Genomic DNA, 65,059 nt, shown 5'->3' on the forward strand with positions numbered 1-65,059 from the left:
ATAGCCATAGCCTTTTTTAAGCGAGACAACATTTTCATGAATTGTGGTTATTGCTCTATTTAATCATAAAAGCAAAATGAAAAAACACATGTGGGTCCTGAATAAAAAGTGATTTACAGTATCACTATGTAACACACAGTTATATTGTTCATAAGGGCAAAAATAACACGGGTCTAAAATAACCCAGATTCAATAATGTCTTTATAGGCCTGAAAAATCTCTGGCCCCCAAGTGGTGCAGATAGTCCTTGACACCATAAATGTTCATGCAGGTGTATTGTAACACATAAAATTAATTTTGATCAAATAGATTGCAATGATTATTTTCATGATCTCTATTTTACATGTAACAGAGATATGGAATGTCGTGGCTGTGAGAAAATATACAGTTTCAAAAATTACTTTGCAAAGAAAAGTTGATTTTATATTGACAATTTGAATTATGTTGATTTTATATGGACCAGAGTAATTTTTTATGAAGAAAAAAAATCAAAATCAAAAGTGATAACCAAAAATGCATTTTGATAAATAAATTTGAATACTGCATTCATACTTGACAACTGTAAATTTCAGTACTGTAAATAAATCTTCAGAGAGTGTTTTGCATTTTCATGATAATGCTACTTATCTTTTTCAGAGGTATAAGTATGATGTTATCACACTGGATGTAATGAGGACAGCTGGTAGAGCAGCATTTAAATTTGGTGGATTTTTTACATGTATCTTGTGAGTATTTTTTTCATTATTGTTGCATGTGTTTGCTTCTCAAATTTAAACTGTTAGATTTTTCACAAGACATTATTGCATATTATACTCTGTGACAACAAATGAAAGGTAGAATAGTCAATTCCTAGTTGTTTGGTTGAATATTATATTCAGCAATTATAAATATTTACATTCGCTGTGTTTAATTCATGAAATAACAATTTTAATTGTGAAATTGATTTGAAAAACATTTTTGTGTATAATCACTGTGACTTTAGCCAAAAATATACACGAAGAAACGTGCGTTAACGTAAATGAAACATTCACATAAAAGATTTTTAATGAGTTTTGCAGCGACGTTAGTAAAATGCAACAATATAGGGCAGGGAGGAAGTATTCAAATATTGAGTATATTTTAGTTTGCCTTAAAAAAAAAAAACAGAAAAAGAATGTAAATATAATCTCATGATGTTTTTAGTTGGTAAGATTTGAACTAATAGTTAAGTGTGTGAATCACACACAGTAATGAAACATTTTGAATCCCTTGATTTGACAAATGAAGATATTTACAGCTGCAGCGCGCTTAATGAAATTATGTACGGGCCATGGTCTCTGGGGGCACAGTAGCTGTGTGTATATACACATGAGAGTAACAATTCACACAAATTGTCCAATTCTAAAAAAGAATTTAAATTGATACAAAAAAGAAAAAAAAATTTTTTCCACTTTCATAATACATAATTCCATGAAATATAAAATTTCTGGTTTTATTGACAGGACTAAGATACATGTAAATTTAAACGAGAGAATATACCAATTTTTCAGTAGGGGATGAATTGGAAATTCTAAAGAACGAGTGCACTTATGGGCCCCAGTAAAATGTGAAATATAAACATTCAACTGTGACTTTCAGCCAAAAATTGCAAAATATATAAGAACTTCTGCATAAAAAAGGACATTAAGAGTAGTTCAGTAAATAAAACATTGCACCATAGAAAATTGTGCAATATGACAAAAGATTAATACATTTTTAAAACTTGTGTGAATCAGAGTTTAGCTACTTAAAATATGAAAAACAATAAGTCAATGTTTTTCCTAGCTGTATTATGGACCCAGTTGCAGGGGGAGGTCAAGTACTGAAAAAGGGTGAATTGGATAAGTGAAGAAAATGTACTTCTTTTTATCAATGTAAAGTTGCAAAATAGAAGCATTAATTGATTTTACTGTTAAAAAAAAAACTTTAAGTCCACAAAAGTTTACGTTTTTTAACACAGAGAACTGAAAGCATGTTTATACCTTGTGCCAAAGAAGAATCTCGACCGAAAAATTATACCGAAATAGAGATTTTGTTTGTTAAGAATTAAACTAATTGTTAAGTACTACTGGAATTATTTCAAACAGTAATGAAACATTTTGAATCCCTTGATTGATGACAAATGAATCTCTGACATTTACAGCTGCAGCAGGGGCACTGAATAAATTCAGCTACGGTGTGCGGGCCATGGTCTCTGGCGGCACAATAGCTGGTATTATGGGGTAATTACTAATATTATGTTGTATATATACCTGTATGAGAGTAACAATTGTAAACAATTTTGTCTTTGATTGTCCAATTCTGCAGAATTAAAAGAATTTAAATTGATACAAAAAAGAAAAAAAAATTATTTTCTTCACTTTCATAATACATAAATGTACAATGTATGCATAAATGAATGTACCTATAATGGTTTTATGAAATATCTAAGATTTAACTAGAGAATATACCAAAAGAGAACGATTTAGTTATATATTCTAAAGTAAAATGGCACATAAAAAGGGCCCATTAAGCATTGTGTAAGTGCACTTGTCCTTTATTCCTTTATTATAAGTGTAGATTAATGATATATTGATTTGTTTTTCCCCAAATTTAGGTTGCTTTATGGTGGTGCCTATTGTATATTTTTAAATCATTTTGGATTGACACAAGATAAACTTCACTGGGAGGATGTTAAGAAGAGACTGGAAGTTGGGGTAAGTAAAAAAAAAGATGTGTTCTAGCTGATCAAGACCCAAAATAACTGATATCATTTTTCTCTTTGTAGGTATAGACATTGTCAATGTTTCTTTTTTTCCTTTTTTTTGAAGGGGGGGGGGGGGGGTTAGTTTCATTTTTGCTTTTTTTTGATAGCATAAGATATTTTGTCATTATAAAAAGAAAAATGAAATAATAAGACCCAATTAGATAATCTGAATATTTTTTTTGGGGGGGGGGGGGGGTGTTGAATTCAAAATTTTACAAAAATGAATAAAACATTGATATATCTGAAACATAACCGATTTACAAAACTGTATATAGTTTATGTATAGTAAAAATTGCTGTTATTTTTTTGTCTGCTGTCATTTGCTCTTTTCTCTTTACAGTTTGAACGATCCCAGGAGCATAAAAATAAGAAAGACAGTAATATAAAAAGTAAAGGCTCCTGACATTGTGATAGAATAGATAATTAATATATCTAATTAAGACTTTATTTTCATTTCAGTCATTTTTTTGTTGTTGTATTTCTTTTCTTCTTTTTTTTTTTTTACACCACAGTTGTATATATTAAAACAATGAACATTTATATAACTATGTGTTTTATGTTGTTAATCAAGAAGTGAGAAATTTCATATATATGTCAAATTTATTTTATTAACATTTATTTGATATAAATATTTGTATTAATTTTATCACAATATAAAGAAAACATGCAGATTATCTCATCTGGTGTTCACTCGCTGAAAAATATTGATACACATGCAATTCTGTAAATTTATATACAAAGAATTACAAACAATAGGGATGGTTTCACACTTGTCTCCACTTTTACAACATGAAGATAGGGGTGAAACGATACGCCTCCTTCACGGTTCGATACGTATCGAAAAATTTGGTCTCGGTTCGGTTAATTTCGATACGATACATTTTGATAGAAGGAAACAAATTCAACTGTTGTTTTATCCTTCTTTTTACTTAATCAAGTCAAAGATTGTATGTGCAAAATAGATAGAATAAATCACCTTAATTGATTTTACTGTTAAAAATCATTTTACAAACTTTAAGTCCACAAAAGTTTACGTTTTTTAACACAGAGAACTGAAAGATGTTACATACATTTTGCCAAACCCCTTAGCTTCAGACACAAACGACCGAACCGAAAGTAGAGATTTTGTATCGTGTATTGAGCCGAGAAAAAATACCGCGGTGAACCGATACCGCGGTGAACCGTTTCACCCCTACATGAAGACAATTTTAAAACTGGGAGAGTCAAGTAATTTTTAATCAAAATATCTTTAAAAAGCAAATGAAAAGTATTGTAAATTTTAGGTATGAAATTGTCTATCTTTTTGTTATAATTATGACAATCAAGAAGATAATTTCACAGAGAAAAAAATTTATTTGATATAAATATATATTAATATTATCACGATAAAAACATGCAGAGTATCTCATCTGGTGTTCACTTGCTGAAAAATATTGATACACAATTCTGTAAATTCATTACAAAGAATTACAAACAATAGGGACAGTTTCACACTTTTACCCCCTCTTACAATATGAAGACAATTTTAAAACTGGGAGAGTCAGGTAATTTTTAATCAAAATATCTTTAAATTGCAAATGAAAAGTAATGTAAATTTTGGGTATGAAATTGTCTATAATTTTTGTCATAATTCCATTATTTGTAAATTACAATTGAAATATGTCACAAAGCAATGCAAAGAAGAAAATCTTATACTTTATTTTTATATTTTTGATATTTAGTGTTGTATGTTAGTTGTTTACAAAGGTTCATGCAATATCTACATGTACATAAGAATAAAAGGAATGTATCAATTCATGGAGTAATTTTTAAAAACATTTAAGAGTTGTCCTTCTTTATTCTGTTGTCAAAAATAGCGCTTGATTAAATTGTATGTGTTGTATGACACATGTTTGACACAATTAGTACTTTTTAGACTAGTTGCATGCAATATCTACATAAGAATAAAAGGAGTAATTTTTAAAAACATTTAAGAGTTGTCCTTCTTTATTCTGTTGTCAAATCTTTTACATTTTAAATAGCGCTTGATTAAATTGTATGTGCAATTGAGTCATATCTTGCAATAGAATTGTGCAAATCTTTATCAAGTATGACACAGTTTAAATTATTCCTTTATTCCAATACATTAATTGTCAAACATATAAAAGCAAAAACACCAATGCTGGATTACAGTTCGTTTCTAGCATAAAATTTGTATATATGTATATAATATAATAACTTACTTTTTATAAAACATGAATTTGAATTTTAAAAAAAAACTTGTTGTCTGAGTGCACCTCTACACCCCCCCTTTTTTTCCCATTCCCGATCTGTTCCGATTCTTTGGTCTCACAAAATTTGTATTTTTAAGTTTTTAATTCAATGGACCATGACAAATTCATCTCAAATCATTCCTCAAAGTATGGATTACCAGCTGGGACATTTCTTTCCTCCTTGTAACATGTAACAATTGAAATTTTATGCTCATGATACGGAAGCTGTCTTCCTACTTTTATACCCATCATTTTAAATCAAGAGGCCCATGTGCCACATCACTCACGAGTATGGTTCTGATATTCTTCAACAGAGATCGAATTTCCCCATCTATTTCTTTGTGTGACTTTGATCACATACTTTAGCTCCTTCCCACCCCATCCGGAGGGATGGGGGATGCTGTAAGTAAATTTGAATCTACACAAGCTGAGGATGCGACACGGGACCTCGGTTTATATGGTCTCATCTGAAGGGCCGGTCTCCACGTCCCACAGTGGGATTCGAACCCGCAACGTAAGTATCATCTCCACAACTCTAGAGCAGACGCTCTAACCACTGCACCACGCGAGCGACGAGAGGGGGGATACATAATTAAAAGATTAAACTTCTATATCGAACCTAGGCAAAAAAATAAAATAAAACGTGCCATAAAAACTACACCCCAAGTCCTCACTAGAAGCGAAATTATAAACCCTTCAGAGAATTCCTCCTCAGGGGATGTTGCTTTAGGAAGAGATAGAAGCAGGTGTTCAAAAGAGAAAAATGGGTTGAAGGGCTCCTTGTTCAGACGGTCATGAGTTCGAGTTACTGCTGCGACTGACAAATGCCGATAAAATGGATAGCAACTGTTCTTGTCCAATGCGCTCGGCACCTTAAAATTGAAGTAAAGTTTGCGGTCATTTGGATGAGACCTTAAAAACAGAGGGCCCGCAGCGTGTCACGGTAGACCTTGACAAGATAAAGATCCCTCATTGCTCAATGGTCGTAAGTGCCGAGTAATATTAAAATTTGAAGCCCTCCATGGTTGTTTGGTGACGTCTCTGTATGAGTGAAATATTCTCAAATGGGACGTAAAACATTATACAATTCAATCAAATAAATTTTTAAGGAAAAAAAGATGAATTTTTATATTTATCCTGTGTTATTTGATAAGCATGGAATGACCCATCTCAAAACATAGGGGCTTGTCTTCCGGATTGTTAAATGTAAAATAAATTTTAAAAATTTTGAATGTTCTTTAAATACACTTAAAAGTTGTTATGCTGTAATAATGATCCTGACACATGGGGTTGTTTTCAGGCTAAGAAAAACCACGTTTAGTCTATATATAAAGACGTACCACACCTATATACATAAACTCTACCATACCATGTCACGCTTTGTAACATGCATACTATATTGGATTGTATTCTTGACTAGGGAAAAAAGACCATTGTCTCATTCTTTCTGTAATCATCAGACAGTATCCTTCGACTGGGAAAAATAAAATTCACATCCGAATCACCATTTAAGAATTTTCTATTGTGTGTCTTTTTTTCTTCTAAATTTTGTATCGTGGAGTTGCTCCTCTTTGCACTCTTGGTGTACTTGAGTGCTAATTGGGAGCATCTTGAACACGTGTTAAAGTGTCTGTGTTTCGAGGCCGGCTTAACAATCTCTAATCTTCTCAAAGGCGACTCATCCGAAATTCTCAACACCCAGTTTAATTGGTTTTTCAACAAATTCAATTTCTTTCAAATCATTTTTCTCCCTGTCCACTATAAATGAAATAAGAATTATTCTTTTTTTCCAAACCTTAAAAGGAATCCTTAATGTCAACATAAGATTTCAATACTGAGAAATTGAATTAGGAGCTGTTAAATCTTTTAAAAGTTGGAATCTTTTGAACAATACGTCTTATTAATTCAATCTCGGTGTGTTGACATTGCGCGACCCAGGTGCGAAAACGACGCCAAAGCCTTGTAAATCGACAAGCTATTGAGATTAAAGGATTTTCGATAGCTTCTTCTGGAGTGAGGCCAGGATATCGTTATATTGAATTCTCTCCTGTCGATTGATTTCTGTTCTTTTATATATTTTTTTTACCCCTTTTAAGCCTTAACTCTTATTAACGTTTTAAAGCTTTTATTTTAAAATCTTATCGAATGTGAAGTAGCTGATTAGCATCTTGTTACGTGAATATCAGTATTTTTTAAACGAGCAGGTAATTAAAATGAGGTGTCATTCTCCAAGAATTTGATTTCTCTTGTTGTACAAGAAAAACTTTGGTCTTGGTTATAGAATTTTTTTTTCTTCAAATTATTTGAACTTTTCTCATTAAATATTAAGTGTGGGTATTGCCGTTCAAGTTGTTTTTTTTTTATACCAATCGAAATTTGTTGAAAATAGTTTATATCAACTTCAGGTGCAATGTCGAGAAAAACCTTTGATAAACACTTAAGTACCCTGTTTTAATTGATGTTCCTGTGATATATGTCACCATATGGAAAATATATTATTTCTTCATATTTTTTCACACGAGTTTGGGCCAAACACAAAAACATTCAACTTGTAAAATATGCATTTTTTCCACATACATGAAATTTGAAATTTTTAACAAGTGCACCCTCGTCCCTTTCAATTATGGTATAACTAGCCAAGACATGTGGCCACTTCACACGCGGGACAGCCTCTTACGGTCTCAATCGGACACTTTATTTTAAGTGGCGTGTCCACGATCAAATATTTCGAGTACCGCTCAATGAGGGAATTTATACAGAAAAGGTGTTTGGACAATCTACCTTCTGAATTATAATCTTGTGTGCAATGAAAAACTTTGTTGCCAAGGGTTGGATACTTTTTTTATTTTGTTTGATTTATGTTGAAAATATATTTGACAGAATATTTGAATGATTTTTGTTTTATTTCTTTTGAATCGGACCAGAAGATCTGAACACTCTATTCGGAAATCTTACTTGGACACTTTTCAAGCGATATTCAAATACTCATACGTACTGAAGTAACTTTTTTTATATCATTGTGCTTCCTACCTAGCCTCGTAGACAAATTTGAACAAAATATTCAGATATACGCAAAAATAAGAAACAATTCAATGACGCCATTAAAAGTATACATTCACGTCTCTCCTCACCCATTGGTGTTCGAGAAGATTACTTTAATTTTTATGGACTTCTCAGATTTTTCCTTAATTTTAATCATTTCCTTTTTATTGGACATACTTCTTTTTTAAACTTGGGCCCCTTTCACCCACAAAGATTATGCTCAGATTTATAAGAAATTACTGAGTGGGTATGGAGAAATTGGAAATTTTCTATGTGACAAACGGACAACTAGACAAATGGTTGCCAGGTACTGATTTGATCAGCATCTTCGAGTTGTTTCTGGGAAGGTGATCTAAAAATGGTTGTGTTTTAATATTCAAATTAAAGAAAAAATCTCACTTTTTATTACTTACAGGTTAAGAAAACAATTTTTGTTTGTTTTTCTGGAGGGCAATACGTATAATGCAGTTTCAGTTATTGAGCTCTTCAGGGGAAGTCTTACGGATACGTATTGAAATGTGCGCAAAATGTAGGTATATATCGATTTCTGGAAAGTGAACCAAAATATATACGCATTATCCGCGCAGCAGGGCGTCAAACATGTCTTATTGTCTTTGTGTGTCTGTCTGTTTGTCTTGGGTGTCAAACGTTCCCTGGCTTTTGTTCCGAGTGTTCGATCGGTAATCCATTACATAAACACACCTGGGATGCGAAAGCGTGTATTTCCACATGTTTTATGTGAAAGCAATAGGTATTTAGATTCAAGTGGTCTCATTTAGAACGTTTCAATTAAGATTTTTCGATTCTGATCCTTTACACTGTTGTTTTTCGCCACGTGAAATGTTTGAGTATGTTAAGTGTCGGATTTGGAGAAAATTCGGATCAAGATCATGGATATATATGAGGGTTTTTATTGATAAAAGTGCTTAAAACAGTAAAGTTTGACAAAAGCTCCAATCTTGCCTAATCTTGGCAAACAATATCAACAGAAAGGCGGATAGAAAACAGCGATATTTAAAACCAGAGTTATATTGTCAATGAGTATAAATAAGGATAAATACAGAAAACGTTCCCATATGTTTAGACCATAAACTATAATTAAGTTTATAAGTAATAAAAATGAAATGATTATAGAATATTAAAGAAACAAAAGTAGGATTTGATATTATAAAGACAAATTCAAAACGAGACAGGGTACATTGTATATATAGGTATGAATGAGGGAGAGCGATGTGAAGCTTCCTTTAAGAAAAGACATCAGAATCATCTTTTTAGGAAAGGATGTAGACTTCAACCCGATCATATAAATTAATTATTTATCAATTACATGAGTGTTAGATCAAGGTGTTTAAAAATACTGAGAGAAAAGGGGGCTTGTTTATTATTTTAGGCAAACCAAGATTAGTTTCGCATGCGCCTGTTTTTTGATATGTACAAATAGCGCTCACGAAATGGCTCCGAGCTGTCTCATAATACAACCTAACAATTCGTTTGACATTTGATTTTTTTTAAATATTTTCTCTCCTCCGTGAATTTTGATTAGGCAACTGTAATTTGATCACAGAGAAATGTCATTTATTTTGTTCATTTTAAATTATATTAGATTTTACAGAAAAAAAGGTTATAAGGGCAATTAACAAAATATTTCAAAAATTATACCTCCTTGATTAATTACATTGTTCAGAAGAAGAAAAAAAATGTTGTTGAAAGATCATCTAATTTATAACGAAGACTTAAAATCTAAATTAGGGAACGGGTTGAGTTTTTTCTCATTTTGGAAAGTTAGAAATACCACTGGGTGCAAAATTTGGCTGGAGAAAAACTTAATATTGACACAGCTTTTGTATAGCGCTTACAAAGTGCAAGTGATTCACAAGAAACTGTCGATTTTACCCAATATTTACTTTAAATTTGTTTCTCTGTTCATCAATTTCAAAAAAACCCGTTGCAACTGTCTGCAATTCAATAGCTGGTAATATTGACAAAAGCTATCGCTGAAAGCTAACCCTGAGTATGTGCGTAACATGACAAAACCGAAGGACGAGAGACCCTGGAATTGAGTATTTGATAAATACGGAGGTCTTTGGTAAAATTTTTAATTGGAGAGGTTTTTCATAAGCAGAACACAAAAGACATTGAGAAGATGAACCATTATGACTGTTTTTCAGGTGCTAATTGACGAATGTCTAAATAAGGACGTGACAATGAAGTCAAGACGTTAATTTCAGATTTATTAAGAAAAATATTCTCCCAAGATTCAATCTAGCTGTAGGGCTTATTTTTTTAGCATAGAAAATCTTTTTTAAAAAAGTTTTACAGCAAAAAAGTGTTTTGTTAGACGCGGATAAAAATTAAATATATAATCCCTCCATACATTTTGAAAACTCATATTATCCAGAAAAATTCTTATTGTTTAAGAATTATATGAATCTTTTGATTGAAAAATAGTTGCAGACACCATGACTTCCTGCTGCTTTGCAAGTGGGGGAAAATTTCGGAAACAAAACAATGGACAAAAGAAGTTCAGAATTTATTCTTTGTAAATGTCGAAAATTTGATTTTAAACAAAGAATTAAGGGGGGGGGGGATAAAAATGGATTTCAACATTGGAATGTTTAATTTTCTGAAAAGGTCATTTGTATATACATGTAGATATGTACGATACCTAAAATCTAGGGGATGTATAGTTTTGAAAGTTTTATATCTTGTATATATGTACAGTGGCTGCAACGTTATTACTGACAAACCAATCGCGTAGAATCGTTCGTGTAACGTGCGTGATCGTTCGTGTAAGTTGTCAACAATAACGTTGCAGCCACTGTAGATTTAAGATTCCAAAAATTAACTTGTTTTTTGGTCAAATAAAGCAAATTAGTATTCATCTTAACGAAATTTGGAATAGGTTTTTTTTCTTTTTTTCCATTGACTTTTAGTGTATGACTTTACCATATTTTATTGCTTAACAAAAAGGATCAGTAGTTACAAGTTCTTTTCCTTTGTATCGATATAAAAGTCAAGATTTTGGGATTATGATGAAATAAATTAAGCTGGTTTGATAAGTTAATTTAAATCTATGAATAATATGTTTTTAAACATGAAAAAAACTTGTAAAGATTTTTTTTTCAAACTATGTACATATGCATCTTTAAGCATTATGTCTTTAATCAAGGTTATACAAATGCACCTGCATAAAAGCATAGACCTAAAGTGGTAAAAGTAAATGAGAACAGAATGAAAGTAATAAGCTGAAGTGTCCAAATTAAAACTAGAAAAAAAATGTTTTATAGGCAAGTTATTCACTTGTAAATAATTCAAAAATATATATCCTTTAAAATCTGGTGAAATAATTCTCAACCTGAAATCTTCTAATCTCTAATGCCACGGTGAGGTATGGGGTTTGGTCACGTCATACGATCGTAGCAAGGGGTAGTTATTAAATCAAGGTGGTTGTAACACTTATACCCACTTTATAAAAATACATTCATAAAAGCGTCTTTTGCACCTGTGCAGATTATACATTTTTGTGAATTAACACCGAATTCGATGAACTCTTATGTAAGATACACGATCTTCCTACGGGGTTTAGAAATAAATTATATCATTTTGAAATTGGTTGTTGAAGTGAAAATGAAATAGAATCTAGCACTTGATCTGTAAAATTAAATTTATGGACTGTTTTTGCCATACAACCGTTTTTGGCATCTTGTTTGTATCTTGTCAATGTATAATGTTCGGGCAAATATTCTGTTTCAGTGAAATAAAGATATATACTAAAAATCTTTCTTAACGGGTATCTAATAAATCTCGTTCTCATGTCATTTGCCGAGAAACACTACACGATTTTCAGTACTTAAAATGGTAATTGGGAAACGGAGAATTGCAATTGAATACAAACTTTTCTTGAATTTCTCAAACTTCAGAATGACTTGCATGCCATTGTTATTTTTGTATTCATTATATGAATTTCTATGACAAACAAAATGTGGATCTGCGCTTACAAGATCCGGATTTCGTAATTAAGACGTTATAACTTCTAAGTAGAAATACGATGAGACCACGTGATCTTTACAGCTGCAAATAATGGGCCGAGGAAATACTTTTATTTTTTTATCATTCATTTTCTGTATAAGTTTACATTTTGGTTTAGTTATTTTTGAAGTGGGTGTTACAGCCGACTTAGAAATTGATATAAACACAGTGACTATATCCATTCTCCAGCCCCCCCCCCCCCCCCCGAAACCACCATTGGTTTTATGGTACATACAAATCTATACTTGTTTATGAATGTTGATCTCACTTGGAAATCAAAAGATCGAAAGTTTACCCATACTTTTGGCAAAATCCATGACAGATGCAATTTATGAAACCAGATTATGCCAAAAAGGTGTTAAAAGTTTTCGGATAAAAAAAAAATCAAACAGGTTTTAAAACCCAAAGAATTGAAGAAATAAAGGATATAGAGGAGGTAATTGACATTCTGCCCCTGTTTAATGACTGATTTTAATTTCCTGTACGGGGAGGGACGTGTTTTTCGTATTTGCTTTTGCTTTCCACTTCTTTTTCAAGTGTTTGTCACATTGAATTGAGACTGTTATATTGCATGGTCGTATATATTGCAATTCATATTGTAAAACTCTGAGTCACGGCTAATATAATATATCGAAGTCTGATATTTGACCAATTTTTCCAAATATCTAGAATAATGGTTTACCACCAAAACAGTGGTATTAATACATTTTTTTTTAAATAAAATTTCTCGGCAAGAAAACATATTTTTACATCATATCAATCATATTATTTTTCTTGGGAGGGGGTGTGTGTAAATTTTAATACGCAAGAAAAACGGGGGACAAGGCGAGGAGAATCTCCCGCTCCGAAACAATACATAATTTGTCTATAAATTCACAGAAAAGTTATATTCTTCGAAAATTATGTTTTTACTTTTAGTAATGTAATCATTAGTACGTTTGATTCATTTATCTTATTGGATGACCGAAAATTGTTATTTGAAGTTTGACAGTTTTATATGTTTAGAGGGGAGAAAATGATTTTTGAGTATCAATGCGTTAAGTCTTCCTCCTACACTAACGTTTAATTGATAGAGAAGTTAGGGTAAATTCAATTTTAAGTCTCGAAAACTTTGAGTCTGAACCTATTCTATATTGAACTTTTATGATTCAGCTTTGTTTTCCATAATGTATACTGGTACATACCAATGACACGTAGTGGCTGTATGACGAGTTCAATCTTACGCCTGATGGTGAGTTTTGGGGAGCGTTCGAATGGGTGCTTCTCTTACCTGTCCAAAATTGCCATTAGCTCTAAACGAGCGTTTATGGAAATTATCACGCAAGTCAATCGATTGATCACATCATGAAATCGAAAAATCAGACAGTTATTCCTTAAATGAAGCGGTTAAAAGTTATGGTCAAGGTTTGTTTTTAAAATGAGGTCAAACTCCAAAGTTCTTGGTATCCAATGAAAAGGGCTTCTAACAAAATTTACATAATGTGAAGTATGAAAGCCCTAGCTCTTACCTTTCAAAAGTTATGGCCATGGTTAATTTTTTTCATAAGTACAGAAATCTCCAAGGTCAAGGTCAAAAGGTCAAAGTTGTTGGTATCCAATGAAACGTCTTGCCACAAAAAGTACATATGTGAATTTGAAAGTCCTAGTATATACCGTTCAAAAGTTATGGCCAAAGTAAATGTTCGGAATTTTTTTTGGAAAAGTCGGTCAAACTCAAAGGTCAAGATCATAAGGTCAAATTTGGTGGTATTCAAAGAAAGGTCTTGTCACAAGGAATACCCATGTGAAATATGAAAGTCATAGCTCCACTAAATCAAAAGTTATGGGCAAGGTTAAAGTTTTTGCGGACAGACAAACAGTTGGACAGACAGCTAGACAGACAGACGGACGAACGGACACGACTACAACTATATACCCCTGAATCTTCCATTATGGGGGCATAAAAAGAAAAAAAAACATTACCTCTACATTTCGTCGTAATTTCGGGCGATCGTTTTCTCACAAGAAATTCACCTGTCAAATATGAGAGCCCTAGTATTAACGGTTCAAAAATTATAGTCAAGGTTGAAGTTATTTTAAGTGTGTCAAACCAAGGTAAAAAGGTCAAAATTGTTGGTATCTGAAGAAGGTCTTTTCACAAGAAATACACGTGTGAAATATTAAAACCCTAATACTAATGGTTCAAAAGTAATGGTCAAGGTTGAAGTTTTTCTTTTTTAAAATAGGGTCAATCCTTAAGGTCAAGGTCAAAGGGTCAAATATTTTTATACCCAATGAAAGGTCTTGTCACAATGAGTACACGTGAAGTATGAAAGCCGTAGCCCAACTACATGTATTCAAAAGTTATGGCTATGGTTAAAGTTCTTAAATTCTTGGTTTATACGGGTCGAATTCCAAGGTCAAGGTCAAATTTGGTGTTACTAGATAAAAAGTGTTGTCAGGAGGAATACACCTGTGATATATGATAGCCATAGCTCCACTCACTCAAAAGTTTTTGCTGACAAACACACAGCAAGATAGACAGACGGGCAGACAGGGCAAAACTATGTACCCCGATAAACACCACTGTAATTAATTAAATCGATCAACCCTACACTATCGTACAGATGCTAATTTCTAGTTTCTATTGGCAGTATTTTCATTAATTATTTGTAATAGTTTACATAAAACATTTATTCTGAGTTCCTTCAAACTGTGTAAATTGAGGTATTTCTAACTCTTAACGTATAAGTCTTTTAATTGTTGCAGAAATTTCAGATGCAGAATTATTATAAACATTTAATTAATATTTTGTTTCACTGAAAATATTTTCAAGGGCGATAATGGAAGGATAACTCTTGTAGTTGAATGCATATTATTTTACAACCACAGGAAACAATTCGATATTCTGATTTAAAAAGCAACGCTTCATTGTGTTTTCTAGTGAGATTTAGATAGGTATGATGGTAAATATTATTTTCATATATACCTCATAAATATAATTTTATTGTGAGATAACAAATTATTGATCTTTATATTGACCATATCTAAGTTTCTTCACTTCATGATTAGACATGATATTCATTTCTGAAAAATTAAGCAACACTTCATACTGTAAAATTATTTTCCATTTGAATCTAATGATAATGTTCTTGATGAAAATCAAAGTAATTAAAAAAAAAATGGTGAAATTTGGAGTAGAGGGATATTTCACCTTAATGAAATAAAAGAAGCAAATGTGTAAAAGATTTGATTGATCGTACAATTTTTGAAAAATAAAACTTTTCAGAATTGAAAAATGTTTCCTCAGATAGGGGCATTATCCTCGCTTTGTACGACTCCGATGTGGTTTTCTATTGTTTGTACATATAATTTGAAAGAAAGCAGTTCATATCATGAAATACTAGTACTCAATTGTTCGTTCTAATCACATGACGTTTTATAATTAATCCACCTCTTTAATGATTAAAATATCATCATACTCTTATAATAACGTATTATCACCTTCTTATAATTAAAAAGTATTATACTGAGTATGGGGATATTCTTTTTTCAATGAAAGAACGGAATGCTTGTGATTTTCTTGGTCACTATACATGGAAATTCAATTTTAAGAAATTCAAACAAATTTTGTTATCCACTCGATCTATTTTTTTTTTCAGGGTAAAAATATAACAGATTAAGCTTGTAAATGCTGAAATTATCCATAGAGTACAAACTTATATATTTACTCAAGGAAAATGTTTAAGAGGAGTCGCCTGATAAACAGAGAAAGTGAAAATACATGCAAATTTAGCCCTCAAGTAATCTATTCTGGCTTAATATAATTTTAAAAGTGCTTGAATTGATTAAAAATTGGTAAATCGTAGTTTTTGAATTTATCTTTTTTTTTATTTTCAAGAAAAGATCACTCTATTGCATAAAACATTCTTAAGCGGGCAGCTAATTTTATCATTAGACATTAAAAAATATTACTATATTTCATTTACATATAATATAGTGGCAAGATCTTTAATATATCATAATGATTTTTTTCTTATTATCAACTTCAAATTGACCATAGTAAAATGAACTATAGTTAAAATGTGAAAACATTTAAAAGTAACTTCGATGTAGGTAATAATCTAATAATTAGCATTAAATTCTCATTCTTTTCATTTCGAAATGCTTATCATAAAAATTATATTTGTCTTTAAAAATGCATATCTTATGCATGGTTTTTAAAAATAATAAATGAGAAGTTCTCAGGCGTGTGATAGGATGAAAGTAAACATTAATTGCTGATTAAGACTAATAAAATGGAAGAACATTTTAAATCGACAATTTGTATCAAAAACTTTTAAAAATCATGACAAATCTCTCTCTCTCTCTCTCTCTCTCTCTCTCTCTCTCTCTCTCTCTCTCTCTCTCTCTCTCAAATAACAGTGATATAACAATAATTGATCAACATTCCAATTTCACAAATAGAATAAGGAGCAAATTAAATTACTTTATTTTCCTGCAAATTGCATAAGCTCCCCCTAAGATTAACAATAGAACTACAGCAATACATTATCCCACTTTAATTCACACTGTCTTGTAGCTCGGCATCCTTAATCTCCGAAATTTATTTTCTCAGGTGTATTCCAAGGTTTCACAATTGATCAAAGCATGCCAGGGTATATAATGTAAGTTAATATATTCAAATAACTCGCCATTGGTGTGCCTTAGTCGATTGGATTATTACAGCTTTATACACTCAAGTTATCTGAATTTTCCGGTGATGTTTTCTTCAGAAAGTTCCATCTTGTCAATTGTAAAGAGACTTAAACTTATCAATGCAATTAAAAAAAGAGATATATCTATGCATAAAAAAATATAAGTTTAGTTTAGTGCCAGGCATATCCATAATATCTGTCAAATTATAATGTTTGAATTTACCGGGTGGTAGTAAATTCAAAAATTACAATATGACATATCGGTAGTATTCTTCATTTAGAAATTATCGGTTCGTTCAAGATCTTTCAACTTCGCAATATAGAGAATCCCATAATATATATGTATACATATGTTTACTTGTACATTCTCTCTCTCTCTCTGTCTCTCTCTCTCTCTCTCTCTCTCTCTCTCTCTCTCTCTCTCTCTCTCTCTCTCTCTCAAATAAATCTATTCAAGCATAAGTTGAAACTACAAGTGGATGTAACTTTCGATAAAAAGATAAAATTTCAAATATGTTTTAGTGAGTTATTCTTTTCATTCTGAGTGATTATAAATGCTCTCTGAACATCATCTAACTTAAAATGTACGTTTATATCCAATATTATGTAATATTAAAAATATCTGGCGGATTTTTTTTTTTATATATTACAGATAAATATTCATTAATTCTAAATTAGGAGTGTTATCATTAGATAAATAACAAAAAGGACATTTTCTTGGCCTTTTAAGAATTTTTTAGGCCAACAGGAATGTTATTTTCCAGTTCGTAATTTACCATAATAAACTGAAATAAAATATACGAATATAATTTTAAAGAGGATTTTACGGGAGAATTCCTATTATGCCACACTTTATTAGAATCTTCATAAAATTTCACCATATGTACTCTAAATGATAGTAGAAATAGTGAAGATTTTTCACATTGTAATCGAATTCAGATTTTTATTTTTCTTATATAAATGGGTGAAATCTATTCGTATTGTACTTGGTGGGAAAGAAATCTAGCTTGTTATAACATTTTATTTTCCGCAAATGTGCATCAAAAATGGATATTTATTTCTGGAGAGTAAAATGTGTAATAAGAATGAATAATTCTTCTCATATTTATTATTATCAGACTAACTACTGAAATTTTAAATGCTACAAATGTAACAGGACAACATCACTCAGGACATCGTTAGGAATTAAATAAAGTATTGTCACTCATTTGATAACTACATGTATTCCTTTTTCAAAACATTCATGTTTTAGGAACCCTAAATCAACAGATTCGGGGCATATAATTTTTGCTTTATCCGTCAGTCTGTCCGTTTCTCCACAAAAACTCAACCTCTGTCCATTACTTTTGATTGACTGAGACTATAGCTTCAATATTTCATATACGTGTGTATTTCTTTTGTCAAAACCTAACTTTGGTACAAACAACTTTGAACTCATGACCTTGAAATTTAGACCTAAACCTATAACTTAAAACAAAAAATCTTGACCATAAGCTGCATGTCATAAATGGACATCAGTGATTCACAAACACATTTTCTTCCTTTTGAAATAAGTATTTTTATATTATTGCTTTTACTTATTTAAAAAAAAACTATGTACATGTTTACTCAGTTTGAATTAGTATATATTTTTAAAGAAAAAGTGTAAATCCTGAATGCTGTTGATTCATTTTAATGGTAAGTGAACAATATACCCGATACATGTATAAAATGTACATATATTTCAAAATGATAACAAAAGTATTATAACAATTCAAATGGCAAATATACTAGTAGAAGACAACAGAATAAGAAATAAGAGGAAAAAAATAAAATTCTTCAGAGAATAGTATCAAAAATATATAGATGAATATAAGGAATAAATACTTGTATGAGTATATAGGGAAGAATTTTTTTGTTATTACATTTAAAACAGTCTATTTACTACGAAGCCTTGCAACGTTCTCGAATGCTATACTTCTTTGAATATCATTGAGAAACACCATGACCAAATTTAAGAGCTAATGGTCAAGTCTTATGGGAATAAGCCCTCGTCGTTTTTAGACGTGACACTACATGTATGTAGCCCCCATCTCCTTTCAAAAAATGCATTTTTTCGTGTGTTTGGGGGCAATACACACATGCGCAACGTATACGTTAACTTTCTCCTCTTGACAAAGGTGACTTTCAGAATAATGCGACAGAATATTGCCATAAATGTAATATGTAGGACGAATATATTAATGATTTTCTCATCTATTTCATATCACCTGTCTTGTTGTAAATGAAACTGAAATACATTAATGCACCTGGCTGTATACAATTAAAAATCTAGATTCTGATTTTGAAAGGAACAGATCTGGCTGCAGATATATCCGTTAAAAAAATTAAACGTTAAAAAAAAAATCATTTCCAGGCGCTTCCGTTCTGGGATCTTTGATTTTTTAAAGTCGGAAGTCAATTGAAATTTGAATATAGTTTTGTGTTTTTTCAGTTTTTTTAGTTTTTGTTTTTATCAATCCTATTCTTTCCCTTATCATTTGTACTTTACATCAGACTGTTTAAAACATTTCAATTATTTCGATATATGAACAAATAAATATATTATACTCAAGAATGATATCTGATACAGCACGGCCATTAAAAAAACAGCTTAATCAAAGGTGCAATCAATTTAAATCAATAAATTATGGTTAATTATCGGGAACCTCTGTCTTAGCAAATCTAAACAAAATGTTAAAGATAAATATGTAAACTTAGTATTATTTCCATAAAGTTTGGTTTTGAAGTAATGTATCGTTTTTTTCAGAGAGAATCCATATGAAATTTATCAGAAACTTAGTATGAACAAATCTTCTGCAAATAGAAGAATGTGCGGATAACAAATATGTTAAATAGTTTAAGAAAATGTTTTTAAACCATGGCCCTATCTTACAATCTCATTTTTACGTTTTATTTGCTTTTGAAAAACTCTGGCCACTTTGAATTTGACCCTTCACTATATTCCAACACCTAGGGTAGCAACGAGCTTCCCCAATCGTCGCCTATTGCGGCTTAGAACTCCGATCAATATGACGGGTTTATTTGCCCTCGTGATAAATACCGCCATAATTCTTAATGCTTAAACGATGCATAGGTAGATTTTCTACCGATATATCTAAAAATAAAATGTAACTATTTTTCATAAGGTAGGACAATCCTTCCTTTTTACTTTGATCGTTAGCCACATCGGGAGGGGGTATATCTTGTCATATTGGGAAGGAGGAAAAAGGGTATAGTTTGGGAGGGCTGTGGGACGCAGGATGAGAAAGATGTTACTCGGCACGTTCGGGATTTAATAAATGGTTTGATTTTTAATTCTCTCAGGTGTTCTGGTTTTTGTTTGCGAACACGGGGGTCCTATGGGGCCGACAGTTCGGTTGTATCAAAATGACATGTCCCCTTCTGTATTAGGTATTGACTCAGTGATAAAGCATGATTCGAGTATAACGTATTGACACCATACAACTAGCAATGACAGACAGTCTTGTGTAAAGGTGATTTAAGGCGAGATTTTCTTTAAAGAAAAAAATGAAGACGACGGTTTGTTTCCCGTTTTTCACACTTTTTATGTGTGTTCTTCTCCCTATATCGCTAATCTCTTCTTTCACCTCTCCAAGAACGATTTTCTAGGTCTGCCAAAACACGTGTAGACCATATGTTGACTATTTTTTTTTAAGAAAAAAAATTGGATGTCTTAGAAAAATCTGAAAGATTTTTAATGAGGCGGGTGGGCAAAGGAAATGACAACCATGTGTGAGATGACGGTTTTTTTCTGGGATAACAATGCGATGAGATTTTATACAGGTGTGGAGGTCGAGTTCAACGTTAATTTATCTGGATTCAGGATTTTCTTCTTTTTTCCCCCTACATCATGCATTCACTAGGTGCTATTCTAGCAAAGTGTATCCAAGTTTCCTTAATGTAAAAAAAATCTAAGAAGCGATGTCCCCCGCTGAAGGTAAAAAGAAGAGCATGCGCGGATCGGGAGGGGGGGGGGGGTTAGAGGGGGACATTTTGAAAAAGGCGGGCGGTAGGGAGTTATTGTATAAAATTTAATTGCAAAAATTCAAAATCTTCCCGAGATATCGCCCGGAAATGAAAGTTTTTCATACATACAGATTCTATGAAATTATGACCTTGACCTTTGACCTTTTCACCTCTAAATCGATTGAATCTTCCTTAGGCCTAAGAGAATTGGCATATGGTATAAAATTATACTGCAAAAGCCCAAAAGCCTTCTAGAGATATCGGAAAACGAAACTGTTCCAGACAAACAGAAATACAGAGGAACAGCGGCGGACGGACGGCCAGACAGACAGACTAAAACTAATATCCTCACCTTCTGTTTCATTGAAAGCTGGGGACAAAAGTAGACTCTTCGGAGTTCCATTGCAGAGTATGGTTTTTATTCGACATCTCTGAGTATTTGCTGAATTCTGAACTGTTCTTTTTAGTGTTACTAATATGAAATGACAAGGTATGTGGTGAATGTAATGGTCTTGAAATACCAAATTTTTGAGAAAATCCAGAAAAGGAACGATAACTCTGTCTGAGTAGACATAGATTTTTAGTTTCTTTTTCTAAATTATATCAAAAGTTGATTTTATTGCCCTCATAACCGAAGATTCGGTAATAAATAGTATTATCCTGTCCATCTAGCTGTTTGTTTGTCCGCAAAACCTTCAATATTTTTGCCCGTAACTTTTGATTTGGTAGAGCTATATTGCTTACATTTTCCCATGTGTATTCCTTCTGATAATACCTTTTCTTCGCATATGTTTGTTACAAGGCCATTGTATCGACCACGAAACTTGCAAAATGATGACTTAAACAAGATTGCTGATATTCGTGTTTTATCAACTTCTTTGTTAAAGCTTGTCTCCTTTTAGAAATTGTTAGTGCGTGATCAAACTCCCCATGCAGAATAAAACGAAAAAACTGAAACAATATAAATTAAAATTACTTTATTAGTTCGAAAAAATGAAACTATGCATTGTTCTTTTTTTTTTTAAAGATCGAACCAGTGGAAAGGAAGTGTGGTTGAATTGAGGGGTGACCCTTCCAAACCTTAGACCAATCACACCCTGGTACTATATTGCCTTTCCATAATCCTTAATGTTGCATGACGTACCATTATGTTGCTTGTATGTACATAAATACATTATTATTTGTTGAATTAACAAGGTAGTGATGATGTATTTGCCATCTTAACCTTTGAATTTCATTGGCTCTCATGACAAGGGGGTTAATGTATACCGTGGGGTGTATCAAATTTCTTATTTAAAATATTAATATCCTCAAAGCTTGCAACATCTGTTTGGCAGGGTTAATATTAAATACCTAAGTAAATAAAGCGTGTAATGCTAAACCTAATATATGATGCAAAAACTCTCGAAAGACAAATTAGAAATTTTCTTTTAATTTTTATTGACAGGTGTGGGTTCCTCTTTTAGAATCAGATCGAAAGGGTTGACAAAATCCGGGATGCACATCTGCAAATCTTAAGTGTGAGAAAATACATCATTCTCGATATAAATGTGATGCTGCACTTTTTAAAGTACTTCCAAAGCTAACATCTGAGCCAACAGTTTTCTATTTTTCTTTCTACTTTAGAAACACCTTAGAGGGAGCATATAAATTCCGAACATCTGGTCCTCCCGTGGGATGAAACTATTTGAGACCATGACAAACTGAAAAATAAATTAGAAACAAACAACTACTATTGATAAAATGTTGAAATTTAATTGAACGTTTTGTAGTGTCAAACCCTTGATAACCTAGCCTCATTCTTTTTGTAATGAAATGGAATATTTATCAAGACGAAGATAAATACAATTTGGAATGCAAATATCTGAAAAGACCTGGGCATGATATCTAAATATATATCAACCACGAATAACTATTTTTCCTTCTGTGATCTATTGTGTTTCCTGTTTGCATCACCTCTCAATATACCCCCCCCCCCCGCCTTAAAAAATATAAATAAATAAAATGACAACTACATTGCTTGCATTTAACATATACCTGAAGCGGCAACTTCTGTCAGAAATTGCTGGTATTATCTTTGAATCATATTAACAATTGCTTTAAAATACCGGAATAACATTAGGCATAATGAAGATATTAATAAAGCTTGATTTTACATTGATAAGTTACAACCTTTCATCGATCCCCAACCCCGCCATTTTTTTTTTTTTGAATCGAAATGCTTCATCACTTGCAGGCCAAACTAAGTTCAGAAAAGGACGTACATGCATCCCACATATCAATTTCGAATCGTTATGTAATTAAGTTCAAATATAATAGGCATAATAAAAACATTTTATTAAATTTTCTGGTTTATCATGGTAAAAATATCTATATAACAGCTGGCCCAGAGATAACTCTATGTTTTAGAAATGATGGTCTTTCAGTCAGCTGAATCTGATACACCCATATCATAGAACGTAAAAAGTAGATGTCACGAAAAAAATCCAAACAACCACCGTCTGTTGCATACAAATGGCGTATATTTAGACGTTCAACTTCTGTAACGGACATTTTCTACTCTGGTGTAATATACAAGCCCCTGACTTCAAGCTTCTGGAGTTACGCGCCGTATAAAACACGTGACATGTTGTCTTGGTTACTAAAATTTATGCTTCCCGCTTCGACGGAGAAATGTAACTTTATCTATCACCACGTGTTTGTACGCTTCATTCTTTTGCTTTCTCTCTCTCCCCCCCCTCTCTCTCTCCAAAAACAAAATCAAAATCTTGTTTTGAAAAAAAAATGTAGGCATGATTGTATGTCAATCGCTTGATTATTTACTCTTATATATAGATGCTGTATCAAAGTCGATGAAAAAATAAAAATAACTGTTGCAAAAAGGAAAAGTGAACATTACTAAAGTTGAACTTATTTAAAGCATTTTATTTTTTTTTTTATTTATTATTATTATTTTTTTTTTTTGTATAAATCATATTTTGCAAAATTTTTATTGTTTTTAATGTTTAAAACCATTTAAATTATAGTTCAAAGTATATATGTCATTTCAACAGCATAAAGTATAAAATGGACATGGGAACTGAAAAAAAATCGATAAAGAGTTGTAGCTAGCTTCTATTGCCGAAATTAAAAACTTGTCGATAATAAACAGGTTGTAAAAACAGAAGAAATTGAGTTTGTTTATCTAATTTCTTTAAATTATCTTTCTAATTTGCAATAAATACACAGAAGTTGAGTTATTTGAGGTAATTTTCTCATTAAGCTTTGTAAATACCCTTAACGAAGTTTTAATTAAACCGTCGAGAAAATCACTTGTGTTGAGTCCAATTCTCGATGTGTCAGAATCAATTTCATTCCTCTCTATGACGTGTCAAGAACGTCGCCATTTATTTTTCTCTTTCTTCAAAATGTCTTATTCTCGTTCATTGCTTCTCAGTATATTTACTTTAAGTTCAAAATCAACTAGAGGAAAACATTAAAAACTTCTATATAAAATATGTTTCTTGAAATAAGGAATGTTTCTGAGTAGACACGTAAAGCTTGACAGTGTTAGGAGAACACTTGCCTAAAATTGTTAGACAACGATTGGGCATCGCCGGGGTAACTACACTTGAATATGAAAAGATCTGAGCAGGGGAAGGAAGAAAGAAAGCAATTGTCGCCATTCAACAAAAAGTTCAAATCCACAAGTAGCTTGGGTCGTTAAAGGAAATATTTTAAATGAATTCGTTATTTCAGCTCATAGAATTATCGCCTCACAGCGCCCCTTCCCTCCTTCGATTTCATTTCAATTAAACATGAATTTTAATTTTCAATTAGTTTTTAATTTTACTTTTTTTTTTTGTTCCTTCTTTATTTTTTCACGCTTTAAGACTTTAAATCGAGTTGGATGCTCATTATAATTGATTTTAACATGGTGTAACTGAATTGGATTTTTTTTTTACGCAAAGACATGATATTTTTTAAAACCAGAAGTTGATTCTAACAGGCCAAAAGTAAATTCTCTCACTTTTAACTTTTTTCCACTTCAAGTAAGATATGTCTCAAAATGAGATAAAAATGGTACATGTATGTAGATCTTACTTCTTTTGGTAAATCTTTTGATTATGCGATACAAAACTATATATGACGAAGTGCTATCATAATTTGAAGCGTTTGGTGTAAATTATCAATTAAATGATTTGATTGACACCAATTTCCATAATACACACACTTTTGACACCTTTCAAGCCAAGGGGTGTTAAATTAACACGCACGTGATTATACCGACCAATCAAATGTCTCGTTACAAGTTGCGGTATGTATTGACTCTCTAGACTTCGGAGGCGATGTAAAACATTCGTGAGATCTCGAACTACACAGAACTTGTACAGAGTGCAAAGTGCTAATCGTTATTCATACAAAATGGACATCGATTGACCAGGAAACTTGAAGCAAACGAAAGAGCAGAATGTCTTTATTTCATCCGTGCGGAACGATTAATCGTTAATTGTGTGTAAATGCATTTTGGGTGAAAATCCAAAACGTCTTCAGTCCATGGGTCTGCCAAAATGGCGGCCGCTGTTTATGTATTCGCTGCTTTTGTTATATGGAATTTGATGTGTTTTAGTGGAACAATTGGCGTGCAGCTACAATGTCCGACGTATTGTAATTGCTTAGGAAACCTTGTAGATTGTTCTCGACAAGGTCTAATAAATGTTCCCAAAGACCTCATTTTCCCAGTTTGGACAACGCGATTGTAAGTATTGACCTCCTTTTCTGACACACATAACCATTATGAGTAGAAATTGGATGGTAACTTCTTTCTGTTTAAAAAATTGAATTTCTTCAGGCAATATTAGATCTTCCTCCGTAAAGTTTAAGGCAATCTATTCTAGAAAAAGTTGTGTAAAGTTTCAGAACTACCTGACGATTTGGTTCTGGGTTATCTTCTCTTGGCCAATGTAAAGTGGTTTTGTTTACTTAGACCACGTCTTCTAATGCAGTGAAGACCAGCTGAGTTATTTACACAACCGTTTCAAAGTAACGTCCAAAAGAAAGAATTGCTTTGTGTTTGCAGAGTGAAATTTTAATTCAAAAGAATATTGGTTTTCTCAGGGACACATCTTTGCGAACAATTAAATTGGGGTATTGAAAGGGTTTTTACTCTGAAGAAAATATCAATTAAAAAGTTTTCAACAAATCCATTATAAAACATTTCTTTAGGAAACGTTTATAGACCAGCAATTTGCAATAATGCGGTGTTTCTTCTGATTATGAATAATGAGTGGTGTTGATGCAATTAATATTTGCTTCAATTTTAATTGATCTGAAGAGGTAAGTGACAAGGCATATATTTTGATGTTCGAAATTCGTATAAACCATTCCAACACATTGTGATGTTACCAGGAGATTACAAGGAAATAAAACACTACACGCGATCAAAAATTTCAGGAAATTGTTCTCACTTGAAACAAGGACTAATTCCTGCTTGAAGCGTACTATTAAGATCAGCACTTATTTGTCAAGGACTCTTAAAACCATGAATAAAGAGTACAGTTTACTAAATGGTCATAGATTGCTCTCCAATAAGATTCTGAATTAAAATGAAAATCTTTTGCATTGCTACGCAAAATCTAATTGTGATTTTGGTTAAATGTTTACATTTATTGTAAAAGTAATGACAGAATATTGATGATGAAGAAATGTTTTAACTTGGATAAAAATATTTATATCATTCATTAGTTTTGAAGAGCGTTTAATTGTTATGATTTCAAAACTAACACATATAATGCACATTACTTGTTTTTTACAGGGAGTTGCAGAACAATGGTATCTCCTCCTTGTCTAAAGATGATTTTAAAGGATTAAGAAACCTGACCCAGCTGTAAGTAATTAATTAGGCTTGATATGATGCTGTATATTTCAGTTTTTTATAGGCACAGGAATTTTTTTTAGTTTGAATGTAATGATACAGTCTTCAAGATATCGGAGGACAAAATCAAACCAGTCATCAGGGAGATACAAGTGAATGTGATGAAAATGGCCATAAAATTCACAAGCTGGTGTAATTTTGCACAATGTATTCAAATAAAACGTAAATTTGTTTTATATAGTTTTAGAAGAAAGACAAAATTAGTATTGCATACTATTTTGTTATTTTCTTATTTTGCTCACTGGTATTGATTTTTGGTCAAAATGGAATCAACAATACACAGCTATAGTCTTAAAATTGGAAGTGCAGTAACTTAAGAAACGTTATATTATAAAAAGAGGTTACGAAAATTGAAGGTCTATATATTTGTGTTTTTTGTAAAGAGTAGTTTTTCTTTTTCAATTTTAGATGTAGATTTACAATTGCATTGTGTACGGGGAGAAAAACATCTTTGGCCTGTAGATCATTGTCTTTTAATGAAGTTGTTGGAGCACATCTTAGTGGTCTTTTAATTTTGATCAGATACGTTGGAATATCAAGTCAGTAGAAAAAGATGCGATTGTCAGCGAACACAAAAGGGGACAGTGGCCTTTCATTAAATAGACACATTATACAATTATTAAAAGTCTTTTAACTTCGGGCCTTCACTTGGTTAAAAAGTTTAATTCGAAGATCAAGTTCAGCTTATTTTTAATGAAAGAAAATGTCATTAGAGACTTCGCATAGAAAGGTTAAGATTGAGTTTCTCTTTCATGTCTATAGGTATGTGTTGTATAGTTTGTCAAATGTGACTGTAGAAATTTGAATTTTTTCCCCCCTTTCAATATAAGTTTTTGTTTTAGGGAAAAAAATACACTTTCTTTCTTTGTAAAATATGAAGCAGTTTTTTAATGACTTTGTTGAAGGATATGTCGATAGGATTTCTTAAAGGAAATGCGAATCTTGGTTCATAAAGAACTTGGGAGAATGAAATCTCTTTTTTGATGTTTTTACATCATGCAACATGTTTAAGGTTTCTCCCCTTCCAGACAATTTTGTCATTCATGGTTTATATGTGTGTGAGAGGATACCATTATTTGGGCAAAGGGTACATGTGAAAACCGAAACCCTAATCATTACCAATATGGAATATTAACTCAGGTGTAATATTAAGAATTAATCATCGTGCTGTATTGAAGTCTCGTCGTGGACTAATGGTACACATTATAACATTTTAAACACATAGGTTTTTGTTTTCCTAAAGGCTACCTGAATATAATTGCTATATTGTTTTGCCTCTTGGAAAAGTTTACACCTTACAGCATGCAAAAATATCAGATTTTGAACATGTTGACCATATTACTGGTTAAGATATTTTAGTGTGGCTTGCACACATGTGGGTAATGGGTGTAATTAAAAGTGTACTTAGACACTCTACCATCTCTCTCTATATATATATCAAGACAGGAGAGTTAGAATGAACAATGCAGATCTAAAAGCTGCTTTATAACGGGGGATGTATATTTGCTACACTTCAGATTGCCACAAATTAATACCGTTAAATGTTAATGACGCTTTTTTTTTCATGTAGAGTGCTTGTTTACTTTTATGTCTAACAGATGGTCTGTTTCATACTTTGTATATATGGTTTCTAACAAATTGTAACTCAAGTCATTACACCCAGTTTTATGTGCTACAAGATTTGTTTTTTCATTATGAGCAATAATAGTTTGTTTTCTTTGATTTCATTGTTACAAAATGTTTGCAAGGCTAAGTTTTGATAAAGAAGGGAAAATAAAATTAATTTCGGGTAAGAATTTGTGTTAAATCAAGGGAAAAGAACCTTAACCTTATTATCACTGTGTCCTTTCAGCATTTTTTGGCCATCTGTTTCTTCTGGTAAACGGTTGTAAATACATCTTTTTAGTAATTACCATTGGTAATTGTTAAATCTTTATAGATTATAAATACCATTCAAAAGTCATGGTTGGAGAATATATATATTGATATATTTTTAGCCTTGATAAATTAATGTAACTATTAAAATTGATATGTTGTTGTGATCTGTTTTGTATAATAATCAGTAAAAGTTTATCTCGGTCCATTTAGAGATCTTGTACATTTACTACTTAAGACAAATCTTGTGGAAGATGAAAAAATTGCTTATTACATTGTTTGTTAAATTTAATTTTGAGTGATTTTAAATCTGTTTCCATCATCCATGATACTAGGCGGTGGGTAAAACGGTCTAAAGTTTTGTTCGTGGAATATCTTGGTGGATTTTATTTCTGCACCATGTTAAGCCGTGTGCATTAAGTTAGTCAATAGAAGTCATTATCTAGCTAATGTGATCACTTTCATCTATGATGTGGCAAGTGATACTAAAAAACATGAAATATGGGTTTCAGATAATAATAGCGTAACAGCGATAAATTCTTGATATTGCATGATATTAAGCGATAAAATTTGTGAAGTCACTCCGTAAAATTGTATGGTTGGGCTACCAAGTACGTGAAAGTTTAATGAAAAAAATACAGATTGACTTTTTATGGAAAGTTGGGTCTTTCTTCAGAGTGATATTGTATTGCTTTTTGTGCAACCTGAATAATTTAATGATGCTGAGATTTTCAATCAAAAAGGCTTGTTCCCAAATCGGGAAAACATTTAGGAATGTTAGTAAATTTGTTGCATGCAAATAGTTAACACTAGATTATAGGAAAACTATTCTTTCTTGGATTTACACCTGTTATAAATTTTTGTTTTATTCATATGAAAAACTAAGCCATTACTGTAACATTTAAAAGCATAAAAAAGTGTTTTGTTTTACACGATTAGAATTATGAAGACAACAGGGAAATGTTGTTTATTTTGTATACATGTACATGTATCATGACTGAATGTCGGAACTACATAGCCTAGATAGAGCACATCAGGTTTAAATTATCATAATTAAAACCAGTTATTAAAGATAGGAATTATATAACATAACTGTAAAATAATTTGAACCATCTGAATGCTTAAAACATGCACATATGTAACAGTGTCTATTGAAATATTTAATTTTGCTTCCCAGTTATCGAAATTTGGAAATGTACATCTTACCACTCTTAGAAATTTTGTTTGCTAGCATGTGATCAAATCTAAGAAATAAATATGGAAGGAATATAAATCTCAGATCTTTGAATCTCAAAACGAAGAAAATGTGTAAATTAGAGATAAACGCCATGGGTGTAAACATGCCATTCTGACATTCTCTTTATATTCCACTTCTGATTTTTAAGTGTTCTAATTTTAGCCACAGCATCCCCCCTGTTCATTTCTCAGATTTCAGCCCTATAGCGCGCGAGGTGTTGCAAGGGGGAAAAAAAATCGGCACCGAGTAATTCGATTGGATTCCGTAGATCTTACGGCGAGATTTCCAACACCAAAGGATGTAGCATTTTGTGTCGGGCTTAGATTTGAATGGGAAGGAAACATGTTCGGCAGTGTTAATAGTGTTGTTGTTTGCGTATAATGTGTACTTTTTTCTCGTATAATGTGTACTTTTTTCTTGGTGGGGACCAGGTGTAGGCAAAAGATGAGAGAAGGCAGAATCTGATGTTTTATGTTGATATTTGATGATAATCTCTCTCTCAGGGCCGATAGCTTTAGAATTTATGCCTGCAAGTTGTCATATTTCATACCTATTTAGTCAGTTTGAGATCTCTTTTCTTTTTCTCTCCTTCATCATGTTAATAAATGCAAAGACTTTACAAGAATTTTTTTTCTCTCAGTATTTTGAATATGTGTTAATACGATCATACACATATTCATAATGTTACAGTACTGTAATATTTTCTGTTTATGCTGTGCAAAATTTATTTGAAATACAGAACTTATTTACTAGCTATTTTGACCGATTTTAAATAATTTAACTGTGTCAATCGTGCAGGAAAAAAGCACTCAATTAAAAGTGCACATTTCCAAAAGTCTTTCCTGTGAAGAACTAGTGACATTGCAAATTCCTTTTACAAATAAGTAATAAGTAGTATGTCATCCCAGTAGAGAAATGACTAGTGTGTATAGGTTTAATTAACAACATCTGGCTTAGGTCCTCATAATTAATTCAGGTAGAAACGAATGACTTTTACCTATTATACCGCAGATTCACTTACAAAGTGTGACTTTCATCAAGGGGGAAAATTGCTCTTTTGTTCAAGGTTATTTTGTATAATATTTATAATTAATTTGATTACCATTACAAATTTATTTCCTTTTTCTAGATTTTTTTTTCTTTTTCATTTATAAAGTTGGTTTTTCATATATTTTTTTCTGTTCTGTATATGTCCTTGCATTCCTTTTGAGGTGAAATTTATTGCACTGTACATAAACGAAACAGGTGTTTACAGTAAATTTTATTCCTTGATTTAGATGAAGAGAAAAAAAAAAAACTGTTTAAATATATACGTACCAACATTACCACAGTTGCCCAAGCAAGAAGTTTTTAGCGTGGAAAGCCAGGTGTTGTTAAAAACAATCGGGACTTCCCAGGTAGAATGGGGGGATATTGAATTTCTCAGGTATTGGATGTGGTATAGTAAAAAGTATAGGGGTGCCTTAAGACATCGTAAGAAAAGGGTTTATATCAGCTGGCCCTTATCACAGACTTGTGCAATCAATGGAAAATTACAATTTGTCTCTTTTAATTCAGTGTTAATTTTCTTGATTTTGTTTTGTGATTGTGAATTTAGGGGCGAGAGGATTAAGCAAATCCAATTAAATTTAAAGAACTTTAAAAAGATGTTCTTCAATGTTTGTTCTATCTTTTTTTGGAGATAAAGGCTTGATTTAGAATCTTATCATGAATCTTGTCTCATAATTTTAATGTCCCTCAAAGATAATTAAAAGATAGTTTTATTGTTTTCTGTTCATTCGTTTCACTTATGTTTAAATATTAATGCATATGTCAAAATCTCAAGTTTTCTTAATAACATTTATCAAAATTAGTATTTTATAGATGAATATAAATTTATAGCAGTTGTATCCATTGAAATTATTATCGTTTGTTTCCCATTCAATTATCATAAGTGTAAATTTAAATATGTTAGAAAATGATTGTCCATTTGTAACCATCGCAAGAAAGAAAATCCCAGAGCAAACTTCCAAGGAAAAGTTTTTAAAATATCAAATCTGTCAAAATAAATTCAGCAGAACCTTTGTGGTATAATCCACTCGAAAGTGAGAGAAGTTTTAATACATTTACATGTAGAAGAAATTAGCATGCTAATAAGAAATTCATTATTAGCTTTTCACACCTTTCAAAAAAAAAGTGTTTTTCCACTAAGCAAACACGACCAGTTTTTGTACAGGGGGTTAATACTTATATCAATAGTTTGCCCAAACAACTCGCTGGACATACAAAGGGCCAGGGAATCGGTTACTTTGGGGGATAAAACAAAACAAATACGAGGGGTCTCGGAGCATGAAATTGCCCATTGTCGCTCATGTTTGCTTTTAATCTTGTTGTGTACGAAAAGTGTCACCTTGGCCAAGCAAAGGGAAAAAAGAGCTACCCTGGCCAGCCTCTCGGCTGGTGAACCAACTCTTAGGGGGGGGGAGAGAACTTTACATGTGTCAAAAGCCTGGTCAAGTCACTATTGTTGACTCTGTGTGTTCTTTGACAGAATATTTCACAACTCGGCCCAGGTCAAAGCTTAGAGGGAAAAGATTTCAATGCAGTAAATGCATTGTTTACCTGTGTACTTATAAACTTGTGTTGACTGTTGATGTGTTAATTAATGAAATGTCACCCTTGACAAGGAAAACAATAATGAAAGTATCAAATGCCAAATTAGGTTCTCGGTTCTGTGTTCAAGACATTTTCAGTGTGAGGTGACAGATTTCATCGTAACCTTTTAATGGTACACAGTGGTAGAGACTTTTAGAGGCAATGAAAACTGGTTTCAGATACCTATATTTGTTTATAAATATAAGTACATGTGGATAAATGTACTATAATAGATACTGAAATAACATAAAATAATATGAATTTTTGGCACAATCGTCATTTTTATTCTTTTTTATTTTTCGACTTCCTTGAAGTTTCAGTTATAAAGAAAAAGAATCTGATAAATGGGCGATGTGGGAAAATTTCTTTTGCAAAATAAATAAATGTACAACATTTTATGCACACAGTCAGAATCAATCTGACACTGCCATTAATCATGGGAAATGTTTTTATGTTGAATTCATTGTTTGTTTAAAATGCATGTAATGCAGTGAATTATAAAATTAATGTCCCTGACATGCCTAATTGATGCGAAATCTGGAATTTTTTTAAATTCGCATTTTTGTGTTGTTCAACATGGCACAACTTGACAAGAAATCAAAATTATCTATAAAAATTCTGTTTTTTGTCTGGATTTCTGAGAAAAATATAAAAAAAGTGGGTTAAATAAATTGAAATATATTCAGATATATCCATTCAAAGGTTATTCTGGAATAGATCTTTGCATATAAATATTGTCTGTTCATTGTTCTGTCTTGTTGAGAAGTCAGGAGAGAATTAATAAATATTGGTTTATTGATATGTGTGACAAATGAACTGTAAAGGCTTGTTTGACTAATTGAAAATGTCACCTAGAACTTAATGATGAAGTTTATGTATACAGTACATTATCGGAGGGTTCGGAAGATTAACACATCTAATGCAAATACTGATAGTAAAAGGCCTCCACACCAATGGAATAAAGCTCGATAAAGAATTAAACACCTGGGCGAATTTATAAATCTATAAGTATGATTTGGTGCCAAGGGCCATTTGTTCATCGCATTGTACGAGTAATAAGAAGAGAAAGTGTTTACTGGTCAAGAAGGGGCGAAGTGTTGAGTAAAGGTGTTAAAAGCAGGCCGGATTTTACATGGTCCAATGCCTCTCAATGTTAAGTTATTATTACGGATTAAATAGAAAACATTTGGTACCCCTGGTTAGTACCATCGGATTCGTAATATTTATCCGTACAGCTGTTGCCCATACATTCCTTTTATGTCTGCATATACCTGTGTACATTTCATTGTAAAGCCCCTTTAAAATAAATCATGTTGCCAGAGAATTCCAAAATTTTTTTTGTCATCCACAAAATGTAGATATATATATATATATAAATTAATATAATATTTACAGGCTTATGACTTCATGTTTTATGTGTTGAAAAATTTTGTGAAATTGTTTGTAAAAAAAATTTCATTATAACCAAAGTCGTGAATATTACAAATGTAAATTTATGACTTTTAATTTTGAGTGGACCACTGGGGGTTAATTGCGATTCCTGATTTAGTGAAGTCAGATTTAAAATTTGAATGTAGCATTTACTTCAACACGTGCCAGAACTACACATTACCTGTTCCAATAATAAAATTTTCCATCTGCATCTTGAAAAAAACAAAACGATTTAGGACTGAAATTTATTCTGTTTATATTGAAATGAACATGGACAAACTCCATAATTAACCATAGTTTTTGTAACAAGGATTAGCGTAAGAGTTCACACAAGTTTGCTTTTTGACATCTTTATTTTATTGTAACTGGAGGGGACAAGGTTTTACGTTTTTTATTGGTGTTTCTGTAATCCCCAGTGACTCAAAGAATGTAACCCGAGAGTCACTCTATTTGCATTTTCTTTCATGAAAACCTCATTTTAATTTACGTACAAAAAAATACTGGTTCAAAGCTGACCAGAAATCGGGTTTTGCAAGGTGGTAGTTAGATGAAAGATTTATCACTGTGTGTGTGTTTGATGTTAGGTTTAATATTATTTAATTCGGAGTGATCAAATTGGTGGGTTTTTTCACAGGATCAGTTTTCTTATAAATTGATACCTTTTCTGTTATGGGTCTTTTATTGAAGAGTATGGTATATACTTGTCTCAGATGTTTGGTACTGAAGAAAAATAGAGGGAGGGTGTGCTTGTGTAGAAAATTTATGGCCCGGACATTCCTCTGTGTAATACAAATTGGTTAGGTTTTTGTAAGATTGTATAGTTTTATGTAAATGATTGGGAATGGATGAACCACCCAACTTTTCATATGTTTGGCAGGGTTTGTCAGGGTAAATAGTAAGACCACTCATTTCCTCCGCATTGTTTTGGGGTGATTAGGCTGCACCTGCAGTTTATAAACCCGATATGCCTATCAAGTGCCTATCAAATACACCAAAAAAATCTTTCATGACTGCTGAAGGAATCTTTAAATTTAACTGAGGTTTTTGCCCTATTCGTTTTACTTTGGAAAATTCTGTTGCAGTTTCAGCGCACTTGATTTGAACCATAGAAATTGCATGTTTAAAATTTTCAATTTTTATTACAAAGTGCATTTTCAAAAATTAGCAAATAGAAATATTGACCAGGCAATAGTGTAAGTGTCAGAGATATTGACGGGGCTTTAGTCTACGTGTCAGAAATAAGGTGTGTTTTATGTACAGTGTCAATAGAGAAAGGATTAAAAAACTTAAACTCTTTAATAAATTGGGGGGAAAGCTGTGATGAAATCCATGCAAAGTTGCATGATTAAAGCCATTAAATGTGTCCTGTCATATTTGTAATATACGTTGCAGAAAATGATAATTTTAAGCTACCAGATATTGAGTAAGATTCAAGTCTCAAATTTAAAATGTTTGTAAGTATGTGTTGATTTTTGGATTAAAAAAAAGATATTTTAGATAAAAATTTATTTTATGCAAAAACCTTATTGAAAATGCTTATGAAAAACAATTAACTATAAATGTGCTGAATATGCAGTGTGTATAATATTACTTTTTATCCTGTTTACTGTACAGACAAAAGATGTTATAAATCTTAATGTGTGTCTAGTGGTTCGGCATATTGTTGACTTTATATGTGTTGAGAAACCCTTCTGTATCACAGTTACCAGCAAAATTTACAGCCCCTCCAAAGAGATTTTTCATGTCTGAATTCTGAGTTCTATTTACAAATTTCCTGATGTTTTAAGACTTGATGTGAATTAATGCATAGATTCAGAAGAATTTTTCTCAGCTTGGTGGCAAACTGGAAACTTGAAAATAAAAACAGACTTGTAAAAATTATTTATCGATGGACTCATTTTTTCTTGTCAAGAATATCAATAAATATATAATTAAGTATTCATTGACTCAACAACACCATGATAATTTTCTCTGAGTAATTTTTGTTTTAAATGATATACATATATAATTTATAATCTATCTATATATCTATAATTTTACGATATATTTATAATATCTAATTGATTTTTTTTTCTTTGCAGAGACATCAGTTCCAATGATCTTCACTTCCTAAATGACAGTGTCTTTGAACATCTGACGTCTTTAGAAATTCTGTAAGTAGATATTGTGTCACTAAATCTCCATCGACAAAACAGTATACACACACAGGGGCCTCGTATGATGTGCCGATTTAGTATCCAATAGCCGGTTTGATAGGCTGTTGATACCTTTGTTTTGCGGCTTATTGCAACAGCCATACAGAGACAAAATAATCAAAATTCCTGGATATCCCTGCAAACTCTGTCAATGATTGCCATATAAAAAGATAAATGTCTTCTTGACATGGTATTGATAGCAGTTTTGTGTCGACATTGGTTTTTTAAACTCACAGCTTGTAAATCTACAAGTGTTATAAATTGGCATCTTTAACTGTGAAGGTAGAAAGAGGAGAAAAAATTGAGGTTATTGGTGCATGTGTGAAATATTTTGTTATATATATGATGACTCTTGAGATGGGACATTTTTTGTGTGGTCTCCATACTGACGTGATGATGCTCGTTATCATTAGCACCTGACAGGTGAAACAATTGTCAGCAAGGCCAAGCAAAAATAGCCATTTGTTTTACGTAAATGGGTGGGGGGGGGATGCTGTATTATAATTGTTTGTTTCAATTTTTCTTGATAATTCAAGTTCCTTTTTTTTCTTTTCTAGAAAAATCAACCACAACAAACTCAATGAAGTGCCAAAACTCAAAGGACTTGGAAAGCTGAAAGTTTTAGAATTGTAAGTGATGATGTCTTTGTGAATCAATTATCAACTTCCCATAAAGTAGGGTAGTATTCCTCCATATATGTCTGTTAAAAAAAGGTTTTATCTCTCGTAAAATGGAGGTAAAATCCTGATAGAATTTATGACAGGTAATAGAAAAAACTTCAAAGGTGTAAAAAACCATATTAACAAAGATTGAGAAACACATTTGGTTAATGGGATGCACAATAAAATTCAGTGCAAAGCGATAACATCAATTGTTGCTACCTTGATAAAAATCACATGCAGTGATATAAAGTTGATGTGTATTGTACAGGTATGCAGAAGTGGCTGGCCAGCCCAATTTATCAGGTATCCTGCCAAAAAAATTAAACCTGCATCGACAGGTGAATGTTTGGATTGACAGGCGGGGGGTTATCTGAACCGACCAATCCCTGAAGTCGACCAGGGGAGGTCATCCTGAATAAATATAGACATTAGGGGCTGAAATTTTTGTTTCAGTGTGTGGTCTTTTGTCGCCAACTGTTAAGATATCCTCTTCTGTTGTCGGCTGTTTGTAATACCTTCCTCCCATTTTTTGGCAGAAATATGAGAGGGACTTTTATCTTGGTGCATGTCATAATTTTATGTGAGAAAGAGAGAGAGAGAGGAGATGGAGAGAGAGAGAGATAAGGGGAAAGGGGAGATTCATACCTATATAGCCCTCTTGTACTCCATTGTAGTACTAGATAACAGTTTTTCTTTTCAAAAATACTTTCAGTCTGAAAAAAAAGTTTATATTAAAAAATCCTTTAAAAACCTTGATGAGACTGACAACCATATCTGATATCCATAGATTTTCAAATTGATATGATATGAAAATGGAAGGAAAATGTTAGATTTATATTTAGGAGTTACAGAGTCGTAAAAGCTGAAATTACAAGCCATTGTTAGTTTGAGAATTGTTTAAAATTGTTATGGCATTCATTTATCTTAGTTAGGCTATAGAGAAGAGTCGCAAGGGACCATTAAACTATAAGGGAATGTATGGGGTATTGACAGTAATGTTGTAATCCAGGGGGAATAAGCGTGATGAAATGTTGATCATGTGCTGAAAACTCCTCATAAAGCATTCCCCAGAAATCAATTTCTGCTGGTGCAAATGGCCTGCGTAGGGTTACGTAATGATGCCGAGAACTTGTTTTTTAGGGGGGTATGCGGATGTATGGGCAAAACAGATAAGATACAGACACTGGATGTCTGCAATCATTTTTTTTTTTTTGATCTCTGGTGAAAATTGACCATGTGCGAACAGCTGATGTTGGGAAATAATATTTCATTTATTGTTTATTTTATTACACGGCTTTCAAGTTGAATTTGTTTAGAGTGGGTATGAAAGATGATGATCAAGTTAATATCCACATGCACGTCTTTATCTCAAGAAAAAAATTGTTTTAAGTTTTTCAATGATTAATGAAGATTGTTGAATGAAATATACATATCGATATTCCGATACTCTACTTGACATGACCAAAAAGCAAAACGCTGAAAGGTCTGCAGGCATACAGCTTGCATTATCAGGAAGCAGAAAATTTTATCTGTTATATTGTGTAATAGGGGGTGATGTAATTTCGATGGTGTTTGTAATGATATTCAGATGTTCAAATATTGGCATCATAATTGTCACAGTGTTGTTATAATGAATAAAACAAGGTTTTATGTTCTAACATTTTCAACTGTTCTGAAGTTTTTAAGCATGTGTACAGATCTTCAGATTGTGAACAGTAAATCATTTTGGAGGCCACAAAAACCATCTTTGTTTTGTTGTTTTATTTATTGAAGGTTTTCACAGATGAAATTTTCTTTTTCAGAAACCATAACCACATAGGAACCCTGGTCCCGGAGTTCATGATTCACATGGTCCAGCTGACGTCCCTAGAGCTGAACCACAACTCACTGACCGACATCATACCAGGGGTGTTCCCGGCCAACAACTCACTTCAAAAACTGTAAGTCTTCTAGAAATGAACCGCTTATATTCTGTCTTAAACATAATAAAGAGAAGAAAAAAAAAAGTTTTAGAATAAAAAATTTGTCCCAAACTGCGATGGATTTTTGTTTTTTTTTAAATTGTTGTTCGAACCTTTGCATTTATGGTAAAAATGAGGAAAAGCACGCACTAAATAGAAAACTTAAGAAAATTGAAATTGTACTCTTTCTGTTTAAAATTATAGATTAATCTCAATCGGATTAGCTCTTTCCCCTTGTTAAAAAATGTGTTAGTGTCAGTAATCAATCCTATGAAATCCCTGGCCCCATCCTGCTAGACAGTCTCTGAGTTCCTGTTATTGTTTTATATGGTATGTGAGACTGTGGAGACAGAGCTTGTCTGATGGCCTTATGCTGAAGTCTGGTCTGAACCAGGAGTGAAGGAGGGAAAGGTGCATTAGGTGTGAAGTGTCTGTGAACTACTGTAGGGTGTGAGAAAATATAGCCATACTAATGTCTGGCCGATTACATAATGAATATTACAGTACGGTTAAAAAAGCAAAGTGTTATTAGAGGTGTTAAAAGAATGGAAGACTTAAAATTAAAAAAGAGAGAAGGAAATTGATGAAGTGTTGAAAATCGGAGACGGAAAGTTTGACAAGGAGGTTTGATGAATGTGGAATGCTTCCAGGGCAGGCAGACAGCAAGATTGGGAGGGAGGGTGAATTTTTTTTTTAAGTAGGAGGGAGATCGGACTGTCTGGTGTTGGATGTGATATTTCGGCCACATTTCAGACTTTGATTCTGACTGATTACAAAGTGTAGACGTGTAACAGACGTGTGTTCTCTTGTGTGGCCCCTGTACCCCGAGCCTTCAGACTTAGCACTCAGTCTGCCTTTGATAGGATTTAATATTGACAAATTCTAACACCTTGATAATCTGTTCCAAGTTTGATCTTGAAGCACCACAGTAAATATGTTTTACAAGGTGATACATGTACTACAGGTTGTCTTTTGATCATTGGAAATCAATGAAGAGGTGCCCGTTTCTTATCGACCCCTCTAGTTACGAAGAACAAATAACCTGAAATTTAATGACACTACAAACAAAAAAAGGGAGCTGGCCTTGTAAAATTATAGTTATTTTTATAACAGGTTGGGGCCCTTCTGTCATATCTTACCACATCAGAAGTGATATACATAATGTTGGGCTCTGGACAAATGTTGAATTTTGATATTTTGTAAGAGGGGCCAGTGCTTTGTGTATTTTGTCTCTATTTTTTAGCATCAAAGCAAATGGTTAATGACATTCAGAAACCGAATCTCTTAAGATTTTAAGTTTTCATGTCTGTATTGAGTTTTAACTTATTCTCTTTTGACTGGGACAACACCTGTTAATGGCGACTAGAATTAAGTAGAATCTAATTCATTAAGGTCCCTTATGCTGACGTTACTGTACCACATTTCCCTGTTGACTGCTAAAAAATAAATCTCCATTCTGATTTACTGTGATTAGAAAATAGCTTTCTACCATTCTATACCAAATACCATTGCCTTGGGGTTAGAGCACAATGGAAATGATACGATAAATTTGTCGTCCGCAGATTTTAACCTCTCCCGTTTTGAAACTTGATGCAGAAGTCCAAACCCTTATTTTTTTCTGTACAATATTTCAAAATGTTTTTTTAAGGCTATCAGATTTTCCTTTATGGAAGGAAAAAGAGTATAAAAAGAGTTCTTAAAAATATATATAATCTGTAAAATGTCTGGCACTTAAAGAAACGTGTCTAGCAAGTTTCACAAATAACAAAAAGAATTAAAAATAATCAGTGGAATCATAAAATTCAATATGATTAATCCCAAGTTATGGAAATGTCTTCTATCGAGTTGACAATTATATAATGAAGGAAAAGTTGAAAAAAATCTTCCAAAGATCATGAAGTTGAAGAAGAAAAAAAAGTTTCAGGAATGATTCACTGATCACCTCTGACTTTTTTCATTGGGTCTTCAAAAATTATTTTTGTACATAGAAGAAATATAGAGAGAAAGAAAAATTTAAAACATTTGATCATTTGAAAATTTGTTTTTCTAGTGTCCTGAATAATAACTACCTGGAGTCTTTCGAGTCGAACTGCTTTGACAACCTGACATCACTGGAGGTTCTGAAGATCAACAAAAACAAGGTGACCACCATCTCCAGAGATATCTTCAAGAAGCTGACTAACCTGCAAACTTTGTAAGTAACTTTCATAAGACTCAGGCATCGAACAAGCAAGTCATACATACAAGTCTATTATTCACGTCTTTAAGTCATTGTACGTCTTCATAGGACTCTGGGTTATAGAAATTTCACACCATCTGTGTACAACTTTCTGAAAAGGAAGTCAAAACTCTTATGAATTTGACATTGTAACATAAGTCATAGATGCATGGATGTCTATAATAATTCACATCTATAAGTCTGTGCACAGCTTTCTGGAAACTTTTGTAAGACATACTTTGACATTCTTACATGTAAGTCATAGATACAGGTCTATAATTCCCATCTATAAGTCTATGTACATGTACAACTTTCTGGTATAAAACAAAATCTGTGGAAATAATTGAGGAAAGGAAAGTTATAGATTAGAAATTAACTTGGTTTTGGAAAATCTAATGGATGTCTGGTGTTTCATTGCTTAGGTTATGTATTTATAATTTGAAAGGAAAGTTTCTGTGACTAAATTTGACTAGAATGGTCTTAATGATTGCTGACATGTCAAAAAGAAAAGAGCATTGGTGACTTGACTTTGCCATAGAGAAGACAATTTAGGGAAAATTGGGGGGAGAGCAGGACTTAAAATAGATACAGTGGTATTTTAAGAGGAGACTGTAGAGTGATGTGACGGGTCGGGAGATTGAGAGATTGGTCTGGGAGAAGTGGTGACAGCCGAAATAATTGTCAGGAAAATGGTCTAATTGGGGTCCTAGCTTATTGTGAGTGATGTAATGGATATTTATGAACTTTTAGGAGGTTGGTGATGGAAGGAAAATTATCCCGGAATAATCATTTGATGATTGAAATGTTGTGTCAGTTAAGTCTAGATGCTGGATTGTTTTTAATATAGGGGGACATTGTTTACAGTATGTATACATGAAAGATTAACATTTAAATGACAGAAAAATATATATGTTTATTGGTCATAACAATGATGGTGACTGAACTATATGAAATAAGGTTGAAATTTTTTTCAATTTTATTATGGAATTTTTTGAATGAATGAATTGAAAAAAAAAAATAGAGAAGCAAAAATTGGGAAGATGCTGCTTAAACATACACAGATATGGGAAATATTTTTTGAGTTGAGGCAGATATGGGAAATATTTTTTAAGTAAAAGAAAAATATAAGGAAACTATCAGTCCCACCTGTTTCAACATTGAGCTGAACGATTTCTCCTGCGTTATCCTGTGTTATCGGTGGCTGCATTACAAGAAAATTGGAGTGATTCCATATCACAAATACATTTCATATTCAATAAAAGTCGTTCTTTGCTCTCCAACACCTGCACTAAGCTGGGAGTCTGGAATCCGTATACAGGGGATCGCCCAGTAGAAGGGTGCTAAAATTACCCCTTAATCAATGGGGATGAAAAGCTACCTATCTCTGTAAGCTCCAATTAGGAAGATAACCGAACAGAAAGAAAAATAAAATATAGCAAGGAAAACGATAAAAATTTCAGTCTTTGGAAAGTGCAGGTAGCAGCTGGGCTGTTTTGACGAGGGTGATTAATTTAGGGGTTAATGAGATAATGATTAATTATAGTAGTTAAACATATTAAGGTTATCAAAGAACAAAAAAGAAAAACAAATAAATTTATAGATTTTAATCAAAAATTGCATACTATTTGATACAGATTTGTAAAACTTTCTTGAGAAAACCATTAGGGCCTTGAAATATTTCTTTTAAAAAATATATCTTCTTATAAACTTTGATATTCTGTTGTACTTTTAAAACCAATATGAGGAATTGTAGTCAAATATTCAAATGACCACCTTCCGTTTTACAGGGAGATGACAAAGAACAAACTGAAGAGAATTGGTGGACTGACTTTTCAGGATCTGAAGAATCTGAAGACACTGAAGTTGAGGAAGAATATGATAACAACGATTTCTGATGGAGCGTTCTACGGCCTGGACAAACTTGTCACATTGTAAGTGGGATGGCATTTAGTAACGTCTAGGAGAAAAAGAGCTGTGTACAGTTAAATATGGATATATAGCAAACATGCTTATAATGAATTCATGCTTACGACAACATAATTTTTAATCCATGTGGTCTTAAAAAGTATTGTATTCTAACTAGATATAATGAATTATGTTGACAATGTATCAAAATTGCACATCCCTTGTATAAACAGTGATAGTAGACTTCTGTATTTGAGGTACAATGCAGAGACATTGAGAACAATGATACTGAAATGATTTGTCAGATTCCAGGCCAGAGTTTGAATCTGTTACTGCAGGTTTCTTTACCAGTTTATTTTTCTTTTCTGATTTGTGTAGAATAGTTGGATGTAACTGTAAGTATTGACAAAGTGTGTAGGAGAGAAACATTTGTTTTAGTGATTTGTTATCAGAATGGGGCTCTGGTATAAGAGAGAGAAGAGAAAGCACAGCGAAAAATCTGAAAATGCTCCCCTCGTAACAAAAGGCAGTGTACAGGCACTGGGAACAGAAGGAAAAATCATTACACTGAAAAACAGAGCATCAGAACCCAAGATATATCATCCACATATTGGTTGTCTTTTCAGTATTTTACATGTGTGATTAATGTTAGAGCATTAGTGGATATCTGTATTACGAATTGAGGTTCACAAGTGCTAAGTTTTTAAGGTTTTGGTACAAATAACTAGATAGGAGGAAATTTGTTCTCCTTGTTGCGGAAGTTAGTTCTTCTACTCGTGCCTGGCTACACTTACGACCAAAAAAACAAACTGTTTACTCGGGCAGGGCATGACTTCCTTCCCTTTAAAAAAAAATGATGAATCTACCATCTGGCTGAGTTTAATAAGGGTTGATATGAATTTGATATGCGATGCCTGATAATGAATTCCCTTCACACCCAGAGATTTGCGATGAAACCATAAAAACATATGCTCGTTAGTGGGGCACAGACAAAAACCGGTATTGTGCTGCAAGGCCACGGAGAGAAGAAAAAAGTGAAGAAACGCCAAAAAACTGGGGGAAGCTTTGCCAACTCGAGGGCAATTCAATATATTATTGTAGAAAGTTGTAGTATACACAACATGTACAAACTCTGCAGTTATTAAGTTAAACAAACTTGAATGTAATATTGGTTGTTGAGAATATTTAATTTTTTATATGCTGAGAGAGAACCCTCTCTGATCTATGTCTATATAAACAAAAGAAAACGATAAATCAGTTGTATAACATGATGTATCAAGGACAATTTGTTTTTTATTTTTAGGCAGTTGGAACATAACAACATGACCCGAGTGACCCAGTCGTGGCTGTATGGGTTAAAAGGCTTGAGAGAGATGTAAGTGTGTAATATTAATTGATTATAAGGACTTCCTACTTGTACCATAGCTCCATTTATCAATATCCTAAAAACGTCCAACAATTTTATCAGCCAGGTATCTGAATGCAATACATTGTATAATAATCTGGTGAAACAAAACATTGTTACTTCTAGTAAAGGATAAGAAAAGTAAATCATTCTTATCTTAAGACTTGATACAGTCTTGTCCAGAAAAATGGGGAAACTTGGGTACAAAGGGAAAGAAAAACAGAATTATTGAATGTATAGAGATCTTCAGCATGTGGAAGCTGTCGGAAATGATGGGGAGGATGTTTACAGGCTAACAAGCGGTGTAGGGCCAGTTTGGTGTGTTGACCAGTGTTTATTTGTGATGAACTGACACTAATCACTTGATCATTGGTGATGATAGCTTTGTCTGAATGGAAGGCTTCAAGGCAGAAAATACTACCTCAAAGGGAGGCAGTTGTACAGATCTGAGGTGGAAGCTCAGCTTCTACGGGAAGAAGGGTTTTCTTGGAAGTTTGTCCTTGATTTCTTGGGAAAAAAATGATTAAATTATTAGACTTTTATAAGGTTGTTTTTTGCGATACGTGTTCAAAACCATGCAAGTTAGAGAAAAAAAAGTGCATAAATGTAAATTACAATAATTTAAATACTTTCTTAAATATGCATATAAAAAAAACTTGCATGATGTTATATTAATTTGCGTTTATAATTTCATGATTTCTTGGTGATTAAATATTCTGCAGATTTAATTTCATCTGTACTGAGATGATGAATACTTCCTTTCATTGCATTTTAGAAAGATAATATTTTAAAATATTCCTTTACTTTAAGAAAATTATGCTTGAAACAGTACGAGAGGTTAAGAAAGACAATTATTTTAATTTATTTTTTGAATAAATATTCTTTCAAAAAAAAAAAAAAAAAGAAATTACATTTGCAAAGATTATACTATCTTTTGAACCACCATGCATCCTTTTTCTGTGGAGTCCTCTTCATTTTCTTTGGCAACGACTTAAAAACATCTGATCTTCCCTGGAAGTGGCGCGATCTGTCATCAAGCCTGTAATTGACTTGGAAACCAGCTAAAAAACTCAAAATCAAATATTATTTTAAACCAGCTGCCTCTTGCTGCTACATTTCACTGATCTCTTCCTTATGGAGTCTTGGTCTCTATCATCTAGGTTTTCAGTTCTTTTTCATGGGAAATTGAAAAAGGGGGATTGATAATTACAAAGTTTTTTGTTACTGGGGGTATGAATTTTGTGGGGTCTCCTGAATATAATTTGAACTTGTTGCTGATTTTTTTTCTTGATTCATTTTGGGAGGGCAAGGAGATTGTGTAAGAAATTAGATTTTATTGATAGGAAGCAGTTCTCTAACCTTGTATAATTAGATGCCGTATTTAATATTCAACAATTCAATAAATGGTAGGCCAGCAAGCCAAGTGCTAGGTTTGGTTATTGTAGCATATGCCTGGAACACATTGTTATTGAATTAATTTCATGGCTCAGCATTTTCAATATATTTACATCCTCGCTTATTGGCCCCCACTTTCACACCACCACAATGGGGGGACAAAGGAACGCCACCTTTCACTTGTAAGACGGGGATCCCATGGACAAAAGTTGAATTAATTTTTCAGCATTATGAATTCAGTTGTGAAAGTCTTCATCGACAGAAATTTCCATTTCAAAAGAGTTTTATGACGGATCCCACACTATACAGGGTTTTATGTTAGGGAAGAAGAAAAAAAAATGAAAGGAAAGAAAGCATTGACTCTTGTCAAAGAAATAAGCCAGGGAAGAGAAGATATAAGTTGACCTTTCAAGAGTAGAGGTAATGTGCAACTCTAGTTTGCAGGCTCGGTATTTCAGATGAAGTTTCTTTTTTTGCTGTTGGGCCATGGAAAGAAAAAAAAGTATATCTTCTCATTAAGTAGAGATGATCAGTATTTTTATCGTCTGTGATGCAAACTTATCAGAAAAATTGGAGCCAGTCTACACTTTTGCAGGAACAGTCAAGAGATAGGGTACCCCAAGTCCTCTCCAACAAAGCTGTATATTGTGTGTAAACTTAATGAGCCATGAAGTACACTTATTTATTGGTTTTAATTACAAATTAATTAAAATTTCTAGGGAAAATGAAATGATGTGTAGGAAATTTCAAGCATTCTTTGGTGAAATTTAAGCTTATTGCCAAGAGGTTTCATTTAAACATGATGATAGTACCATATGTACTTTAAAAAGGTAAATAAGTACTTAAAAAAGAAAGAAAAATTCTGAAAGAATCCAAAAAAAAAAAAGCAAAAAGAAAAAATCTTGAAAGAAACCAGAAACAAAGCAAAAAGAAAAAAAACCATCATGAACAATTATAAAATGAAGTTATGAAACAAAGCAAATTGTTTACAGTTTAAATTATGAAATTAAGTAGAATTGAGGTGTCTTGTAAGTATAGCAATTAAATTGTGATAGGGAGAAAGGCTTATACATTGTCAAATTCTAGTTCTTGCTGTCAGGTGCAGCGTGTGAGAAGGATCTGCAGAGGTTATGTACAGGGCTAATTTGTCCCTCTCTCTGTGTAGCTCTTATGTCTTTGAACCTACGAAACTCCAACACTTGCAAATGATGTGGTTTTTCTCTCATTCAGTCCACCAATACGCAGAGAGATTTGGAGTACGTATCATTCATAATCATGACACAGGTATCATTCATAATCATGACACAGTTCCAAGGAAAGATAAAAATAAATCTACATGCACATTTTTCATGCGGTCTCTCGTAAAGTTGTAGGCTCGACATGGAAGAATTTTTAATTGTCTCTTTTTCTTTTGCTTGGTTTTATTTTCTTAATCTGGTCGTTTTTCTTTCATTGTGTTTTATTTATAACAAACTTTGGAGATGTTTATGTTTTATGGGTCAAAGGAGTTAACCTCTTGGCATTTATGAAAAGATTTTTTTTTTTTCGTTTTTGTTTGGAATGGCCATGGAAAGAAGATACAAGATGTAGAGGCCTGTTTTTGAAGATAAAACAAACTTGTATAACTAGGTTGTTTACATTAAGTGCTTAAACATTTAGGGAAATGATTATAAACACTTCTTTTATTATGATTTACCTTCAAGAACTTTGCCCATTTAACAATGGGTAACAAATGTATGAACTTTGGATACTTTTGAAAAAAAAAAATTGTTTAGAATATAATTTTATTTATGTCAGGGAAACTATTTTATCAGAGCAGAGTGTGAAGAATATCTCCAATCTCTCTCCGCCAAAAAAAATGTATAAGCTTGTGCGGTGATCTGTGAACTCAGAGGTCGAAAGTGAGATTTGTGCACAAATGCAAACTGTTGAGAATCGTAGATTACCCCCCAGCTGAAACTGTGTATTCTATTTCACCGCCCGTCATCTGAACAAATTTGATTAGGGAAGGGGATCTAGTCTGAGAAAACGTCTGATAATTTCTGACAGGGAGGATAACGACATTTCCAGGTGTCGAAAATATAAAAAAAAATATTGATGGAATTCGCAGGCTGCGAGACCCTATCTCGCTTCTCTTGTTTTCACAAAAAGTATTTTGCCAGGTGTGCTAGTCTCAGAATTTGGGAGGAAATTTCTTCTTTTCTTTTTTCTCAGACATTTTTCATCTGCCGATTTTATTTTTTTGTGTTTTTCAAGATTTGGGTGGGATCCGAATTGGAGGTTTCCGCAAATATTACCCTTATATTTGAAACAAACCGATAATTTTTTTGAATTATGAAAGTATTGGGTGGGACCAGAATTGGAGGTCTTCCGCAAATATTACCCCTATATTTGATCTAGTCTGAAACAAACTTCAGTAATTACAGTCATTAATATAATTACATATTCTGTGAACCTGTACAAATACAATTTGTCACATCTGCTCTGACGAAAAGTTGTTCCCATGAAATTTGATTTCGATTCACATTGGATTTAAATACAAGTCCGTGATTCCTAAATCCCGCGAGGTCAATAATTAAGAGATATAAAAATCGCGGGAGAACGATCACTCCCTGTTTACATAATTTCTCTATTAAGATGCATAAGGCTGCTTGCGAGCATGAAATTTAAACCCATCTTTTCGGAATACTTGATATGTGTGACAGTTTTCTATGAAACTTGACACCCAGAATTGTACGAGGAGAAAGGAAAGCTTGTCCATACCACTCATTTACTCTCTACTTAATATGTAAATAGACCCCTCTAACCATATTTACGACTTTATGGTTAACATTATAGGTCCGATCATCTTTTTTTATCTTCTCCCGAGTATATTATTCCCTAGATGTATAAATAAATTAGGACACCCACAAATGATCTAAAAAAAAATGCATAACATTTTGTGGGTTTTAAAGTTGTTCCAACTTGTGCATATATATATGAAATTGTACATGATGGTTGGATAAAATTATTCTGTAATAATTTAATATTCAATTGACCAATTTAATAGACAGTGTTGTAACATGTATAAGGGCTGCATATATACTTTATTGCATTGATTTTGAAAAAAATATATCGTTGATTTTAATAGTTTGAATATTATTCACATGATTTCGAAATGTGAAGGTGATAAAGTCTTAAAAAAAATTAGAAAGTAAATATTCATTTTGTTGTTTTTTTTTCTCAGAAATCTTGCACACAACAAGATCAAGACAATAGATCCCGAGGCATGGCAGGGCTGTGTTTCAATTGATACAATGTAAGTATTTATTTTAAAAAAATTGTCAACAGAATTTGCTTATAACCAAAAAATGATTTTTAAAAAAGATGCACTTCCAGAAAGGGTAAGCTTCTTGTTCAAAGCTTTTATCCCTTTTGAATAGAAGTTGGAATGAAAAAAAGAAAAATACATTTTCTAGAGGGAAATTGTTTGCACCAGCTGCATTAGGATAATAACGAGTCAGGGTTGGGGGAAATGACATTATATTAAATCCCTCTTAGTTGTATAATTTGTGTAATTTCTGAATTTGAATTGGTAGCCGAAATTCAAATTTCAATCTTGTAAACTTATTCTCAACTCTTAAAAAAGAAATCAAGGAATTCAATAAGATGGCAACATTTGGTATAATTTTTGTTTAGGCCTATCAATAGAGAATTTGAATTTCAAACATGCCTGTATACCAACTTTTCTATCCCGGCTCATATTAGCATAAAACGGTCATTGAAAATAAGGGTCCTAAATCCATGTAGAGTGATTCACTGAGAGAGCCAGAGAAAAAAATGTCCTCGGAAATTACTTTTCCATTTGCCAATTTAAATTAAGGAGGAATTGATAGGAGGTGTTGCTCTGTTGTACGCGGGTAATCCGCTTAATACATTCTGTGTCTGACTGGGAAAACATTTCCAGCCTTTTTTTTCATATTTTCATTAGAATTTTCCTTGGTGCTGGTTGACATTTTCACGGCTTCGTGATTTTGAGGTCACGGAATGTGTGAAAGAAAAATGCCTTCATTATGACTTGAGGGGGCAGTGTTAGATAACTGAGCAAGCATCTGGGTTTATATAGAAAGAAACATATGACACGTCTCAGAGAATCAGACTGTTTATTATAAAATGGTAAAAAAGTTGTAAAGGGGGGTGGGTTGGAAAGTTAAGAGAAAGACTTGGGAGATGAAGAGCATTAAATTGTCCAGATTTGAAAGTTAAGGGGTTTGGAGTAGCCATTTTTCGTGCAAGTTTGCTGGATGCATCTGAAGCACATCATATGATCTTTAAATTATTAACTTTGAAAACACAATACATATAAGATTATATTGAAGTCAGTCTCCATAAGTTAATGTTTCTTCCTATACTATATTGTATTGTGAGTGCACACCATATGTGGTATGTAAAATTTTAATTGCTGCATTCTTTAGAGACTCAAGTATATTTTTTCCCTTCAAATTCCGCTCATTTGCTGTTTTTGTCATTATAGTCCTTATATACCTGTTTTTTTTCCATTCATGAATAAAGTCTGATTAGCTAGGTAACAGGTGTCTTGTGTAACTAGTGCATTCTGATGATTTGTCAGCCTGGTCTAGGAGAAACAATGTTAATTGGAGGACTTTTAACGAGGGTTTTGACTAATTACTCTACTTTCATAGCTCAGTAGGTCGACACTGTTAGTCGGCATAAGATCTTTAGCATACGAGAGAAAAGTGCTTGCCTTGTATGGGAAACGTGTGCTCATTAGCAATTTGAGAAAAAACAGTAGGTACTATTTCAAGGCTTGATTGACATATTCTGGAAAGTAGAAGAAGATATCAAGATACAGATTGTAAAAAAATTGGACAATTATTGCACAGGGAATAAATTTATATATACACATGTAACAATATTCTTTGAAATGTTGCTTAACAAGACAATAAATTTTATTCCCCAGTACCCATCCTTTTTTATGCTCGCTATGTTTTATGATTTTTCTTTTCCCTTCTGAACATCTGGTATGACTAATTAGTGAAATTAATCGGCTTTTGTTTGGAAATATTCCAAGGATAAAGTTTATGGCTTGGAAAAAAGTTAGATAAAACCATACCATCTCTTGGTTTAATGTTCTTAGACATAGGGCTGAATATTGTAAACATATGAAGAATCCTGAGTGCATTTGGCTTCTTAATGTCAGACACTGCATTAGAGTAAGAAAAATGAATTCAATATCGATATCATGTTATTCTATTTAACAAATATTATTTAAGTGTAAAGCAGGTGCAATATTTATGGGAATTTTTCACTTTAATACGTAACTTTTTTTTTTTGAAAATTGAAACAATTTTTTTTCAGTTGTTAGGAGTAAAATTGTATTTTCTTGAGTTTAATTTTGCAGAGGTAATTAAGTTTTACATTGCCAAAAGTGTCATGTGAAGTACTCTGCAACTTGCAACCCTATTCCCCCAAACTCCAATTAGTGCCATCCAAAAAATCCCCTGTCTCATTCATGCATGCATTTTCTTGTCCAGTTCCCCAGCGGATTAAGAAGTCATCTTTAGTTCAAATTACTCTGCCGAGTATGGAGACAATTGATTTCTGACCGAGGCTATTCACCTTTCTGTACCCCTTTTGTTCACCTCGAATTCTGAGGTGTGATTGGCACTTGAGGGATAAATCGATTTAAAAATACCTTACAGGTGTTATCCTGTGTGTCTGTGCATATTTTATGATAAAAATTCTAGGTTAAGGATGCTTTAGTTAGATTTAGCTGCTGAGGTCTAAGATAGCGGTCCTGTTATGGGAATGAGATGTCACCGTGCTGTATTTAGAAGGGGGGCATGTTCCCTTGTTTTGGGAGGGGGAGTGATCGGACACTTATCGGTAAACAGATATGCCCTCCTTGAAGGGTGAACAATGGTGACCTGGTTTTAATGGGTAGGGGACTGGTCCTAATAATTGAAAATGTTTTATTCTGGCTGTCAAATTATATACATCTCTATCTATATGATAGGGAAGCCATTACAAAAGGGGCCAAATTGTTAAGTTGTTTGAAAAGGATCTGATCAAACAACATTAAACATTCATTCTTCTTTCTTAGTCATTAGGTTACTTGTGAATCTTAAAAAAATATCAATTATGAGAAGAAAAAAATTTTCTCAGAACTCCAATAATCTATATTTGTCAGCATGCAATTATTTTCAAATTGGTGAAGATGATTAAGGTATTCAATCCCTAATAGGAACAAATTCAATGAAATTGAATACATAACAGATATGTAGGCATTGAATACTCAATTTATTTAGACATACTTCCCATATATTACTATTCGTACGTATAGTGGGATGTGTCCTAATTTATGACCTTAAATTTTGGTAAGAGTTATCTCCCCTTTTTTTAATTAATAAAAAAAATCAATCAAAAAAATTTAGCCGGTAAAAAAAATTGTTTTAAATGTCATTTTATTTTTAATGTTTCAATGCATCTTTCCACCGCAGGATTTTTTTATATTCAAATTTTTTGAATTTTTATTTTGAAAAAAAGCTTTTCCCCATAGACTTCAATGCAGTCTTTGTTAATTAACTACTGCTTAATTAATGACATTTTTGAAACTTTCTCGTGGTCAATCCTTTTCTATTATAAAATTCTTTAATATAATATCATAGTATTATTTATTTGACGGATATTTAAGGGTAGGGAATTTGGTCCCATTAGGGATGGAAATCCTTAAAATGAAAATGCTTCAGGTTCACAAAATGAGTGAAAAAATTTAAAACATAAGAATGGAGTTTTATAAAATGTATTTTTTTTCTCTCCAGAGATTTGTCCAACAACAGACTGGTGACTATCAGCGGTCTGGCTTTCTCTAAGCTCAGTCATCTGAAGAAACTGTTCCTCAATAGTAACATGATCACCAACATCCAGGATGGAGCGTTTCAGCATCTACAGGAGCTGGAGGAACTGTAAGTAAAGGAGTGGATCCAAAGAATTCAGATTTCAATTATGAACATGATTATATTCATAAGTCAAATGTTAAAACATGAACATTAAATATATCAAAGAAAATGCATTTATAAATAAAATACCTTTAATTCTATTCAATCCATAGGTAAAAGATTTATCTTTTGATTGCTATAGTATGTCTGATTTGTACTTTATTTATTAAGTATGCTTTGACAAAGAACTATATGCGGTATTAGCCAACATTTGCCCCCCAAAATCAAACTTTGATGGAGTAATATTTAATTAAGTCCTTAAACAGGGGAGTATATGCTGACTTCAAAGCACTGAATAATTTCATAAGTAATGACGTCATATGTACGTAATGGTCACAAAAAGTAAATTTCAGTTTTTTATGAATTTTGCAGAAAAATGTACATATTTTGTCGATATTTTAAATAAAAGTCACCGAGCGCATGTGTGTTCAGGATTAATATTTTGATATAATGTGTAGAATGATAATATCAATGAAATATGTCAATATTGTTCCTGAACACACATGCGCTCTATAAATTCTAAAGCTTAAATTGTTGAAATTTTGTCCATTTTGTCCTCTTTCTGAAAAAGGATATAAAATAGGACTAGTTTGTGACGTCATAAAAACAGAAATTGTGAATACACTGCTCTGGAACTATAATATTTTCTGTTAACTTATATTTCTCGTACAATTTATTGAATTCAGCACATTTCAGGAAGTTTTCAAAATTTGACTTTTGTGGGGGCAAACATATGCAATATACCGCATATAGTTCTTTACGCAGACATTTGTGTACATATAGTTAATTAATCCCATGCTGGAAAAGTACATCTACATATTATTTACTGGCAAATGATATATATAGAATAAAAAATTTCTAGAAAGATGCTTGTTTCTGAAGAAGTTGAAAGGTAATTAAATCACAAGTTTGATAACTTTTAGGGAACTGAACAATAACGACTTGTCCTGGACCATTGAGGATAAGTCTGGAGTGTTTGTGGGTCTGGAGATGTTAATGAAGCTAAAGCTGGAGAATAACAAGATCAAGTCCATTGCTAACGATGCGTTCAAAGGCCTGACCAACCTACGGGTTCTCAGTTTGAACATGAACAACATCACGTCCATCAAGAACAACGCCCTGGAGAGCATGGCCCTACTACAACAACTGTAAGTCACTGAGAGTGTGGGTCAAGAGAGATAACTCCTGGGAAAATTTAGAAATTAATTATAATGCATAACATGTCTGTTTTAATAGCATTATTTCTTGTGAGATAGTCTAATTTAAAGATTGTCTTTACTCTGAAATTTCTGTTACAATTAATATTTGTCAAAAGAGAAATTTCACACTTTATCATTTGCCTATATAAAAAACACAGTTTATATAATGTTTATGGCTTTAGATGGATTCAATTTATCTGACTTTCTGATTTTCTATTTTGACAGGTACATGAATTCGTCCAGCTTTCTGTGTGACTGTCAGCTTCAGTGGCTGCCCACGTGGTTGATTCAGAAGACATTCCACACCATGGTCACCGCTAAGTGTGCTTACCCACCCAAACTCACAGGGAAGAATATCTTTCTGGTCCAGTCTGACGAATTCAAGTGTGGTAAGTTATCCTTGTGTCATTCAAGTTAGTGGATTCATATATCACAGTATGAAATTCGGAAACATAAGCTTGAAGCCCTGCATAAGGAATACGCAAGTTTCGAGATTATTTCCCTTAGTGCGCTCTTTCGTTGAGGAGTGGAGTTTGGTTGCCGCGTACACAAACAGGTGGGACAGATATTTACTAGTATATATTGGATATATCGCATCATCGATATACTGGTTTATTGTAGTTCTACATAATTGTTAGGATGCACTGTTCAACTAGAGAATAACGGACTTAAAGTAAAGGCGTTATTTTTAAAGCAAAAAAATCGGAACAAAAAAAGAAAATTCAGTGGATGTGAGACTTTTCAGACGAGGGAAGAGACATATGGACCTCTAATAAATACGGTAAACATAAATCTGATCATCACATATCGGCAATCTAAATGACACGTTCATTTTTTTTCCTTATTATAACTTCAAAAAACCCACTAACCTTTTAGAAAATGTTTGTACAATCAAGAAAATCTTTTACTTTTAATAAAGACCACGACGTTTATTTCGTTTTCAAGTACCCTATTATTGAAGGTAGATTTGCAAAAATACACAGTTGAGCTTGATAAAATCATAAAATGCATCACTGCTTGACACTTTTATCTTTCTTTAACATTAAATAAATTTTAAAAGCCATAAACATCGTTCATTTATTTATGCACGTTTGTATACATAAACAAACTGTCCCACCTCCATGCTGAAATGGATACTTTTTGCGCCTCTGTCGTAGAAGAGTTACAATCTCGAAACTCGCGTATTGGATATGATTTTAAGCAGTTTGCTGACGTATTTTATGGAATTTTTCAGATGGTGATTTTCTAAAGCCATACATCATGTCTCACCCTAAGACCAGGGTGGCACTGAAGAATGACAATATAACCTTGACCTGCCAGGCAGTCAGTACAGAGGATTCTGGGACAGTTTTCATCTGGAAAAGGGACAATGTGGTATGTAGACCTTAAAATAATCAAAAATAATGTTCTGCAAGTTGGAACATCATACTTTTAATGGATACCAGGGCCAGAGAAACAGAAATCGTAATATATCATTAAGAGAATGACATGGTAAAATTTTTTGAAAATACAAAATGTAGAAATTTGTCAGTTTCAAAGATTTTTTGTAAGTAGTAAGAGAAATCGCCTGAATGATTATGGTAAGTAAGGCTAATTGACCATGTTTACAGTAATTAACTTCTACATCGTTGTTTCAGGTGTTGACAGAGGGGATGGACAACACTAAGGAGGCAGGGGTCCTGGGTGATGGAAGATCTATTTATAACTTCACCTCCCACCTCAACCTCAGAAACATACAGGAGAGAGACGTGGGAAACTTTCAGTGTGTAATCACCAATAAGTTTGGCTCCGCCTACTCCAATAAAGCTAACATCACCATTCATGGTAAGTTGTAGGTTTCAGTTAAAATTGAGAATTGTCAAAGACTTGGTATAAAAATTTCAAGAGAGTTAATGGGCAGTTTTCAGAGTTTAAATTGATCATCAGGCTTGCATTCAGATATTTGTAGTGTGATACCAGTAGATGCTTTAATGAGTGCTTACAACATGCTAAACATTACAAGAGCAATTGTATTCTCTTTAAAAAGGCAGGGCATTTCCCACTAATAATTTTAATATTTTGAATACAAAATGTACCGATTCATATTTACAGAATACCCAGAGTTCATCAAGACTCCCATTAACGTAACAGTCAAGGTAGGAACGACGGCCAGATTTGACTGCTCAGCGAAGGGAGAACCGAAACCTAAGATTGTCTGGAGGAAAAACGGAGGGACGTTCCTGGCGGCTAACGAGAACAGATTCCACGTGATGACGGCGGACGACGTGTTCTTCATCGCTCAGGTGAAGCCAGAAGACGAGGGGGTGTACAGGTGTACGGCGTCCAACTCAGAGGGACAAATCAGCATCAACGTTACATTGTCTGTTCAACGTAAGTGGATAGATTTCAAGAAAAAATATGCTGAAATACTATAGAGAAGAAGAGATCAATATTGAATGAAATGTAAATGTTAAAGGCACAGTTTCTTAAAATGTTTGATTGCATGGATATTAATTGAAAAAAATTGAAGTTTGCAGAATAGATATCAAATGAAATTGAAATGCTCAATATGCAGTGTCTGGGATATATTAATAAAAAAACTTAGTATGAGATTGATAAAAGTATTCATTGAACTTTGATTTTAAATAATTATTTGCTATATATAAAATATGTGCATTCAGGAATCATAATGTGGTTGCCTTGGTTTTGTTTAAAATGTTTACATATATTTTTATACAGAACCACCATCCTTTACGGAGCCTATGAGGAGGACCAAAATTGTAAATGAGGGACAGACAGCAGTGCTAGAGTGTATGGCTGAGGGTCGTCCTAAACCAGTGCTCACCTGGAAGAAGGACAATCGCACCCTGGATCTGACCAACCGCCACTTCCTCGCAGCACAGAAACAACTGCTCATCATCGTGAAGACTACCACGACGGACAGCGGCAAGTACACCTGTGAGATGCAAAACACACTGGGAAGCCGCAGTGGCAACACCCATCTCCACGTGCAGAGCCTACACCATCCCGTCAAAACTAACAATCAGAGGCCTTCATCGGAAGATAGCTCTATAGACGAGTCCACCACAACGGGAATTATTATCATTGCTGTGGTGTGTTGTGTGGTGGGAACCTCCTTAGTATGGGTCATCATTATTTACCACACAAGGAAAAGGCACGAGCTGTACACGCCGACCTCCACTGATGACTCCCCCATACCAGCAGACTACATGAGTCAGCAGCAGTATGAGGAGGAGGGAGGGGTGTACCCCCACCAGGTGATGATGTACCACCCCGGGACTTACCAGTACCAGGAGTACCAGAGTAAGGAGTCAGGGTACGAATCCTCCTCAGGCAGAATCAGGAACGCCAGAGCGGCGGCCATCTTTCCCAGCGATGTGGAGGACGGGAACCAGCATTCTGGATCCAGGGGACTTGTTGATCATTCTCCAGGTATGGACTGTCTGTTTGAAATTATATATCAATATTCAACAAGAATTGGTACTATTCAAAGTGTAGAAAAGAGAAGTAAAATACACGAAGATATCGAACAGTATTCAAGCTCAAATTAAACTATACAAATCAGTAGCAGAGCAAACACGGACCTCCAAAATATCATAGTAGGAGCAGGTGCCATGGAGGAGTGAGAGATTTTAAGAAATTCTCAGAGAAATGATGTTTTACTAAACCATTGAATCTAATCAAATTTTCTCTTCTATTTCAGATAACAGTGCTTCATATCCAAACAGTGAAACAGACTCACTCAAAAGTTCTCAGAGTACGAGTAGCACTCACACCAGTGGTCAGCAGACCCTGAGGACATTCCACCCCGACATCAGAGAGGTCCCCCAACCTCCCCCTCTCCCCCCCTCAACGAGAACCCCGAACAAGTGCTCAGAGCCCAGTTATTGTGAGAACTGTGAATTGTGTAGGGGTGATCAAAGTGACTCGCATCAATGCCAAAGTTTAAACAGACATTCTCTACTGAATGGCACATTCTCTAATGGATTATCTCATTCGGGAGTGCATCATGGTTCTCTTCCTCAGCCTCCTGGTGGCAGTATTAGAGGTGTGTATAGTCACTGAAAACAATCAGGAATGGATAGCTTTGCGAACATTGTCATTCCCATTCAATAGTTCTCTTTATTTCTTAATTTGAGCAAAAAATTGTCGCTATTTTAATTTAGGATATTAAATGACTTCTGTTTTTCTTTTGCAGAAGTAGGAGTTTCAGAACGAATGTGTGATAGTCCACCACAACAATCCTGTACATGTTCAACTTGTCATAATCATGTATCTCCTGTATATAACTCATCTCTCAGAACAAGCAATGGTACGTATCTCATAGAGCAGAAAGTTCTTTAGTAATTCTAAGTGAATCAGGTAAAAAGTAATCAATAAGTTTGTATGTTGGATAAAGAAATATTCCCTCAGGGAAGTAAATGGAGATTTTTTTTTTTTTGGAAGAGACATTATTTTGTATTGATATTAAAAAAAATCGTAAAAATTGATACAAGATAATGATTTGTTGAAATAAAAAGAAATGTTAAAAATTTTAATTTGTAAATTGAAGAGAAACTGAAAATAAATTGTGATCTTTCTCTTTCAGCATGTTCTTACCACCATAGTCCACAATCAACCTCCCATAATGCCAGTAATGGACCTTGTTATTTAAATACTCATGAAATTCGCATTTGTGCAAATCCCTGTTGTGCGCCCCCTGGTGAGAACAGGGAGCATCGTAGTGACAATCAGGAGGGGAGACCACTCCATCGGTTCCGCTCGGCCGAGAACTGTATGGTGGGTGACTACTACCACCGGGCCGACCCCCGAGGTCATAACAGTCTGAACCGAAACTGGTCCACGGACAAAATCCCCCCCACCATTCCACCAAAACAGCATAAACATATGTACATACATGCCAATAAATGCTCGCTGGCACAGAATGGGGGTCCGCATGGAAAATACCCCCACCCTCAGAATGTCTAGCATAATATACTGATGTATAGTGCAGTGTTATAATTTTGTCTTTTCTCATAAGCAAGCTTCTGAACTTTGCACTGTCAAAATGTTTCAATTGGCAAAAATATGTGTACCATTTGCGATGAAAATATCCCTAAATTATCTTAAAGTTATGAATACTTTGAGTTAAATTTATTTTTGAAATTATCAAAAAAATTTAGATGTACAGTGACAGTGCAAATTTCATGACCTTCTTATATAGTATGTTAATATTTTAGCTGATAATAGTTTGAAACTATTTCAAAACCAGTGAAATTATAACCATTGTTGACTGTGATCGTTAAAGCCAAAGGTTTTATGTTTTGTTCAATTTCGTTGTTTAATACAAGTTCCTTAATCATGCATTTGTTGAACTGACATTTTTTTTTCTACCCCCAAAGAAAAGCATTAGTATGTTATCAAAAGGCAAAAATATTTTTGAGCATTTATAAACCAAAAGCATTATAGATGATTTATCATTGTAGTATAAAGTAACAGTTTCAACTCTGTTTAGTGCATACCATAAAAAATGGTACACTGTATAAATTATGATTGCCACACATTTAAATTTGATTGCTTTGAATTTTCGGAAAGATTTTTTCATTCCATGAAAAAAACTTGAAGTATTTCTTTCTCTGTATTCAAAGATGTACATACTTATGTATTAAAATGAAATACCTCATACCACAAATATTTGGTTCATACATGTTTCTGTTTGAAAGTTGGACGAGTGATTCTTGTTATGCAAGTTCCATTATGAGGCGAATTTTTATCACATTTTTCATTTCAGAATTGTGAAGTGTCCCAAATATTGATAATCATTTTTCAAATTTTTAAAGCATTTTTGAAATTTCCCCATAAGTAATAATTTTGAGTTATTTAATTAATAAAGATAATTAATTAAGAAGAAGTTGGTTGGTGTTTTGATTTGCAGTCAGTTCCGTTCTACCAGCAGCATACAAGGTGCTTTAAATGATATATCAGTATTTTATATTTACCATTTGTTTGTAGACAGCATTGTGTTTCACTGCTTTTGAGTTTTTGTATGAAACATTGTCAGATGAACATAAGGTATATATTATTTTAAAAATGCATTATTATCTATGTGACTATATAATGAAATCCATACCCAGTAACCTCCCTTTGTTACGAGACGTCTTTTTTTCCTTTTTTCTTTCACCCATTTTCACTTACATGTCGTGTTATCATTTTATTTTCTCTCATGGAAAATTTATTCCATTTAATTATCCATCCTAAAACATATTAAAAGTTTTAATTTACTTATTTTGGTTTCCAAAAAAGTCCTCAATTTTTGTTTTCAAATGAAATTACTTTGGCTTTGTTTAAAGAATTTTATGTGCATTCTGATTGATTTAAAATAGAAATATTCCATCAGTTGTAATAAAATCACAGAAAAATGAAATTATATTAGTAAAAATTATTTTTATTACATTTCTCAAGGTGCCATTTGTTACAAGAGTTTAATCATCCTTTGTACACTGTTTTCATAGTGTTTGTCTATACTTCATGTGTAGCTTCAACTCTTATTTATTTATGGTTGTGTACATTGTGACAACATTGAAGCCGTTTCTGTTATTATATTTGTACAGAAAAATGACGAAAACAGCAAATTAAAATATTTAAAATAATATATGTTGTGTTGTGTTTTTTAACTACAAAGAAAGGTGAACGTCTCCATATTATGAATGAAAAATTCTCGAGGGGGCGTTAAACAACATACAATCAATCAATCAAAGAAAGGTGGCATGGTCACCCTTGTCAAATTGGATAGTAAAAAAAATCCATAAACTGCACATTAAAGAGCTGATTCAGTGATATCTTTCTGCAGCAAGCATGCACTGCCCTTGGATTTATAATAAAATTAATTGAAATATGCAGACTAATTAGTAATTGTTTCAAATATTCTTACATTTTAATAGACCTATGAAGATACATACTCAGCATGTATTTATACTTTTAGCCAGGTGAAAATTATGAGGAAAGGCAAAATGGTAAAAATCAGCCTATGTGATTTTTCTGTTTTTTTTTCTTACCATTTTGCGTTTCCTCATAAAATTCACCTGGCCTGGTATATCTATTTTTTTTTTAAAAAGGTATATTATACTTTAAGGTATTCAATGTATAATGAACTTCAAGTGATTTTGAACGATTTCAAATATTTTTAAACTAGTTAAAAACACATTGCTAGATAACGATAAAAGTGAAATGAACCAAATTCACAAGACTGATTATATGTAAGCAGACAGTCACTTTGCACGTTTATAGTTTTTGAAGAGTTATCTGCTCTTGATGAAAAGAAGAAAAAATTTTATTTCTCAAAATTTCTGTGGTAAATAATTTGTTTTATTTCATGGTTTAAAAAAGAGGGCGTTTATGCATATTTTCACCAAGATAGTAGTTTGAAATTCAAATTACTTTTTACTTTATCTGATAAAAACATGTGCTCCCCATTGACATCAATGTAAAATTCAAGGTGCAATTAACTGGACAAAAATTTAAATTTTGTAAATTCTTTTGGTGGAGCATTTTCATTTGAAAACATCTTCAAAATGCTACCATGATTAAAAATATCGGATCATTCATTTATTAGGTAATAATAAATATATACAAAATTTGGTCGTTATACATCGAATACCTTAAGCACCAAGCTATCATATCCCGAAATTTGTTTTCATCTGTAAACCTTTTACTGGTATTTGTAATTTTATTGAATAAGACATCGGTGCATTTCAATATTATAGAAAGAATGTGTGTCTCTCTTTGAAGCCCAAAATAAACTGTATATGTCCGATCAAAAAGTAAATTAGGAGGTCATAATGGCACTACGTAACAAAGATTCTGTAAAAGTCTCATTAACTTTCATTCAGAGGATAAAAGAGTTCCGGATAAGGGATGGGTCCCCCAAAGCGTAACAGACGGGCGGAAGTACGGGGAAACAGACGGACATCGCAGGGGTGTCAGAATCAGTCATTACTTTAAGAAAGACAACTCTTCTTTCCTAAGATCTCGAACTACATGTTAACCAATTACTCATCCAATACTGTTCTCCACCTGTAAACCCTCAGACAGGGGTCTATAAAAATCTAGCAGTGTAATTGATAAATTACAAATGAAATGTATGTAAATGAATAGATTTAAATTTGTGGTTCACTTTTCCCTCCAAAAAAGTGAAAGAGAGCTACCTGGGATGTTAACATAGCTTTATTTCTCCGACATCTCAAAATATTATTATATCCATATTGTTTCTAAAATATCCTGTCACTAATTCTGTAACAAAGGAATTTCCAAATTTCTTGTCCAAGGATTTTGTATAAGACACGTTTCAAACGCTTCGGACGGCATTAATTAATAGTATCAGCCCTGTCAAGTCTTAATATCATGCAGGTCAGTGCATTTTTTAAAAATAAATCTGCCATTTCTTTATGGAATGTTTTACCTATTAGCTGTTCTTGAACAACAAAAATATTATCCGTATATAATTCTTAATATGAAATAATGATATTGGACATTTCGAGAATGGTCATTTTAAACCTATTTTCAACTTTTATATGATAAACAATTAATATAATAAAAAAAAAAATTAATAAAATTAATGTAACATGATAAACAATCAATCTAATAATATTATATTATTATTGCAATCTAATAACTTAATTTTCAAAAAAACTGGAATCAAATATATAATTAAAAAACTGGCAATTTCAGGAAAAATTCAATAAACATTTTAAAAATCGGAAATGTATTTTTCCTTATTTATTATGTCGAAATATATCACATTCCACTGCATAAATTGTTTTCATCTCCCATCCCATTCTATATCCAAAAGCATGCTTTGAGAATGAAAAATTTTAAAACACTGGCAGACTACTGTCAGATAAGTTGATGATAAACGGATTTCTACAATCTCGTTTTAAGTTGGTTTTTGTAAATTCAATGATCGTTATAAAAATATGTTAGTGAATCTAATTTACCACTGGGTCGTATTTTTGTCGGCTTGTTTCATCCCATTTGTTAGGCTGCTGTTTCCAGACTAAATGTGACTACTGATGGCGTGTTCCCGTCTACCTGATCAATACATCGGGCTGAAGGGGATGCTTACTTCTCTTGGGCACCTGATTAATTCCACCTCTGGAGGTCTTTGTTTGTAATTGCCCTGTTCACAGAGATGTTTTTGCTTGTAGTTTTTATGAGACAAATCGTTGTTCGTAATCTTCATGATTATCGCTATTTTCCGCACAAAAACAAGTATTTAAAAGTATACTTATAAAATATCAATTCATTTGTAGATAAACTTTATTTTTTTTTTTTTGTGAGGTTTGATCATTTCCAACATTTAACAATGATAAGAAGCAAGAGGGTCTAGATTGCTGGTGAACATTGCAATGTTCACGGCAAATTCTCAACGAAATACAATACATACATTCATAATACAAAAGGGCATACCAGAAAAACAAAATTATTCTTTATTTATCAAAATTAAAAGTTGTTTGCAAGATCATTTTTTCAAAAATATTAACATTCAGACCATTTTCAAAATGAAAGTAAACACGCAAGTTGTAAAATGGTTTAATATAAATATTGAAGAATTCAGATCGCATCCTTTCCAGTGACTGCATGTCATGAAATACTAAACAGTCTTTTTTCTGCTAGGACTAAAAGTGTTTTTTTTTTAATAATGAAATTTAACACCAGACACATGTTGAAAAATTGGTATATAATGAATATATTAAAAATGTTTCAAATAATTTAATGTTAATATTCACAACAATAAAATAAAAAGCAACTCATAAATATTAAATAACAAATAAAATATCCATTAATCAAAATATGAATATTTGCATAAATAGATTTTTTTTAATGTAGAACAAGCAAATACTACCTGAGGTGTAATGACTTAGAAAGTGAATTATCATAAGAAGTTCACCAATAACAAGGCTTTGAAAAAAAGGATGATTTGAAATGACTACATTTATCTCAGTGCAAAATATTTATATCATTTTTCGGCTCATTATAAACTGTTATCACTTGTAAATGAAAATGAAAAAGAAGTGCAGAAACGTGCAGAAGCACGACTGAAAATTTTCAAAAAGTACGAATAATTATGAGTATTCTTTGACAATAGACTACTCTTTAAAACCTTCAAACTATATGAGTGTGCAACTGTCTATAGCCATCGTCTCAAACCACGGTCCGGAGTCCGCATATAGCTCTCTCCTACCCGTGGCTGCTTGATCACAAAAGTGTCATAATCTTCAATATTTATGCCTCTCTATTGTGACGTCATATTCAGTCATTGACAAGTTTTGTTTCCATCAAAACAATTTACATCAGCAGTATGCAAGAAATATTTCGTACACTGCGATTGGGTATTGAAAGGTCACATGAAATTCATTATCCGACTATGCTTTACTCGCATTGGTCAATATTTCAATGAACTACGAGATATTCTCTTCTCATTCAACCACGGCCAGAATGGGGGAGGATCGCACATTTTGGCCGTGGTTTGCGACGATGGTCTATAGCTAATCTGTGGAAATCTGATTCAAATCACTTTTATTGACCCTTTCCCCGCAAATTCCACATGTAGCAAAGGATTCATTTTGCGTGATTTCCACAGAGCCGCTACATCTTCCACAACCAAACTTGTTAAGTAACTTGACATTAAATGCCTCATATCCATTTTCTACCGTAAAACCGATTACAAATTCGACTCTACGACCCCCATTATGAGATCCGACAAGATTGCATACGTTAGGGATAAAGAAAACAGTTGCTTGGACTATGCTCTCACCTAAGTCAAGAGATATAAATCCAGCACCCTTCTTGGTATTTGGCTGACAGATTGTTCCTTTGCAAACAGCTAAATCTGACGTTGTTGTCCCTTTTACTACATCTCTGTCACTCATATTTAGGCTCAGAAATCTTGTTCCAGGAACAAGTCGTCGTATTCCACTTTCATCCTTTCCAAGCCATTCTCGTGGAAACTTTGGTTTCAGCAGAAACTTTCCAGCCTTTTTCATGTCGTCTTTTAAGATGCGTTGAGCCTCCAGTAAGCAATCTGTTTTTCCGCTTAGCTTTTTTGATCCAAATCCAATCAGACTTGTGATTATGAAATTGTAAAACTTCGACATAGGTGTTTTCATTTGGTCCTCCCACTGTTTTACAACGAGCAATACATTTTCTAAGTCATACTGTTTGCTACACTTTTGATGTCGTATCGCAAAAAGCCATTCTTGATAATCTCGATCTAGGGCACGT

At 32.8% G+C, this 65,059-nt stretch overlaps 2 protein-coding genes across 2 annotated transcripts in view; both read left to right on the top strand.

Annotated features, from left to right (window-relative positions):
- The window catches only part of LOC134269092 (uncharacterized), a 5,232-nt gene extending 1,930 nt beyond the window's left edge, over positions 1–3,302 (top strand). Inside the window, exons 4-7 of the mRNA XM_062751312.1 lie at positions 637–725; positions 2,130–2,240; positions 2,615–2,714; positions 3,105–3,302. Coding sequence (XP_062607296.1) covers positions 637–725; positions 2,130–2,240; positions 2,615–2,714; positions 3,105–3,167 — 363 coding nt within the window. The 3' untranslated portion in view covers positions 3,168–3,302. The remainder of the gene's footprint in view (positions 1–636; positions 726–2,129; positions 2,241–2,614; positions 2,715–3,104) is intronic.
- Positions 3,303–25,088: 21,786 nt separating this feature from the next.
- LOC134269096 (leucine-rich repeats and immunoglobulin-like domains protein 3) lies at positions 25,089–60,429 on the top strand. The gene is made up of 19 exons (XM_062751320.1): positions 25,089–25,509; positions 26,566–26,637; positions 35,944–36,015; positions 36,615–36,686; positions 38,522–38,659; positions 40,731–40,874; positions 42,686–42,829; positions 44,107–44,178; positions 48,830–48,901; positions 52,425–52,568; positions 53,525–53,749; positions 54,026–54,189; positions 55,035–55,174; positions 55,438–55,624; positions 55,892–56,170; positions 56,519–57,232; positions 57,504–57,848; positions 57,999–58,112; positions 58,389–60,429. Exons 1-19 carry the CDS (start codon positions 25,322–25,324, stop codon positions 58,766–58,768), a joined length of 3,666 nt encoding a protein of 1,221 aa, XP_062607304.1. The 5' UTR covers positions 25,089–25,321; the 3' UTR covers positions 58,769–60,429.
- The last annotated feature ends 4,630 nt before the right edge of the window (positions 60,430–65,059 follow it).

The sequence above is a fragment of the Saccostrea cucullata genome, unplaced genomic scaffold (assembly GCF_032062105.1).
Source record: "Saccostrea cucullata isolate Sc308-1 unplaced genomic scaffold, CSIRO_AGI_Scuc_v1 ctg402, whole genome shotgun sequence".
NCBI classification, from domain to species: Eukaryota; Metazoa; Mollusca; class Bivalvia; order Ostreida; family Ostreidae; genus Saccostrea; species Saccostrea cuccullata.

Bases quoted from the DNA above. Each gene is read 5' to 3' on its own strand.
- LOC134269096 (XM_062751320.1), top strand. From the start codon at position 25,322: ATGGCGGCCGCTGTTTATGTATTCGCTGCTTTTGTTATATGGAATTTG. The intron at 38,660-40,730 runs GTAAGTCTTCTA...TTGTTTTTCTAG, and splicing joins AACAACTCACTTCAAAAACT to TGTCCTGAATAATAACTACC. The intron at 42,830-44,106 runs GTAAGTGGGATG...TTTTATTTTTAG, and splicing joins CTGGACAAACTTGTCACATT to GCAGTTGGAACATAACAACA.